Consider the following 72,089-nt stretch of genomic DNA (forward strand, 5'->3'; position numbering starts at 1 on the left):
AATAAAATATTAAACCCTTAATTAAGTTCACGGTCATCATATTGATTGACAGGTAACTTGGTTTTCATGTATTTCTATACACTTTTATTGCATAACTTTGGTTTGTTTTTATATGGTAAAAATGGTGACAGTTCTTTCTGGACAGCAGCCAATATATTTATCTTTATGCATATGGGCACCTTTTTGATGTATTGGACAACTATGTCAGCTAACTATTATGAAAACGAGTTATTTTGATGTATTTGTCTAGTTATTTTGATATATTTTCATGTTTCCAAATGGTTTGTGTTTAATAGTCACTATGGACGAATTGTAATTAAATAATTTAGACTTTTGCAAATTATTTAAAGCCCAACATGCCCAAACCGGAACCAAACAATAACTAACGGTTTGGTTCGGTTCGGTTTAAAAGTTCAACGGTTTGGTTTTGGTTTACAAGAATCAAAAACCGTTACTAACGGTTTGGTTCACGGTTTGACCCAAAAACCGCGAAAACCGGACCGTGAACACCCCTATCCCAAAGGTGTAGATTTGTCGCCCCACTACGGGTAGATTTAGCGGTTAGTGAAATATTTTAAATATGTCCCTCAAAATTCAAATTCTTTTCCCCTTACTAACCCGTCGTCGACGCTACATTAGGAGTTTTAGACAACATGTTTCTAAACCAATCTCCTCTCAGCTATGTTAGCTTAAAAACCGTGGCCTCCCCGCTAGGCTAACAATGTATTACATGTAAATATACATTTACTAGGTTAGGTACCCGTGTAAAACGCTGGTTAAATAAATAAATTTTTTAAAATAATAGCATAATGTGAAGTACAAAAAGAATATGTTGAACATAAATAAAAATATAATATATGATAGACTAAATTACACATCTAATCTAATCTAACTATACTAATAAAAGAAAATAATGAAGATGATGTGTCAATCTCACATTCATTGTTGGGCTAATCTATATTCCAATGTTTTCAGACTTGGACCGGACATCGACCCGAATATCTTTGCGGGTCACAAGTCAAACCGGCCCGGGAGGTCGGACCGAGCATTGACCCGGATGATGTCACAAATAATATATATATATATATATATATATATATATATATATATATATATATATATATATATATATATATATAAGGGATGGATCTAATTTTCAATCTTCCATCATTAAAAATATATGAAAATGGTATTAAAGTATTATAAATGTATTATCTCTCTAATTAATATATATATATATATAATTAAACCACATGAGTTACATTTCTAACTAATATATTAATCTAATCACAATAACTAAAAGATTTAAAAAATCAATAAATCTATAATACAATAAATTTATCTTTTTTACCCTATCTCTTGAGTTCACCCTACACAACTATAATTTTTTCTTACACCTTTTCAAAATTTTCATACATATCTTTAATTTTTACATACACGTCTTAATTTTTTTTCCTACACATTTTCAATTTCTTCGTACTTATGCTTTTTGTCCTACACATCTTCAATGGTTTCTACGCATATTCAGTTTCTTCATACACATCATTAATTTTCTCATACACATCTTAATTTTTTTCCTACACACATTTTATTTTCTCAAACACAACATATTTTTTTCCTACACAACTACATTATCTTCAATTGTTTCCTACGCATATTCAATTTCTTCCTATACAACATTAATTTTCTCATACACATCTTAATTTTTTTCTACACATATTTAATTTTCTCATACACAACATATTTTTTTCCTACACATCTACATTCGTCATACACTTTTTTTTCATCCTACACATCTTCAATTTTTTCCTACTCATATTTAATTTCTTTCTACACATCTTCAAATTTTTCCTACACATCTTTAATTTTCTCATATACATCTTATTTTTTTTTTACATTTTCAATTTCTTCGTACACATTTTTTTCCGTCTTACAAATATTCAATTTATTATTTTTTTACAAAAGAGTAATCAATGATGAAGATACTAATTTGCTTAAATCTTATAAATTAAAAGTTGTTTATTGGTGAAAAAAGAATAAAATTAGATCTTACACTAACATATAGTGAAATAAATAAATTGTAACTTACAAATCATAACTTTTGGATATTTATACTTTGAGCTTTTATTTAGGATATATGAGATAAATTAAATAATTAATTATTTTATTCTACCTAAACTAACCTTTTCATATTTATTTTAATGTCTTTCAAATTTAATTAATTACAATAAATTCAATAACGTTTCAACCATTGATTAATAATCTAATGGTTGAGATCACTTATTGCACTTCTCGCTATAAGAATCACTTCGGAAATAAAACTAATCACATATATATATATACACACTCTAATAAAAGACTACCACTCTTGCCACTTGTCAATCTCATGTAAGGCCCCGTTACCGGTAACCCTACTTTCGTGTTGGATTTACTCATAAACACAGTTCTAAATATCAGAGTTAATTAAAACATTTACGCGGAATATAAAACTTTCATAAAACTTTACATAATTCATAACTTGTCTCAAAACATTTATTGTCTTTCACATTAAAGCATTAGAATTAACACATCATAGGTCTTCAGATGCCAGATTCTTGTTCAGTGCCATGTGTCTCCTCAAGCGAGCTGCCTCATCCTACTCACCTGCGTGCATACTAAAAGTCAGCTACGCTGAGTGAGTTCTAGATAATCACATAACCGTACCATTCACATAACATTATATTCTTTCATTCATACTTTTATACTTTCATACTTTCATACTTTCTTACATTCATACTTTCTTACTTTCTTTTGTATTAACTTACTTTCATATCTTATGTTATAAAGAGCATTACGCCCTACATTCCTCGAGTATTATTAGGGCTCGGTACCCTCTTTCCTCGAGTATTATTAGGGCTCGGTACCCTCTTTCCTCGAGTATTATTAGGGCTCGGTACCCTTCTTCCTCGAATATTAGTATGGTTCGGTTCCCTAGTTCTCGAATATAGTAGGGTTCGATTCCCTCTTCGTTACCATACAACCATACATCATACCTCGAGTATTATTAGGGCTCGGTACCCTTTTCGTAACCATACAACCATACATTATCATTTCTTTCTTCTATTATCTCTATCATGTTCATACACATAAACATGCATAACATACTTACCTTATACATAGCGTTACAACCTGACAGTACGTGCAATATCCGAAGATCGTTCACGTACCATCAAGCAATCATTCATACATTTCACATTATCCACATAAGGCATACACTTATCTCTTAGGATAAGTGTATTAACAAACATATTGAGTATGCACACAGCCCCGAAAACGTAACACATAAATGGGGCTAGAAACTCACCTGAACACGGTTACGTTCTCCGTTGATCGTAATCCCTTTCTTCAGTTGTGCACGACTGACTGTATAACAAGTATACATATCAATTTAACTATCACTACTTATAACATCTTTCTAGTCTTAATTACTACCCACAACGAACGGGGGTCCGGGGGCAGCGCCCCTGGCAGCGGGGTCTAGGGGCGGCAGCCCCTAGCAGGGTCCAAGGGGCAGAGCCCCTGGCTGGGGTCGAGCTGCCAGGTCAGCTTGGAAAAATTTTATTTCCAATAACTGTCTTAACACATTTTCCATTAGGTTTTTAATTTATTTTCTAAACGAACTTCACTTTAGGCGAAGTTAAACCTCGGGCGAACTTGGCTTCAGGCGAAGTTAAACCTCGGGCGAACTTGGCTTCAGGCGAAGTTAAACCTTAGGCGAACTTGGCTTCAGGCGAAGTTATCCTTAGGCGAACTTGGCCGTAGGCGAAGTTATCCTTAGGCGAAGTTACGCTTGAAGGCGAAGTTACGCTTGAAGGCGAAGTTCATCAGGCGAACTTAATCTTGCAGGCGAAGTTATCGCGCTGCAGATCTGTTTGCCCATAAATCCTTCGTTTCTTAGCCAAATAACTCGATTTTGGTACCCACGGAATCGTATGATCGGCGCCTACAAATCCCAACCATCAAATCGGCCTAAAATCAACGTTTTAGGGGTCCTATTTGGGCAGTTTGGGTTTCGGGTCCGGTTAACCCATCCAATCCTAACCATTTTCAGTAATATTAGCTTTGTTGGATTTGTTCTTACCTTACCAACTCAGATCTATCAACAAAATCTCGGGTCTCGGCTTCGAATCTTGATCGGTTAGAATGTGTGTGTTTTGAGTGTGAAGAAATAGATGTAAATGAAGATATTTTTGGGATTTTGGGGGTATTTATATCCCTGGAATCCCATTCTTATTTAACCCATCTCAATTAATCCACGTCCAAGACCCGCTCCCTACCCGATACTAATTAATTACGCGAAAACACTAAACATAACTTCCTTTATTCATCATTTAAAATTTTTAGGATGTTACATCTCATAGCCATCCTTATATTTTTTTCAACCAATTTTAATATACGGTCCTTATCTTTTAAGCAATTTCAATACATGAATTTAATATTTTTACTAAATGTAAATCCTAACCGATTCATTTATTAACATTAATGTTGAAATAAAAAAATATAAAATTGAAGTTGTAGGTTTGTTAACATAAAAATTAAAAAGTTACAGGTAATTTCAAATAAAGAAAATAAAGGTCCATCATTGTCGAAAAATTTGGATTTGTATGATAAATTACAAATTATTTTAAACTGGGATTCGAGCAGCAGTGCATAATTTTTTTTTATATAAGATTGGTTTCAAATTTTGATTTAATAATTTTCTCATATGCATTTGAACTAAAAAAAATATGTGTTTTCTTAATTTTCTCCAAACATCTATCTACTCAATAAAAGACTACAACTTCTGCCACTTATCAATCTCATAGCCATCCTCACATTTTTTTCAACCAATTTTAATATGTGGTCCTTATCTTTTAAGCCATTTCAATACATTAATTCAATCTTTTTATTAAATGTAAATACTAACCGATTCATTTATTAACAGTAATGTTGAAATAAGAAAATATAAAAATTGAAGTTGCAGGTATGTTATAATAAAATTTTAGAAGTCACGGGTAATTGCAAATAAAAAAAATAAAGGTGCATCATTGTCGAAGAATTTGGATCTGTATGGTAAAATACAAATTGTTTAATAAACTAGGATTCGAGCAGCAGTGCATAATTTTTTATATAAGATTGGTTTCAAATTTGGATTTAATAATTTGCACATATGCATTTGAACTCAAGAAAATGTGTGTTTTCTTAATTTTCTCCAAACATTTTGTATAAATATTACAAACCTATTATATATATCTTGGTGTTTAACATTAAATCATAAAAGTTGAATATTATAACTATAATCCATATGTATAACGATTTACTATATGAATTATCTGTCATTTTGTAAGGGTATATACGAAATTAATCTTTTATTTATATGACTTTTTTGTGTAATATAAAATGTTTTAGCTACAAGAAGATCGATATTTAGTTTTCAATATTTTCTTCCATAACTTAGACCAAAATGCTACATAAACATATATTTTATGACTTGATTTATACTTTTTTATACATTTAAATATAGTTAATTTAATATGTCTTATAAGAAAAATTACTTAATCAAAGCATTCAAAATTTTAATTCAAAAAATCTGCTTTAATCCCATTTGACTATTTTTGCTTTTCAAATCATGTAAGATATTGAAATCTAGAATATCGTTTTCATTAATTATTTACATAATTTCAATATTATATTACCTTATTAATTTTATTTTTATACAAATACAGCGAATTGGGTTTACGTTAGTGTTACATGTTGCTTAGTACATAATTTAAGTGTTTATTATGGTTTATATTCAAAATAATAAAGCTATATATATAATTTAAAAAAAATTACAGTCATAACATTTATTATTAAAATATGTTATAAATATTCATTAGGATTCACACTTATTATAATGTAACATAATAGAAATATTTATTGTTTTTATTTTTTATTATTTTTAACTTAATCGTGCTCTTCCTTACATTTCAAGGAATATTTCATTTTCACATTAGTTAAAAAAATTGTTAATCCAGTTAAAAGTTATTTACCATGCTTCCATAAAATCTCAAATCCTTGCTTCTTTTTTTTTTCTATAAGCTGTTAATATGTGTGTGTGTGTGTGTGTGTGTGTGTGTGTGTGTGTGTGTGTGTGTCGATTAATTAAATATACCAACAACTTCCCATAATATCTACCTATTCTAATAAAGTAAATAAATGTGAACACTTGTCATGTTTTGGTTAATTCTCACAATTTTTTTCCCTCCAAAACTAATATACCCTATATATGTAATAAATCAATAATTATTCACTTTCCTTTTACACTATATTCATATAATATCTATATATTTTTATAAATTAAAATATTTATTATTTTACTATATATTTCAAAATACTTGGTGAATTCCAAAAATTAACAACAAATCATGTTTCTCAAATGAAAATTATTTCGGGTTTTTGTGGAAGTTAAATTTGATTTTATGGGTTTAAAGTTGATAAATAGATTGTTTGGTACAAGATTTAGGTCAAATTTTGTTACGGGTCAAAAATGAAAAATTTTGAGCATTTTTAAAAGTTTGAAAATGCAAAATAAATTTATCGTCAAATTTGTTATGAGTTCAGAGTGTTGACTTTAAAATGTCAAAAGTATGAAAGTTAGAATTTTAAACATAATTCGGGTTTCAAGTTTATTTTTAAGGGCATTTTTTGAAATAATCAAAAGGTTCGGGATTTGGCAAATTGATTATTTTCCCTCAACTATTAAAATTTAAGAAAAGATTGGGAACACTTTCGACATGTCACCCCCATGCCTATCAAATTTGAAATATTATGTCAACATTAATTTTTCCTTCAATGATGATCAGAACGTTGTATGGGAAGCATGTCATGCAAAACTATGCTCAAATGAAACAAAATATTCACAAAATTGAATGGGTTAACATGTTATTTTTTATGTTGTCATTATGACAAAGTCGAGAAGCTCTCTGAAACTTATCAAAATATTTTTTATGGTGTAGCTAAAAAAAACATAGTTTTTGAAGAACATCATTGCTACAATTTAATATCCTACTTTCTTTTGATGGATGTTAAATTAATAAATATTCAATAAAGGTAACGCCTCTTTTGTATTTAGGCTGAGTGGTTAGAACTACTATCGTATGAGAAGTCTTATTTTCGAAATTGTTTCATAACCAAAGATCTTTCAATTATACATATATGACACCGAGAATAAATTTTTCAATAGATAGAAGTATTCTCGGGTACGATTTTGCGATATAAATAAAATCAATTTATGTACACATTGTATAGATACAAACATAGATGTAATACATTTTTTTTCATATACGCTATATAATTATTTGTTTTACTTATAATTTTATAATTTGAATTATCCCGTGTGTGACACGGGCTCTAAAACTAGTTAGCTAATAACATGAGATTAGAATTCAAATTTAAGCAACTCTAATATAATATTTTCAACTACTGCAAATAAGAATAACTACTTTCACTTTATGTGTCACACCCCGACCATGACGGAAACGTCGGGGCGCAACCAATTGTTCATCGCACACGACACTATTAAGTGACAGTATTTAATCAACTCATTTAAATTCATAAAAACACAAAGAGTCACATAACTTGTTCATACAATAACCGAATTCAAATCATAGTAAATAATATATTGTTCGTTTTGCTAATATCCTAATAGTCTCGATAACGTTTTTTCTTCAAGTCCTCAAGTCAACCTAAAGTCAAACCTGTAACATTGCATAAATAGATTTTGTCAACACAAAGGTTGGTGAGCAATTTCATAGTTTTTGAACAATAGATATATAATATGAAATTCCACAACTTTTATACAAAACAATAAATAATAGCAACAATTTAGATAAATGAAATCGTTAATAAGAATACATTAACGACACCTTTCCATAAAGGGATGCCAAATGTACTCGGATTTTGTATGAAATCGTTAATAAGAATACATTAACGACACCTTTCTATAAGGGGATGCCAGATATACTCGGATTTTGTGAATCAACCATCTAAAAGCGGTAAACACATTAGCACTTAAGCATATAAGCATATAACACCAAATCGAGCATTTATTTAAGTAAAGTATACAATAAAATTTGTGGTTTAAGACTCAAGTATAAATCATTTGGATTTGAATAAGTTGGCAACGTCACCCCTAAAATATAAAAGAGTGAAAATGGGGGATGAAAGTACTCACGTTCAAGTAATAAACTTGAAAGATTTGATGATTTGGAGATTAACCGGAACAATGAGTTTAACGAACGAAGCCTAAAGAAGAAGAAGTTTTGTATTAGAAAAGTTGTCTTGGAAGTCTTTAAACGAAAATAAATGATAAGAAATGTAAACAATTTAAAGTTTAAGGTTTAAAATGTAAATATTTAAGAAATTATAATAATAGTCCTTTAAAAATGTAAGTTTGCTCAAAACCGGGTTAAAGTATCTAGCTCTTAATTTTACTCAACCTATGTTAAGTAATAAGGTGGGTAAAAATGCAAGAAAGCAAGTCCCTTTATAATATAGATACTAAAACGGGTTTTAACGAGTGTTCGGGTGGTCGGTTCGGGTCTTGGTGACTTGACCAAACCCAAAGTCAACTTTCCCAAAATAATAAATGTATGAGATAACTCAATAAATCTTAAAGAGACTTAACCAAGTATGTAGTTCTATTGTTTTAGAACTAACAATGTCCGTTAAGCAAGTGTTTGGTTTAATTGGTCCAAACTTTGTTATAAGATCAAGTTGGATTCAACATTCCGAGTGCTTTGTGAAAATAATTAAAATCAGTTTATAAAGTATTTTTAAAGAAATATATAAGCTTTAATGGTTAAAAACACACTTGTGTGTCTTAAGCGAGTAGACTTGGTTTGGTTCGGTTTGGTTCGGTTTTTATCTTGGAATAAGGCCAAGAATGGTTACCACATGTCCAAACATCATAGAACTTGTAAAATAATTTATAAATAATAATATCAAAGTCTTACATACAAAAAGTCAACAACAAAGTCTTTAAATGAAAGTTCGGTTTCCGGTTCGGATCTTGTTTCTGGATAAGACCGAGGTTGGATTCTACAAACCCATAACCATGGAACTAATTAAAATGGTTTTTAGAAACTCAAATCTTACATAAAACATGTTTATACAACTATTTAAACAAACTAGTAAACAAGAGTTCGGCTTCCGGTTTGGAGCTATTTACGGAATAACCGAGGCTAGTCTCTACAAACCCATAACCATGGAACTCAAAATGTAAAATAGAACTAAGATGAGCAGAAGTTAAACAAGTATAACAAGTTTAATGGTTAGATGCGGAAAATATATATAATCAAGGACTACTACGAGTCCTCCATGTAGCTTTGTCTTATGGGCCGGACACTTAACCGACCGAGACCGGAGAAATGCCCACCGAAGGTACAAAGGGTGCTATTATATATATGTTGTATAAAAATCTTCAAGTATAAATAAGTGTTAACAAGTTGATTATAATGTAAGACTATGGTCAGTTTGACTTTGGAAAGTCAAACTGTCAAAAAAATATGAAGAACACCTTTGAATGCTTGAGAATTGGAAGAGAAAGAGATGAATGAGCAGGGATTAATGAAGGGGATAGGGGTGTATATATAGGGTGGGTTGAAAGGGTCAAGCGTGGGGTGTGATATCAAGGTTTGCATGCAAGAGGGGTCAAGACAAGTCATAAAACAACAAAAAAAAAAGATGGGGCTGCTGGTCTGCTGCTAATCTGTTGCTGGTCTGCACGTCGGTTCACGTCCAGATGTTCGTTTTTGATGTATCTTGAGCGTTTTAAGTTCGTTTTCGAATCTGTAAAAGGTTTTTTTCAAATTAGACAAGCGGGAATGTTTTAGTAACATAAAATCCAATATTTTATATATTTGAAATGTTCGGGATATAAATCGGATCGGTTTACAACATAAAAACAAATACAAAATAAATACAATTTGACCCGAAATCGAGAGATGTCACATTATGTAACTTTGAATCTTTTAATAATCTGCTAACTCACTGTTATTTGAACATGGCTTTAAGGTTAGTATGTTTTTGTCATTTTCCTGGCAATTACATTCCATATGAAATGAAACAAATCATTTTGTTATAGTTTTTCGGTTTTATATGTTGCTTGATTATACAATTGTTAATTGTAAAATATAAAATCAATTAAATATCTGTCATACAAAGAATATTAATGCCAACAAATTTATCATAAATCCTAAAGATTCTAAGAATGATATCAACAACGTTCAGGTAATCTGGTTTTTGGGATAATCATGTTTTTTTATAAACATGAGCAGATAATCTCAAATGACATTATATTAATTGATTAAAAGGTATGATATTTTATGTGCATAAATATTTTTTTTTTGTTAGTTTCATGGATATATTATTATTTGTCTAGAGTTGGTATATAATTGAAGAACCTTATTTGTCACACAGAAGAGTTATAAGCAGACCTATATGTTACCTTATCAAGAGTTACAAGCAGACATGAACTAAAGATTTTGATTTTTAATAAACAATCTATATCGACCAATATAATAAAAAATGTAGTGTACAAAGAATGTTTTACTTATTTTTAACATATCGTGTAATCTTAATTATGTAATTTCTGTAATTTTAATGTAAATTGTAATTGTATTAACAATATATGATCATTTTATTGACTGTATTTCACTTAATGGTTACATTTAAAATTTTTATCAGTTACCCGTGTAATACACGGGCCTAAAACTAGTTTATTAATAAATAAATTAAAATCTATGCAAAATGGAGCAATGAATTTCCCATATTCAGATTTCAGATCCATATTATACAAGCCCAAGTTTGGCCCATTTTAAAAGCTAGGAAAGTATAGGCCCGTCATACCACACTATTAACTTGTGATGAGGACATGAGGTCCAATTACAAATCAATAACACTAAAAAAGAGGGATCGGGTTTGGTGTGGAGGCGTATGAGAGAGTAAACGGTTGTTTCATCTTCTTCCATATGGTTCTGGATACCTTTCCCATCTACTTCTAACTGATTTCTCGGTAACTCATCTCAGATGCCTAATCGAGTTCATATCGGCGCTTAGTAGATAGCGGCGGCTATGCAGCAAAACATGGAGATATCGGATGGAGTTTTTAGGCTTTGATAGATCTTGATTTCTGATTTTAATAAAGTTAAAAAGACGCATAAATTAAAATTACCGGTTGACCCGTCGGGTCATCGGGTCCGGTTCGACCGCAAAATGCGAAACGCGACCGGTTGTTAGAAATCGGGCTAAACCCCTTGAACCGGACCGTTCTCCTTACCGGTTCCCGGTCCGGGTTTTAAAATGTTGCTCTATTCTCATTCATCCTACATGTCCATGGGTTATGGGGCAAAACCATTTTGACAGATGAGTTATAATTTCTTTTCTAATTCTCTAATGTTTCATCTCATTCATTTTAGTTATTCATGGGTCATTGGTCAAAATAATTTTGGTAAATGGATTAGTTCCTTTATAATTCCCTAATTTCTCATCTTATTTATCCTACAAATAGGTCATTAGTCAAAACAATTTTGACAGATGAAAATTTTCATTTCATTTATCAATATCTATTCACGAGTAATGGTTAAAAACAATTTTGGCCAATGCTGTATATAAAGAATTTTTTTTTTAAAATATGTAAATTTGAAATTCTAGGCTTCTTATTGTTTGTGCCATATATTTTATTTCATTTTATCTTTAATTTTGTTTATTTCTTTCAAATAACGAACCTTATTTATTTTTATTATGTGAGAAAGCCCGTGTAATACCGGGTTCAAAAGCTAGTCACATAATATGGAAATAAAAAGTTGTTGAAAATTCATAAATCTCTAAATATTTCTCTGTATACAAGATTTGTAATTTTAATTGTAACTTTACTCTATATATCAAGCATTAGTAGTTTTACTTTGTTTATGCTTTTAACTATAGATAATGCAACACATAACTGATCATGAATTAAAAATAGATTTTCTAAAAAACAAGCCAACAATTTATAATGATAGACCTTAGCTTTTATTTATTTTCATTGCAAAACAAACATAAAGTAAAAATTTCTTTTTTTAGAAATTTGAAATTAATTTTTTTATTTGAAGGTATAAGATTTTTTTAAGACTAAAAGGGTCAGGCTAAACGTACCCCTCTCTCCTACTTGTCATACCCCCTCCTATAGACTTTTAATTCTTTTAACAATTTTATTTGACATATTACTTCCCTCCAACAATTTTTTTAATTTTATAGTACAAAATTTGTCAATTTATTATGTAAATACACTATTTATTTATTTTTATTTATTAGCGAACACTAAGAAATTTGTTTTGAAAAATGAAAACTATCTTCAAAAGCTATTAAAAAATAAAAACAATTATTGGAAAAAAAATGTATTTTTAAATTACAAAAATGTTTATTTTAATTAAGAAAACAATGTTTCTTGTTAATTGAAAAACAAAAAATTGTTTTAAAATATAAATAGTAAAATATATTCTTATACAATGTATTTGAAGAAAATAATATTAAAAGATAACAAAATGACAAAAAAGAAATAAAAAAGGTTTGAATTGTATAAATGTGAAGCTTGAGGGAGGGGGTATGTTTAGTAAAAATGACATGGATGGGGTACGTTTAGCAACACCCGAATAAAAATGTGAGTTCCAAAAATTACTTCCAAATATGATTTATACTACTATAACACAATTACCATATTGTATTTTCACATATAGTTTAGTTTTATTGCATAGGTCATTTTATAGTTAATATTTTTAGAAGTATCATTTCAACATCGGCTTTTGGGACATATGACTTAACAACCTTAGATTTTGAAGTCATTTAAACCATTAAGAAAGTAATACTTTCTTTTAACGTATAATTTTATTTTTGATAGATACCTTATGAAGATATTACTAGGATATAGCCCGTGTAATATATGGGTGGTTTAAAAAATACAACAAAAAAGTTAAATTTAATAATATACGTAATAACATATCTTGCCGTCTCAAAAGTTTATTAAAATATATTTATATGTCTAAAAATTTGTTTAATATAAAATATTTTTATCTTATGGATTCAAAGTAACATACCTTATAGAATAATGATTTTTTTTAATAATACAAATAAGTAGATTAAAATTAAATAGCTTATTAGGTGTAAATTATAATTTTGAAATTTATTAAGGTGAAATCTTATGTGGATAGCTTAATTAAAGGTCATGTGTAAACCATGTTGCTTTAATATAATAGTTAGATTTTTCATTTCTTAGAAACATTTGTAGCAAACGGTTGTTAGTTTATTGAACAAACTAATTTTTTTGTGCAAGTATTACTCGATCACTAAAAAAATCTATATTTTTAAAATCTTAAAAAATGAATGGATATAAAAAGTCAATTTACCATCCATTTAAAAGTGTACTTAAGTCTAACATTTGTATTCTTAATGTTAGAATTTGTCTTATCCACCTGAAAAATAAAATATGTAGTTTAGTGTTTATATTTTTTGGTGGATTTTTAAGATAATGAATTTAACATAAATGATGGGTTGATTAAACAGTCATGCAAAAAAAAAGTTATAAATGGGTACTCTTTTAAACCAATCCGTTGACCGAAATTCATTATAATCACAGACTGCTTTGATATGAACCATGTTTGATCTTTTAATCTGTTAAAAAACCATGCTCGTTTTAATTAAGATAAACACTGAGAATACGTAAATAGTAAATTGTGAATTTGTTTTTTAGACATAGAATATTTAATTTGTGTGCCTGTATTTATAAAATAAGAGAGTAATAATTTGATATGTAACTTAAAATAATAGAGGACACGCTACATCTACTCAGCAAACTCATCCATTTCCATTCTTTAAGCCAATAATTTTCTTATATGGATATATAATTCATATATAAAAATATTGATGTTAGCAAACAATCGGTTGCCGTTCGCCAAAAGAAAATATAAATTTCACATAAATACTAATTTTGATAAACCACTAGCTTATCCAATCATCTTTCATTTCTCAAATATCATAGTCTAAAGTAATTAGGAAATACACCATCTCCAATTTTTTTTCTTTTTTTAGGTAGTACTCCAATATAAAAACTTCCATTTTCAAATTGAAGTCTCAGTAAGACTTTTAAAAAAGGCAAAGCAAATGAAAATTTCTAAAACTATAAAGTACTTTTTTGTATAGGTGTGATCATGCTACTTTTTATTTATATATGAAACATAACCTTTTCATGTGAGTTCTAACTATTTGTTAAGTCTATCATTTTATTTTATTGTATTGAATCTGAATGTCAATTAATATACCTACTTAAATTCATCATTGTTAAGGGGTGTTTGGGATTGCTTATTTTCACCAACTTATAACTTATTAATTTTTTAAAAAGTAATAAGGTGTTTGAGATTGCTTATATTGTGAAAAAGTTATACTTTGTAACTTATTAACTTAATGAAAAATTATAAGAAGGTAAAATAAGGAATCCGAAACACCCCTAACAATACCTTGTTCCATGAAAAGCTCCAAATTTACAATACATAACATTTTTTTAATAGTGAACTACTTTTAATCCTTGTTGTCTATAGGACTTGAATCCAACACCGTCCCTTCTCAAAAACCCAAGTGTTTAAAGGTTGTGCCTTTACAATACTTTGTTATTACATGATAGGTATATAAGATGTACGTTTCTTTTAATGGCTAATTCAGATTACTGACGGGCCAATGACCCACCTGATCATTTTCATTTCGTCCTCAGAAGGAAACCTACCCATATGTGAAAAACCCTCTGGTCCAACTTGAGCCCCCCTATTTTTTGTCTCAACCCAAGACCTTCCCTTTTAAATTGAAAATTTTTTTTGTCTCACTCTAACCAATTAAACTAGAAATCATTGGCATATAAGTTGTACGTAATATGAGAGTCAGAGTTTAGTTTGTACAAGTATACAATACAACTAACGACATCGGCAATGTTTATAACCTTTTTATCTTTTAGTTAAGCATCTAGACATATTAGTTTAAGAAGAAACATGATTTATCAGACTCGGTTGCTTGTTTGAATCATTATTTGAGTGTTTCGTACGGTAAATTTAACTCTCATATGGTGGACTTGAGATGATTTATCAAGAACCATCTAGGTTCATTGATGTGCTCTAAATTATATATAAATAAAATGAGTGTCTCCTACATTTTAAATTAATTTTGAGCTAGTTTTTATTAAATTCTACTTGATCTGGTTCGTATTTAAAATTAAATGTTTTAAAGTGTAAAGGAGCTCAAATGATTAAAATTAGATCAAATCTCTAATTGACTTAATTTAAATTCACTTTATTATTTATAAATTGCATTAATGTATGAATTAAACTACAATTTCGTTTTTTTTACAGTTAGAAAGATTATGACTTTGAATGCAACTAGTTGATGGACTTTAAAGAATTATTGAAAGATAAATATGGAAAAATTTGGAATGTAAATACGAATGGGATTTATTTCCCTCTAGCCACAATATTAAACTAAATATAACTAAAATAAATGGTCATTTAATGGAGGTTTCAAGAAAGCCATTAGTGGGCCGGAGAGAAGTTTAAAGAAACACATTGATTGGCCTACAAGAAAGTAAAGAAAGGGTTCACATATTTAAGGGACATCGAAATAATGAAGACAGGAGTTGGTGGTTTTATTTACGGCTGAACAGTGGTTGACGATTAGGGGGCAGCCGTAGCAAGAAGAAGAAAAACCTTTGGTTCCAGTAGAGAGCGTTCGGATTTAACACATACTCATCCAAACATCATTATTATTCGGTTCAAATTTATTGTTTTCGTTATGAATTCATTATTTGAACTTATCTATTTTGGTTTGTTCTTGAGTATGGTTGTTGGCTAAACCCCTTAGACCACCTATGTTTATGATGAACTTTTGTTGACGTTTGATTTTAGTTTGGATTCTGTTTTTGTTATGGTTTATGATTAAGTAAGAGGTTTTATGTTTTTTTTCATTCGATGCATATGTGTGCTTAGGATTGTTTGACGAGTTTTATTGTTTCACAGTTTCCTTGGTAATTGTTTGTCATATGATAGGATTCTGTTAGGCCATCTACTGTGTGTTTTTGACTAGTTTATGGTTTATTTGCAATAAAGCCATAGGAACAATGTTAATAAATCAAATAGACCTAAGTGTGCTGCTAATCTAAATAGCTGAGAGGTGATAGATTATATGATAAGTCTTGGTTGTTTAAGATTGCTAGATTTAGTTCTTCGTAAGGAGTCCGTCTAGGTTTGATTTTTCAGCATTGTTTATCTAGTCGAGTGAATACTTTAAACTACCTTTGATTTCACGCTGTAAGGTGGGATTTCTTATAGAGGCACTTATCATAAAATAAGTTAGTGACCGTAAGGGAGTTTAATTAAACTGGTATTTTTAAGAACTTAATAGAAATCCATAGATGTCATCTTGAGAAGGGTCAGGGGTCCTGTTCAGTTTTTCTTTAAATGATGATTTTATGATCCCAGTTCCATAACATGCATTTTCCAACTAATTGACAATTGATACAATAGGGATTCTAGCCTAGGTGGTTTCTCATCATCATCTGAATTAAGCCCAAGTTCTAAGTTTAGTCATCTTTAGTTTTAGTGATTAATTTAATATTAGTTTAATATTAGTTTTTAGTAAAACCCCTCAATACTAACAAATAAATAGTCATGTCTGTAGTTAAGTCTAATTTAGCTAGTTTACGTAATTTAAAGAGTCTCGTGGGTTCGATATCCGGACTTACTTAGCTGTACTAGAGTCGACCGGTTCACTTGCCGGTTATTAGTTTAGTTAAGTTTAAGAGTCTAGAATTTATTACTTAGTGTCTAGATTAGCGTAATTTTAGTTAATAATATTAAACTACTTTTAGCACATCATTCGACAGGATTCAACATTCGAAAAATTCAATTAAAATCTATTGCAGGATAATTATGGTTCATAAATACGTCACATAGACATCATAACTCCAATTAATATTCTCTAAGACCATTTGTCGTCAAGAAGAAGGATGGCGCCCCTTTCTTCACTAGAATGGATTGAATTGGATTGCATGATTGAAAACAGTTTTGACACCGCTACTTCAGTGACAAGCTAAGAGGATCTACCCAATTTAAAGGTGATGTGGCGTGGGATTTGCCACCGTGGATGGGAGTGCACTCTATTTTGTTCCCACTAACACTCAGCCTAGCATGCCTTGTTATTTTGGGTTGTCATGGATCATAAAGTCATCATTAATAAGTTATTGTGCCAATTGCATTTTATTGCCCCTCAATTGCAATCCCATACCAGGCACCACCTTTATTTAATTATATTCAGTTTTATTTTATTCTTTAGATCTATCTATAATACTTTCTTAGTCGGTTATTGCTTTGCTACAATAAAATTGTGTTATCCAATTTTTAATGGTTTATAAAAAAGATAATCTTTACTAGTACCTTACAACAATTGAACTCCCACATGAGGGCTACACATTTGGTTAGAATAGTTTGATTATTTATAGATTAGCGAATCACAAATATAAGCTAGTAAGACTATCTTCAATGTTATGTGTATCCTTAACTGCCACACCATATATGTCACGTAATATTATAATTCTTTAAAAATATCAATTTTATCTTCAGCTATAGCATACAAATATTCTAACTCTCCTTAATTTCCACCTCATCACATATACATACAATATTTAAATAAAACCTTTTCTCTTTTACTTTAGGCCCACCTCATTGTATGAATCAAGACAAACTCATACGTTTATGATAGGACGCCTCACCTAAAGGCTTCTTTAGACGGATAAACCCCATTGACAAAGACCTCTAAGTGCTAATCTACATAGGATCCATTAGAATATTAGAGATAGTCTTTAAAGAAACTAAAACTGAAGCATCCATGTTTAATACTTTAGTTATCTTAGGTTTACTCAATTCATTACTTGTGTCATACTGATAGGAGGACATAAGTTCTTTAGTAGAGACTTAAGTTCGATCCCACCTGTGTCACTTTTAGTGGATTATGGCAATGAATGATTTAAGCTAGGTTTTGTAAGGTTGTCAGTTCGAATCCAGAGCCCATTTGGGTTTTCATCGCATCGTGTGTTACACCAAAGTGTTCGGCTCTTTTGGCGGCACAATAACTATCAAGTGTCAGCCGGTGGTAGGAATTCCTAGAGAACGCCCAAACCAAACTCTAAAGCCAACGTGAGTCATATAAAAACAATTTAGTCCGACCAGAATGAGCCAACAAAGCTATTTAATTTGAATAATGAGATAACCAAAACACAAAAAATTCTGCGTTGAATAGAAAGTTATTTTAGCTTTATTCAATTTTCACATCTACTTAAATAAGCTCAAATCTTAAAAATTCACATTTATTTTGTGAGTGGATAAAGTTGAATTTAATGAAACTGGAGACCCTACAAAAGAGCCCACAAAGCTTTACTTTTCCCTTCCCCCAAACCTTCATCCATACTTCTCTCCTCATCAAAAGAACACAATCTTTTTGTTCATCTTTCTTGCATCATCATCACTCCTTGGATTCTTGTTATCTGGATTTTATAAACCCTCAGTTGGTCTTTTGTCTTGCCTCAAATCATATAAACAAAACAAGGGTTTTTAGTCTTCTTCAATCTTTAACCTCAATAACATCTCTTCAATGGCCTCTTCATTGAACTCCATTATTCTTCCTGGTTATTTAACTTCTTTTCAAGAAACCGCAAATGGGTCTCATTCTTCTTCACTTATCTCCACTGATTTGACCCAAAGATCACATCTTTTGTCAGATCACCACAAGGGTTTAACTTTAACTTCAAATTCTTGGAATGCCAAAACCCCTGTTCTTGTATGTTCAAAGTTAACAACTTCTTTCAAGATTTTATTAATGGGGTTTTGTTTAAACTTAATCTTGATTTAATTTACATTTCTTTGCAGGCACATACTTCTGTTTGTGTTAGCAAATCAATGAGATGGTGGGAAAAGACACTTAAGCCCAACATGATTGAGATCAATTCAGCTCAAGAATTAGTAAACACACTATCAAATTCAGGGGATAGATTGGTCATTTTGCAGTTTTATTCACCTGGTTGTGGTGGGTGTAAAGCCCTACACCCAAAGGTATGAACTTTATAAAAATCCCATCTTTTTTATTTTACAAGATTTTATTATTAATTAATCTTTTTTAATTGATTTATTTTTGGGTTTATATTCAGATCTGTCAACTGGCTGAGTCAAGCCCTAAAGCAATATTTCTCCAAGTGAATTATGAAGAACTCAAACCCATGTGTCAATCTCTTCACATTCATGTTCTGCCATTTTTTAGATTTTATAGAGGTCATGAGGGCAAGATTTGCAGCTTTAGTTGCACTGTTGCAACTGTAAGTTTCTTTTTCATTTTAATTTTGAATTAAATATTGAAATGGTTAAGAGTTTAAATGATTATTAGATTTCATTAACAAAATAAAGTATACAAGCCCTTGAATTATTTATGAAAAGAACATGATGATCAGTTGGCCGGAATCTAACACGAAATTCGTGAGTTTATGTTTACAAATGGGTTCGGGTTAGTTTTGGTAGACCGTTTAGCTAAGCAGGTCGTATTCTTGTCAACTCGGCAGGTTTGTGGCTTGACCTTGTTTAACCTATATATTTTCATTTTACTTTTTTTTTTCCAAATGTGTTTTGTGTAATTAATTAATTTGCTAGTATTTAATTTCAATTTAAAAACTGTTAATTTTAATAAAATATTTTATAAATTTATAAAATAAAATTAAAATAGACAAAAGCATGTTGATTTGATGATAACAATTGGTTAATGGAGAGAATCTTGATTTTTATGGTAACAGATCAAGAAATTCAAGGATGCATTATTAAAGAACAAGTCAGATGGGTGTAATCTTGGTCCAGCTAAAGGATTAGAGGAGTCCGAGTTGTTGACTTTAGCTTCAAATGGTCAAATTTCTTCGTATAATAATTCTCCATCGAAGTCAAATGAGGATGATTTGCTTGTTAAAAAGATGAATTTGCTTCTTGCATAGGTTGAATTTGAAAACAATTTATTTGCAAGAATTTACTTGTTTAGGTTTTAGAATATGTTAGTCCATTTGAACCCTAATGGGTTTGTTGTTGGGCTTGCTGCTTTTTTAGTTGATGGGTAAGCCCAAGCCCCACTTGTTTGATATTTGTTTAGTTTGTTGTTACCAATTGTAATTTGTGATTAATGGTTATTGACCAATCAAGTGGTAGTTGGAGTTTGTTATTAATGATATCAAGTTGGTCATCAGGTGTGTATGGAAACACACATAAAATTGTTAATACCACTTTTGAAACAAGGCTATTGTAGTTACTGGTTGGTGGTTACTATCATACTATGGTTCTTCAACAGAAGGCTGTAAAAGCCCAAAGAAGAAAATAGCCCAAATACATCAACTGGTTACTTATTTTGGTTTGTGGGCCATAAATTTTATGTAAATATATATATTTTGGGCTTTGGCCTTTAGGCACTACCGTATAAATTTACCACAGCTAATGGGATCCTCCTGCTGTGAGTTGTGACCTGGTGCGAGTTTGGTATAGACATGAAATGCAGAAAGACAATTGCATCATACCTAATTAAGTAAAAGTTACAAATGTAAAGTTGCGTGTTACGGAGCTATGTGGCTTATAGTATCGCTTCGGTACGGATAGTAAAAATTATTGAAACCGATTCGTGTTGAAACCAAAACCATAAAAAAAATACTATTAGTGGCTGTTATTTGGCCAGTAATATTGGTTCGGCTTGGTAAATATATGTGTTATGTTGGAACCCTAAATGAATTGGCCCAAAGAGCCGAGAGGATTCTAAGTAATGCTCTAAATAAATGACCAATAAGAGAGAATTATGCAAGTGTGTTATACATGAATCTTAAATTCCTCTCTCCCTTTATATAGGCAGGAAGGAGATCTCTATTACACAAGAAGATTTTGGTCTTATGTCCCTTGGATGTTGTCCTGGGGTCTTTTGTTCTACCCATCAGATCTTCCTGACAAGTCTTTTCTTTAGTATGGTGTGGTTTGGAGGTTGAGGTGCATGCTTGCCTTGGTTTTCTTTTCTGCCCGAAGCAATAGTATTATTTTATTTGAGAGGTAATCCTTAATTAGACAGGTATTTAGTTTCTAATTACTAGTTACAATCTCATTCCTTCTAATCTGGACTGATCCTTTCATTATTGTTGGGCCTGCCTCTTATCATTCCCTAGAGGCCCATTCGTGAAACCGTTCTTGAGGCCCGATTACGGGATAGGCTCTTCAAGTTTCCCAGTATATTATCCTTATTATTTATGATAAGGGTAAGGGACTTGCCTTGGCCCATTTCAACCTCATGACTCAACCCATCTCCTTTACCCATGGGCCATTGTGCTCTCAGGACAGTCTTGTCTGTCGATGTGAAGTGTCCTTGGCCGGAGCCCGGAGGCACATGGTTGGTTTTGACATTCCTTTTGGCAGGAGCAGAAGACATAATAATGCGTGCCTTCCTTTCCCATGTAACCATATTAAACATCTCTTTGGGCTACTACTTCTATTTAGTGTCTCTTCCACTCATCTGGGCCTTCCTTGTTGTTGGGTCAGCTTCTTTATTTAAATCAGAGGCCCATACAGCGGGTAACCTCTTCAGGTATAGAAAAAAGTTATTACAATAGTTTATTTACACAGTTGTCTCATGTAATCCACAAAGTAAAGTCATGAACCGCACAAAAAGATACACATCACACATGTTTGACACCAATAGAAAACCATAAAAGTGAATATTGATACAGCTTCTGATAATACCGTTACTTGTATTGATGTTGTTTGGTTGGTATTAGTACGATTCTTTATGGTACAAGTACTTGGTATAGTTTACATAAAAATGCTTAATTACACAAAAGCCCTCTCATTTAACCAAAAATAAAGTCGTGATATGCATAAAATGATATGGACACGTATTTTATGTCGAACGTTAAGTTTAGTACTATTGGAAGGATTGTAGCTCCATTTTTCATAAATCTGGAAACACAATTCACTGAAGACCTGGTGGATGATAAAGGGTGGGTGTGATTGTGTGAAGCATAAAAGACATCAACTTCTTTGTGAGTCGTTTTGGGGTGCTATGTTTTGTCCTATTGCATACCTAGATTATTTTGTGTACAGAAGGAAATTTAGGGTGTTCATCTGAAGATGAAGACCGGTAACTTGTAGGTCATTTTAAGTTTGTTTTAATGGTTATGATTTACTTTGTTTTCACAACATATTGACGGCTAGGTTAAATGAATGTTACAATACCGAAATCAAGTTATTACACATGGAGTATGACAATTTCTGTCACATGTTTGACAAACTTGTTAACCACTAAGACATGTTATACATTGTCTTAATTCTCTGCCAAAGCCAGAAAAAAAAATATTTACCTGTACGGTTTGACGTAAATTTCCATTGACATGGCTATAGACGTATATCAAATCTAGAATAATAATAACATGATATTTTTTAATAAACAGGCACGTGCCATCCAATGATTGGCTAACAAATATTCCAATGTGGCAACGACTGGGGCCCACAATGACACTTGGGAAGAACAACAACAATGTAAAAGATTTTGTGGATATGCCACATGGAGATAAGGATAAGCACATATTGCTTCTCATTGGTCAGTTTCCAATCAATACCCTGAATATCTAACAAAATCATCAAACCCTAAACCACAGCCACAAGATCATCACTCACATCATTATTACAAAAGGACGAACTCACATTATTCATTTGCAACTCATCTCTCCAAACCACTAACTACCACCGGAAAGTATGGCTGCTGTCACACAAGCTTCAGTTGCAGTTTTCCGGCCGTGTGCTTCCCGGTCCAGATTCCTAACCGGATCACCAGGGAAGTTAAACAGAGAAGTATCGGTTAAACCGGTTAGCACCTATTCATCCGGGTCGTTCAAGGTTGAAGCCAAAAAGGGCGAGTGGCTACCCGGTTTAGCTTCACCTGGTTACCTAGACGGAAGGTATGTTTATTCGGTTATGTTCGTTTAAATTTGCTTGTGTATGCTGATTTACATTTGTGAACTGTTTGTTTATATTTTAAACGAACACGAACATGCCTTTTTTTTAATGAACTATCAACAAAAATATTTTGTTTGATTATACATTCATGTTTGGTTAAACTTAAATAAACGAACACGAATATGCCCATTTTATTTGTACGATTAGCTTATAGGTCTGTGCATGAACCACTTGCATATATCCGGCTTTTCGGTTCTCGAATATCTTTAGATCCCCGAATTGTCGGTTCGGGTTAGATAATAAATAATAATATAATAATAACATGTTTGTCACTAGGGGTGGCAATCTTGACCCAAACCATTTCAAATGGGTCAATTTGGGTTGTTTTAAAAATCATATGAGTTGGTTTGGGTTATAGATTTTAATAAGATGGGTCACTTAAAATTCCACCATCTTATTTTTGGGTCAAAATGGGTCGACAAATTTAAATAAATGGGTCCATTTGGTTTAATGTCTTAAGGAAATGTGGCAAGCTCGGGTTGAAACGGGTTTTGGATTGGAACGAGTTCGGTTTAGGTTTCGAGCCGACATGAGCTTTCGCACTGGACGGGTTGGGTTTCGGTATCCTTTGTTTCTTTTTGGTCGGTTTCGGAGCACTGGACGGGTTGGGTTTCGATTTCTTTTGTTTGTTTTTGGTCGGTTTCAGATTCGTTATCGGCTTTTCGTTTTGTTGTCTGTTTTTTCAGTTTCATTTCTGTTAGTTTTAGTTTTTAGTTTCGTTTAGATCGATTTTTTCGGTTTTGATTAATTCGGTTCGTTTTTGGTTTATGTTTTGTTTCCGTTGGCTTTCGGTTTCAGCTCAGTTCTCGGTTTTTTTTTTTTTTTTAAGAACGAGGGTAAAGGCGCAAACGTTTTAGTTTTTTTTTACATTTTTCGTTTTTGATTTATATTTTGAGATATGTTTTTTTTATTAATTTTTTTGAAATTTTTTAGGAGGGAATAAAAACCTCTCCCAAAAAAATTCAAAAAAATTAATAAAAAAATCATAACTCAAAATATAAATCAAAAACGAAAAATGTAAAAACCTAAAACGTTTGCGCCTTTACCCTCGTTCTTAAAATAAAAAATAAAAAAAAAACCGATCCGACCCGTTTTGACACGTTCCGACCTTGACCCATTCCGACCCGGACCCGTTCTGACCCAAACCTTTTGACCCTAACCCGTTCTGACCCGAACCAAAACAACCCTTTTTTTAGTTGACCCATTCTGACCCTAACCCGTTTCGACCCTAACCCGTCCCGACCCTAACCCATTCCGACCCATGACCCGTTTCGACCCAACCCAACCCAACCCATTTGCCACCCCTACTTGTAACCTGTAAAACGAAGAACCATGAGGTTTTAGGTTATCATAACCACCAAATCCATTCAATAACTATTTAGTAAGAATAAATGAAGTATTTAATCGAGCACGATACTACTTTTTCTTTGCCTTTCACCTTGTTTATAATATTGAAACATGAAAAAATTAATCTTTGGTGAGTTAAAAGAGAAATCTCGGACTCCGTTGAAAGACGTAAACGCTATGCATATATAAAAAACAAAGTCGCCAAAATAGCCATTTTGACCGACTTGACTTTTTTAAAAATAGGTTGGAATATTGGATCACACTAAGGCTGAGGGGTGCGGAGCGCGAGAAAGGGCGCAAGAGGCGGCGCGAGCACCACACCACCGAGGCGCGAAAGGGGCGCGAGCGCGGAAAAAGAGGCAGGCGCGGGTGGGCTAGCGGCTGGGGGAGCGTGAAGGAGGTCTGGGAATGCGTGAATAGAGCCGTTGGGCTCGTTTTTTATTAAAAAAAAAAATTTTTTTTACTCTATATAATAACATACCAATATCAAAAAAGTTAAATAAAAAAGTTAAATGACTAACAAATTTATTTATGCATTTTGCAGCGGACTACCAAAAGAGCAAGGTCTTTTGGACAAAGGTTAGGGAGACGTTCTATTCGCTCGTTGGGAGTACAGAGCGGAACGCCGATATGATTTCGGGTCGGTGGACCGAAATCAGAAAATTTGTCGGCTTGTTTACTAATCTGTTCAACAGGAACGCCGGTCGTATGAGACCAAGTGGCAGTGACGATTTGGCGGTTTATAATTTCACTGTCGAAGAGTGGAAGCAGGAGTGCCTGCGTAGGTATGGGACGGTGAAGACGTGGGACGATGTAAAGGTGTGGGAGAGGTTGAGAAGGTGTTCTAAGTGGGTTGAGCTGGTGGCGCCGGACGTTGATGCGGAAGTAGGGCCGAAACGGACTAAAACTAGTTCGTCTGGAGCGTACAGCACTTCCGCCGGGTCGGATTGCCGGGTTGGATTCGACCTAAACGTTGCGGGGGAGGAAACGTCTTCACCGCCGAGGAGGCGGCCATTGGGAAGGGACGCCAGGGGCAAAAAACCGGCTGAGGGGGAAGCCGTAAACATCAACGATCTTGTTGAATCCCTCAATAAATTCAACAAAACCATGGAGGTGGTCTCTAATGACAAAAAAGAAAAAAAAAGAATGAGAGATTTGGACTTCCTTACAAGAGACTTCAGTAACCTAAATCCGGTCGACCAAATGCTGATGGAAAAACAAAAGGAACGAATCCGGAAGAGGTTGATCGAAGAAGACCAAGCCGAAGAATAAGAATAATGTTTTTTTTTAGTACTTTAATTTTTTTTTTAGATATTAATGTGTTTTTTTAATTAATGTGTGTTTTTTTAAATAATTTATGAGTTTTTTTAATAATACGTTTTTTTAATACATTTATAAAAAAAATAAAAAAAAAACCGCTCGCGCCCCCTCTCGCGCCCCTCCACACCATGTCCCGGGGCGCGAGCACCTAAACCAACACCCATCTTATCAAGTTTCTCTCTCTGCCACACGTCACAATATTATTGGCTGGCGCCCCCACTCGCGCCCCCCCACACCCCTCAGCCTAACCGCTAACGCCTAACCCCTGACACAACGTATTTCCATTTGGCGCTACATATGATATTTCATCTGGAGTTATTTTCTTAGTTAATAAAAGAAAATCAAATGATATTTAAGTAAATAATAACGTTAAAGGCCATTTTGTTAAATTCAATGTTTAAAATGGCTATTTTAGTAATTTCCATAAAAGGGTCATCTATATATACTAAGTCCTATGGTTCCTGAACCATTTGTGTCATTTCAGTCTTCCAGGTGACAACGGGTTCGACCCATTGGGACTAGCCGAAGACCCAGAGAACCTAAGGGGGTGTTTGGTAAAGGGATTTGATTGGGGAGAAATAGAATTAGAAATATTTCTTTTGTTTGTTTTCCACTTTTCATTTCTATTTCTCTTTCTATTTCTCTAAAACTAGAGAATTCCATTTCTCTTTAAAACAAAGAGAAATCCATTTCTCAGCAGCCTCCTCATAGCATGTCACCACCTCGTCTCCGGCCACCACCTCGTCTCCAAGTCTGCAACCGCCACCTCGTCTCCAAGTCTGCAACCACCACCCCGTCTCCGCCGTTCGCAGTGGTGAACACAGAGATGGTAACCGGTTGTAGGTTGCAGGTGGTACGGGTGAACGGAGATTAGGATTTCAAGTGGTGGTTCGTGGTAGGTTAGGGTTTTCAAATGGTCGGGTGATTGTGGTCGCAGGTGGGTGACAGTGGTGGTGGAAATCGGCGGTGGTCGCAGGTGGCTTCTGATTATCATCATCATCATCGCCACCACAACCACCACCACAAAATCTCCAAAGAGGCAGTGATGACAGATCTGAGCCTCCTTTTTCTATATCTTATGTTCCAAAAATTTGAATCTTTTTAATTTCTTGTGTACTGTGGTTGAAGAAGGGGATTTGGTGGCGGCAGCCGGTGGTGGTGGGCTGTGGTTGAAGAAAGGGCTGTGGTGGTGGTGCTGGTGGTGTGGGGCTGTGGTGGTGGGGCTGGTGGTGGTGGTGGTGGTGGTGCTGGTGGTGGTGGGGCTGCGGTGGTGAGTGGTGTCAGGTTGGGTGGAGGTGGGGTTGGGTATGGAAGAGTTCTCTGTTTATTTTCTCGTGTACCAAACAAGAGAAATGATTCTCATTCTCCATACCAATTCTCTTTCTCTACAATTCCATTTCCATTTCTATTTTCTATCCTTTTCCATTCTCTGTACCAAACACCCCCTAAAGTGGTTCGTTCAAGCCGAGCTTGTAAATAGCCGGTGGGCCATGTTGGGAGTTGCCGGGATGTTGCTACCTGAGGTTTTCACAAGCATAGGCATAATCAACGTTCCTAAGTGGTATGACGCCGGTAAATCCGAATACTTTGCATCATCTTCCACCTTGTTCGTGATCGAGTTCATCTTATTCCGCTACGTCGAGATCAGAAGATGGCAAGATATCAAGAACCCGGGAAGTGTTAACCAAGATCCGATTTTCAAAAGCTACTGTTTGCCTCCGAATGAAGTCGGGTACCCAGGTGGCATATTCAACCCACTCAACTTTGCAGCAACTGCTGAGGCCAAAGAGAAGGAGCTTGCTAACGGTAAAAACTTTATTAGTGATACATGGTTTTAAAAATTATATCACTAAATATTATAACATGTGCTTAATTATAGAATACCTTACAATTGATTTAAGAATAATATGCCTTACAACTGAGTATATAGAATTTATAGAATACCACTTGATATGCATTACATAAATACAAATCTTATCATGTTAAAACTTTTAATAAAATTGAACTATTTTGAAAAAAAAATATTTAAAGTTATTGGCCTTAACCTTCAAACCACCTATATCGGATTTGGTATGCATTTCTTAAAACTGTAGTTAGTGATTTGACAATTTTTTTTGTTTTTTTTTTACAATAAACCCCTTAACTCAATTATACGTACAAGTAAATGACTCAAAATTGTTATCGAACTTTACTTATTAATAATGTTTATCATAATTTCAGGGAGGCTAGCAATGTTGGCGTTCTTGGGGTTCATTGTTCAGCACAACGTAACCGGAAAAGGGCCATTCGACAACTTACTGCAACACCTCTCAGACCCATGGCACAACACCATAGTCCAGACCTTGTCAGGGAACTAAAAAATATTTAAAAAATATAATCATTTATGTTGTAAACCATGGACCGTGTGATCGATCTAAGCTTTGTTTTTGTTTTGTTAATGTACAGTAATATGAGACGTTAATTTATAATTTATTTCAACTTATACCCATCCACCTATCATTATAAATGTCTCCATTCATTATTTCATACTATACAACTAAAAAACATCACTTAAACCAATATGGTAAAACAAACTTAATAAAGCATGTGCCATTCCTTCGTGGTCGATTAGACGATCTTGTTTGTGTATGAAATCATAACCATATAGCCATAATAAAGGATTGAATCGATATCAAGAAAACGAACAAAATAACGAACACACAATATAAAGTAACACTCTCTTTTATTATACTAGGGAAATATAACTTAAAAACCCTAATGCAATAACTCTTATAAATTAAACCCTACTTGGTTATCATCTATATATAAACCTAATTTGGCAAGCAAGAAAACTAATTAACCCTGATTATCACATAATGGGCCTCCACCCTTTCTTAGATAATTGGGCCGACCCTCATCGGGCCCACTCAGGATTTACTTCGGGACACCCCGGTATCAAACAACTTTGCTGGATCGATCCTTTTTGAAATTTCTTGCCCTCAGTTTGGTTCGATTACTCACCAGTCAATTTCGTTCGATCTTGGTCATTACCTCGACTTCAACCACGCCCTTGGTTCCCGCGACATCGCGACCGACTTCCTTCGCTTCCCTTATGATTATTAGAATAAAAACTAGAATATAATATTTTAGTTTGATTACCTGAGCATGAACGGATTTGCTCATCACACTACTACACAAACTCGTATTTGCTATGGAATTTTTGCTACGGAATAAATCGGTTGCAAATTTTGCTACGAAGTAGCTACGAATTAGCTACGAACGTATTTTGCTATGATTTAGCTATGCATATTCCGTTGCAAAAAAAATGCGTAGCAACATCCGTAGCAATCTTGAGAAAATAAGTATAATAAATATAACTTCATAAAATCCGTACCAAAATCCATAGCAAACTTGAGAAAATAGATATACTAAAATAACTACATAAAATTTGTAGCACAGTTCATAGCTAAATTAAGAAAAAAAAAAATGTAAAAACTAATTCTAAAAAATCCACAGCAAATCGAGACCTCAAGTATTTAAAAAAAAAATAGTCACAAAATTAACAAATATAAACACTGATAATAGAATTTTATAAAACCCATATAAAACTAATCAAATAAATATTAAATAGACAAATAAGAATATTTTAACAAAAGTTCATAAAAACATAGCAAAAATTAAGAAACAAATATTTAATAAATAATTAAAATATAGTTAATTTTAATTCAGGGGCTATTCGTTAGCAAAATTAAGAGAGAAGGATTTCAAAAAATATTGAAAGATAACTAGATATTCCTCAAAAATTAAATTCGTGTGAAATTTTGTAACAAAATCCAGAAAAATAAATATTAGAAAATTACCTTGGTGAATCAATGGATTATGAAAAATCAACACAATTGGAATATATAGTCGAAGATCCTTAGATGGGGGTAGGGGTCTATGCACATCAAAATAGAATCGAACTGAAACATAGTAATAGTAAATGCAAGTTACCAAGTGGCTAATGGTGGTAGGGGTAAGCAAACGAGTATTACCCATACTATCTTATATGAATCCAGTTAATGGTATTCTCATGACCCGACCTAATCGTAGATAACCGAGCCAGGTCGGTTTAGGTCTCGCGTCTTACCGGACTATGCTCAACCCATAGGAGCAATTAACGGATCTTACTTACCATACCTGACCCGGACTAGGTTAAAAGTATTCTTAGTACTCGGGTATCAAAACTATTGTAATATAGCCGGGTATGATCGGTTTAGGTCTCATGAGTCTTATCTGTTTTATGCTCACCACTAAATGGTGATGAATTAGTTTCACACATATAGATACAAGTAAAATAAAGGTCAGTAGAGAAAAATTATGATAAAATAAATGATACATATGCAGTCATGGTGTATATTAACATTAAGATTCCCTAAAGGTTGGTACGACTTATAATGACTCATTATGACCACTCATGACAATATATAAAGCTAATGGCATAAACGTGTAGAGTATGTCAAACATAGTTAACGTATGTCAAACTTGGTCAATCATAGTGTACCACGGTCATATTATATTTAGGCCAAATGGGACCTAGTGGTGGTGAATCATGATTAAGCATATCAAATGTAGGTTGAATATTAGCAAATTTGTGGCGAGTAATGATCAAACATAGTAATATATAGCTAGTCACAAATGGATATGATAAAGTAAGATTATGAAGTAGTTACACCTTACGAATTCCTTACAACCACTATAACATTCATGGGTAATATGTCTTATTAGGTCAAACATACTTCAAATTTGATCAACCAAAGTCAGAACAAAGTCAATGTAGTAAAATAATTAGTGATCGTAGTGACTCTTAATAAAACATAATGAACGTGTGTAAAAAAATGGTTAGTTGTGAAATGTAGTTAAACATGCATAATGGATACTTAACCTATCATAGGTATATATGATTAAAACTCTTCATCGGTCGTTATTACTTATAATGGTACATTATGAGACTTGTAAAATAATATGGCACACAAGCTAACACATAGTAAGTATAGACCAAACATATGTCAAATGGTGACGAATAAATTTAACCATGCTTTACCATGTTATGATGGTTTATATGAAGCCTTAATAAATCACATACACCTATTACTGATCAATCCTAGTAAATCATGGTCAAACTTATGTCAAATGGTGACGAATAATGATCAAACATAGTGATAAACAATCAGTAATAGGTATATATTGATCCATTAAGGCTTCATATAAACCATCATAACACGGTAAAGCATGGTTAAATTTAATAAGTTGTATAAAAAATATTCCACAATCAGACTAATTTGCACATAATCAAATTTAAATTTAAAGAATTTTGATTCTCTTTTAATTATTTTTCTAAAATACTATTTTCTATAAATTATTTTTATTTACCTCCACACATATTTAAACCTTTTAATTTTCTTTTCAGTTTTTGGCTTTTCCGCCTTCTCCAAAAATTAAAATTTCCCTCTTTCTAAGTTTTCAACGTCTAACCCTAGCCTCAAATCGAGTTTCCTAAACCGAAGTTCTCTACAATTTGCCGAAGGTTCTCTCTCAAATCGAGTCGATATGCCTAAATTCAGAAATCTGAAAGGGTTCGTTTCGTTCTATACTATTGCAATCCTTGATCTTAAATTCTGGTAGGGTCGAATTCTTCTCTCACTAACTATCGCTCTCTCTCGAAACAGGTTTAGTTGATTCTCTGTTGGCTGCTGTCGATTCTGCCTCAATCAATTATGTTTAACTGTTAGGGTGTTCCAAGAAGGCTATCATTGTGTCTATTTGATTTTTGGTTTTGCTCAAGGTATGTTAACTATTTTCTTTTCTATAATATATAATTATATATGTTCTATTGTTAACAATGCATTCCCATGAATTCATTTTTGTTAATATATGTTATATATATATATTAAATTATTAATTATTTAGCGTATTGCTTGTGAAAGCGTGAGACTTGTTTTATAGAACCAATTAATTGATTTTTATTCACTGATTATTGAAGAACAAACTACATCGTTACTGGGAAGCTAATACTAATAGTTGGTTTTTGAGTTTCTTTTCTGTTGTTGTTACTGAAGAATATTTGGTTGTGACCCTTAATGTTGTATCTTGGGAAGCCACCGTTGAATACATTTATTTATGAAGTATATTTTACTTCCTTTCAATTTGATTCAACTTCTTTTGTCATGTCATCATTTTTATTAAGTAAATTTTTTTACGGTAGACGTGCATAACTTTTTCACGGTTAGAGAGCCTGGTAAGAAATTTTTAAGTTGTAAAATTTTTTTAAGTAAATAACTTTACATGATTAGGTATTGAAGTGGGGTGCTAAGTTTGGTGAGTTTTAGGCACAGACATACACAAAGAAAGGATTGAGATCCTTAGATTGTCGGGGTTTAAGAGGTCGTTATGGAATTGTTCCAGAGAAGTAAACGATTTGGAAGAGACCATTTAGGAGCATAATGTGGCTTGGGTTGACTCGAGGGTGGGTGAAGCTTATGTAAGTCTTGTTACTTTGTAAATGCATGTTTAACCAAGTTACACAACATTAAAGTACTACTTCTTTTTGTATTCTCATCACAGAAAACATACAATGAATATGTTATTGAGAAATATGGAGAGGTAATAGCTTACATATAGAAATTGATATGGAACTATTGTCATGAGCTACGTAAAAAAGCGTACATTATATGGGACCAGCAACATCACTAACTTGAATATCGTGATGACGAATGCATCTTCAATTCCCGAGTACCATATTTTGTATCCATTAGGGATAAGTAATGAGGTATGCATTCTCTTTTATTAAAAAATATATATTTTCATGAAATAAAAAAAAATAACGGGCTATATAAACGAGTTTACATATATTGACTTAGATTTGCATGTAATTTGTTAAAACGAGCAATTAAAGGTCTTAATCTATTTGATATCAATTTGTTATTGAGGGTATCCACTAACTTTATACGTACAGGTATATGATTGGACAAACAAATTATATGAGTTGGAACCGGATAAAGTAGAGAAATATGAATGATGGGGAAAATTGAAGAAATCGGGAGGCTATACGTTGAAATGTACGAGACTTCAGTTCCAGTTCACAAAATTTTCCAAGTTAAAATATTTATTGTATTGATAATTTGGATATTTATTTTGCTACATACTTACATTTGAAGAAGTTGGGTTATTTTTATTTGGTTTGAATATCTATGTTTTTGTATATATTTAGATTTGAATATAATGTTTATATAAAAAAATGAAAATAATATAAAAAGAAAGTTCTTAAAAAATTATAGCTAAATGTATGTTATAGATAAGTTTTATAGCAAAACTGGTCCGAATCATTTTGTAGCTAAATCCGTTGCTAAAACCTTGTTGCAAATTTTGTAGCTAAGAAATCCGTAGCGAAATTTCTTAGTTAAAATCCGTAGCGAATTTCGTAGTTAAAAATCCGTAACAAAATTTGGTAGCTAAAAAAACGTAGCAAAATTTCGTAGCTAAAAATCCGTAGCAAACATTTGGGTACCAATTTCTGTAGCTAACGCAGCTAAAGTAGCGACGTCCCATTTTGTAGCTAAAACCATCGCAAAATATAAGCCGTAGCTAAAATCTGTAGCAAATAAACTAGCTACGAGACTTGTACCTACGAACCAAATCCATAGCTAATCGGTAGCAAAATGGGAGTTTTCTACGAATTTGCTACAGATGTGGCCGTACCAAATACCTGATTATGTAGTAGTGTCATCGATTCGCTTCTCATAAGCTTTTAACCGGCCGACAACGTCGTCATATGCTGCAGTTTTGAGATCCAAGATCTGCTCGAGGGATGCTACCACCTGAATATGCTTTACCCTTGGAACACTGTTGAGAAGTTTCTTCACTAACTTTGGCTCCTCGATAACCCGACCCAAAGCCGCGAAATTCGAAGCAAATCCTGACAACTTATTGGAATATTCATCGATCGATTTCGAGTCTTTCATCCACAACCGATAAAAACCCAACTCCAACGTTTGCAATCTTGCTTCTCTAACCCTTTTAGCTCCAACATGGGGAGTCTTTATGGTATCCCACATCTTCTTGGCGGTTCCTTGATCACCAACTTGCATGATCAACGACTTGGGAACCGATTGAGACAACAACCCCATCGCTAGATCGTTCATCTCTAAATCGGCCGAACCCGGATCTATGATATCCCATACCTTTTGAATACAAAGTACGATCTTCATAAGTAGAGACCAAACGCTATAGTTTGTGGGTGAAAGCATCGGACATTGAACGAATGACTGCCTGAATTCTTTACCCTTTGGTGGTGGAACGTTGTCTCCAGTTGATCTCCTTCTTCATGAGTACCTTAACAACGTGTTCTAATGTGTTGTAAAGCCCAACTTCAATCAAACCTCCTGTTTGAACGTTTCTTGGTCAACAAACTTGACAACGTCTCGAACCTTCGTGGCCAAGTTACCTTCAATCGATCGGATCGATGGTGGTGGCAGCGGCTCATTGTTCCGCAGCTGCAAACTAATCATGATGGTGGCTCCAACTCCTTCGGCGGAGACGGTGATCACATCTGGTTATTCGTTCGGTTTTCTAACGAGGCTCTGATACCAATTCAAGGATTGAGCTGATATCAAGAACACAGACAAAATAACGAACACACAATATAAAGTAAAACTTGCTTTTATTATACTAAGGAAATATTACTTAAAACCCCTAATACAATAACTCTCATAGAGAAACCCAACTTGGCAAGCAAGAAAACTAATTAACCCTAATTATCACATGACGGTACTCCACTCCTTTTTAGATAATTGGGCCGCCCCTCACTGGGCTCACTTTGGAATTACTACGGGCCTTCACATAAAATACAAAAAAACTTTATTATACTTATAAAAATAAAATTGTAAAGCAAATAAGATGTTACCAGGGATTGAGGATATGAGTTTCAATCAAGGAAAGAGGGCACGACCCAGGCTCCAGGTTCCAGCTATGATACATGTTATCACCGAAAATGGGCCTTGGCAAGTTGGTATCTCAAAGTTGCAATTCATGGAATAATCTAGAAATCCTTGCAAACTTTTGGATGTTTCGGGCTTTAAATCTTTTGGTGGTGCAAAATTGAGATTAGTATATGGATGAAAGAGAAATTGTTCAATAAATTGTGGAATCAAGTTTAAAGTACTACATAAATCAGTCAAACCATTGTCCTATGTTGACCGGTCAACTTTTCTAGGAACTTCAAGATCTAGCTGTTTGCCGTTACCAAATAAATAGTAGTTTGTTTCGTTCTGCTGTGTTCAATGGCAGACTCGAATAGTTCTGTTCTTCCGAATTTGTCAATCAATTTTTCGAACCTTCTTTACATTCACCCTTCGGATTACTCTGGTATGATCCTTGTCTCAAAACTTTTTGATGGTGCTGGCTTCGTTGCATGGAAGAGAGTAATGACGATTGCTTTGTTTGCTAAAAACAAGCTCGGTTTCATTGACAATACTTTAACTATGCCGGCTAACGAGCTGCATCCTGCAATTTGGCAGCGTTACAATGATATGGTGATTTCATAGATTCTCAACACCAGTGATAGTGTCTTGTATGCTGAAACTGCTCAGATTCTTTGGAATGAGTTGAACACTCGATATGGTCAGGCAAATGGTGCTAAGTTTTATCAGTTACAAAAGAACCTTTGCCAAATCACTCAGGGTAAATTGCTACGTACTTTACCAAGATGAAATCAAGTTGGGATGAGCTGAATGATATAAATAGTATTCCCTCCTCTGCATGTTGAGCTGCACGTTTGCTAAGAGAGAAGAAGATTAGAGGTTGGTTCAATTTCTTGTTGGTCTTAATCCTAGCTATGACACGATCAGAAGCAACATTTTGATGATGCAACCACTTCCTTCTATCAGCCGTGCTTATGGTATATTCATACAATATGAGAAACTGAACGAGATTCATAAGGTCCCACCAGTGGGGGAACAGGAGAGAATAGAAGAACATTGGTATGCACTCATTGCAAGAAGAATGGGTATTCGGTCAACAAGTGTTATAAGCTAATTGGTTTTCCCAAAGATTTCAAATTCACCAAAGGCAAGAAGTTTGCTAATCTTGCTGATGATCAAGGGAAAAGTGGCCATAAGAATCAATCTGAACAGCAGTAAGCCATAACTCAGCAACAATACAATAATCTCATGATTCTATTACAGCAGACTAAAGTTCAATCTAGTGCTTCTACCATATATGCTGCTAATCATGCCATAACCATCAATCAGGAATCTTTTAGAGATATAATGTCTTTCAATTCTTCAAAACATAATTTTAAATGGATCATTGACACTGGTGTCAATGATCATATGTGCCATGATCAAAGTCTGTTTTCAAGCGTTACGTTTCTTAAAAATCCTATTTTTATGACTCTTCCTAATGGCACATCTATCACAGTCCATCAATTTGGGAATGTTCCTTTGACCGATGGCATTTCCTTGTTGAATGTTCTTTTCCTGTGCCACATTTTACACATAATATTCTCTCTATCTCAAGATTATGCTTTGATATTAACGGTATTGTCTTTTTCTCTAAAAATGCTTGTGTTTTGCAGGCCCATCCTCTGAAGAGACCACAGGCTCTTGGTGATATGCTTAATAGCTTTTACCTTCTCGAGCCACTAAACATTTTCCTGTTGATTCTTTTGTTTCCAATAATGTGTGTATGACAACCGACAAAATTACCGGTAAATCTTTGCCAATAATCTACCACATAAATCCTAGTTACAAGTCATTTAGGTTAATCATCTAGTAATTTTCATTAGAAAAACCTTCGAGTTACATAGAATTTCATTTTGTTTGATCTACCCATGACAATACTGTAAAAATACCCGGTATGCATACTAGAAACTGCTTGGTAAATTCTAGAAATCAAAAAAAATTTGTACGTTAAGAAATTCATAAATTGTATATTTTATATGGAATATATGATTTATGGAGTGAAAAACATTTTCTGTTATATTTTATATCATTCCACTTGGAATTGGCATGCAATGCATGTTTATACCGGCTTTTAAGCAAAATTTAATTGACCAACACCTGGTGCAAATATTATTACCGGAAATCATATAATATTAGCTAGTAATGTTATTTCGTAATTAATATGCGTAAAATGCTTCAAAGCTGAAATTCTTTTATAAAAACGACACGCGGTAATACTCGATATTTAATTAGCTCTTCCAAAAAAAAAATTATTATTAATAATAAAAATGGTGGACCCCGCTATCCACCTTTTTACCAAACCACTACCCAAAACCATTACCCACCCCCATTCTCCACTTATTAAATCCCACATTCCTTTTTTATATAAACCCATCAACATTCGTCATTTCCTACATCCATTTCATTCTTCACTAACTCACTCTCTCTCTACACACCAATTCTCTCTCACCATCCCTCTCTAAGATAAAAATTCGGTAACATTTCGGCCAAGTTTTCCAGCATGCTTCTGACGAAGTTTCCGGTCAAGTTTTTCGGACAGGTTTTCCGGCGACGTTTCCAATGAAGTTTTCCGGTGACATTATCCGGTGACGTTTTCCGGCAAGAATCCAATAAAATCTTACGTTAAAGTTCATTATTTTTGCATCTTAATCAAGATTTATTCATTATAATCTCTAAATAAGCTAACAACATGCTAACAAAATCAAAGGATTCCGTTTGCATGGATGGAAATACCTCTGCATTCTGTGAATCCACACTAAGTTAATCATGGATCCCTCTTGCATGGATGGAAATACCTCCGCATTCTGTGAATCCGCATTAACTTAAACATGGATCGCGTTTGCTAGGATGGAAATACCTCCGCGTTCTGTAAATCTGCACTAAGTTAATCATGGATCCCGTTCACATGGATGGAAATACCTCCGCATTCTATGAATCCGCACTATAACATGGTTACATACCTGCAACTAACTTTTCTTAACACGAAACCGCTAAAAATATTGCTAAGGTGCATATAAGTGCAACCCTAATCTTAACAGCTTTCTGACCCGATTTTGTTTCATCCATAATTTACTAATATTTAATCCAAATGTATTAAATCTTGATTCTATTACAAAGTTCGTCGAAAGACGAATCCAGAAATATAAATAACTTTGATAAACACCTTCGCTTGGACCTCCTAATAGTCCTCTTTACAATAGTGCGCAGATTTGTACACTTTTGAAAGAAGGGCATTTTTCTTATACTTTGGGGATCCAAATCAAAAACTTTTCTAAACAAAACTTGTTCACAACACAACAAACTAATAAACTGGAAAATTTTATAAAATTTCATCGATATTCAATATTTTTAACAAATCCGAACATCCGGGTCATAATCTATCCGAATCAGAAATAAACTTTATCAACATCTCTTACATCATAACTTTCACCTATTGACTTCACTTTAAGGCCTAGCATTCTCGTAACACAACCCACCCTAAATTAAGTATTTAATTCTTTTGGGCACCAAAAAAAATTCGTAGGTACATAAGCATACTTATGCACTTAACCTCTTATTCAAAGGTGAGTTTTCACAGCAACTTTTACTTGTTTTACTGTTTTACAAACTCGGGGGTAGAAACATACCTCAAACATCATTTCATTATTACCATCGAAAACAAGTGGCATAACCGGAATTTTTGAATAAATGAGAAAGATGCATTAGAGTTCACTAAGTCCTCAACATTAATATATAACCATTAACTATGCATTAGCTGTGGAAATATGAATAGTACTATTGGGATAACAGCCCCCGGTCATGGTTGGTCGCGCTAACCACTGACTTACCTAGTCAAATGATCGTATATTATCTAAGTATATCATGTGGATTGCCACATAACGAGGCAAAAGGAACCTGCCAAGCTTGGTTATAGACACATATAATGCAACTCGTTGTTTTAGCTAGACCACGAGAATCCCTCTAACTTGTTTTGGTTATCGTAAAATACACTGTAATTTATTATCATCAATGGTTTTCCTTTTTTCATATAGATAAATATTTGAGCTCACCAACATTATGTTGACGTTTTAACTATGTTTCTCAGGTACTTAGGCGATGCTGCATTAGTAAACTACTTAGGAAAAACAAGCATGCCATGGATACGCTTTTGAGATATTTAGCTAGTATAACCCAAGTCATTGGGTCGTACTTGAGAAATCATTGAAACTATTGTCTTTTAAATTAAATAAATTGGTTGTAAACTTTAAACTTTTATATATCCAATGCATGTTTGTGTTTGCAATAATCATATGCTCGTTTAACCATTTACGTCTTGCCCCATGATTCCGCCTTGGTGGGGTGTGACAGTGTTTAATTCTGTTGTAAGTTGTGAAACTTGGCATAGCAGGCTTGGTCATTTACCAAGTTACAGACTGAAGTAATTACCTTTCATTTCTAATGATTCCTTAAAATCTATTGAGCATTGTGATATTTGTCCTAAGGCACGATAATGTAAACTGCCATTTCCTACTAGTACCACATCAAATAGTAAAAATTTTGAGCTAATTCATATCGATGTTTGGGGGTCGTATCACGCCTACATATAATAGTTTTAGATATTTTCTAACCATAGTGGATGATTTCAGTAGGACCACATGGACACACTTTCTTTCAACAAAAGCAATGCTTTTCCTATACTTCCAATCTTTTACGGAAATGGTTAGAAACCAGTTTGGCACCACTGTGAAATGCATCAGATCCGATAATGCTTTTGAAATGGGGTCTGGATCAATTCAAAGTGCTTATTTGTTGAGTAAATGAATTATTCATCAAACCACTTGTGTAGCTATCCCTTAACAAAACGACATTGTTAAAAGAAAGCATAAACATTTGCTTGAAACCTCAAGAGCTCTTATGTTTCAATCTAAACTGCCGGTTTAATTTTGGGGTGATTGTTTGTTAACTACAACACATTTAATCAATTGGTTTCCTACCAAAATTCTTAACAATAAAACCCCTTATGAGGTTTTAACAGGAAAGACTCCTTCATATGATCATTTGAAGTCTTTTGACTTTCTTGCTTATGCTTCCACCTTATCTCATGAAAGAGATAAGTTCAAACCAAGGGTTATGCCTTATGTTTTTCTGGGTTATCCTCTTGGTAAATAGGCATACAAATTTATAACCTTAACACAAACAAAGTTGTCATATCATGAGACGTTGTTTTTTTTGAAGCTTTATTTCCCTATATAACTAAATCCAAAGATAGTTCCATTTTTCCATCTATTGATCTTATCAATCGATTTTTTATGATCCTTTATCTACTCCTCATACTGATCATGCTCCTAATCCTTCATCTCCCATTCCTATCCTTGTTCCTCTTTTTAATGCTTACCCTAATCCTGTTCGAAGATCTTCAAGAACATCTGTTTCGCCTTCTTACTTAAATGACTATGTTTACAACAACTCTGAATCTTCTCATCATTGTTTCCATAATGTCACTAATTCTTGCTATTTTCCTATCTCTTGTTCTTCTTCTCATTTTCTCCTTCCGGCTAGTCTCTCACCCGAGCAATCTTTGACTTACATATGCCTACTTCATATAAGGAAGCTGCTGGTATTCCTGAATGGTAAGATGCCATGCACACTAGGTTTAAGGCTTTTAAAACCAATCAAACTTGGGTTGTTACTGATCTCCCGTGGAGAGAAAGCCATTAAGTGCAAATGGGTGTTTAAAGTTAAACACGACATGGATGGGACTACTAGACGCTGTAAGGCTAGATTGGTGGTGAGAGAAGATACTCAAAAAAGAAGGGATTGATTATACTGAAACATTTCCTCCTGTTATCAAGATGACCACTATTAGAAGCCTTGAAATTGTTGTTACAAGGAGAAGCTAGCATCTATTTTAGCTAGATGTTAAGAATGCCTTTCTTCTAGGGATTTAGATGAATATATATAAGGGTGGGATCTAGAGAGAACTAGAGAACTAATAAAAATTAATTTTAACTTTTTTTAAAAAAATATTTTGCGATTTTTTTTTCTTTCCTCCTTCTAATAAGATGATATTGTTCCTAAAAAAAACCGTCGATGTAATGCATATGTGCACTAATGTGTGTTACATATATACAATAGTGTTTTATTGCATATAATATAACACAATTGCATTATACAATACACACTATTGAATATATGTAAATACAACGCTAATAATTGTACTCAAAACACACTATCGCATATACATAATACAACATTAATGCACATATGCACTATATTGATTTTTTTTATATTTTTGGATATAATATAACACTATTGCACTAATACAATACAAAATATTACATATATGCTATTCAACACTATTGCACATATCAAAATACCCACTAGTGCACATATGCAATAAAAAATGTCGATGTATTGCATATGTGCACTACAACGAGTTTTTATTATTATTTTTTATTTTTTAGAGTGAATGGTAACAAAATATAAGAATAATGGCAAAAATGAAAATTTAAAAATATTCTTTTAATTAAATTCAAAATATTTCTTTATTAGTTCTCTCTTTAAGAAGGAGTTCTCTCTTGATCCTCTCCCTATATATATATATATGCTACCACCTAGTATGCAACTTTATGGTGATCAAGTGTTGAAACTCTATGAATCCTTATATGGTTTGAAACAGGCTTCTAGACAATGGCATGGTAAATTGTCACCTGCTTTAAAGTCAAGAGGGTATCTTGGTTCTCAGAATGATCATTCTTTATTTTCAAAGACTATAGGATCCTTAGTGGTTTATGTCGTTGTATATGTCGATGGCATATTACTTACTGGGAAAAATTTGGAAGTGATCAATAATCTCAAAACTATCCTGGATTCAACCTTTAAAATCAAGGATTTTGGAAGACTCAATTATTTTTTGGTTATTGATGTCCTTAACACTACTAAATGTGTTATCATGTGCCAAAGAAAGTTCGCTAATGACATGCTTTATGAATTTGATAGTTCTAATCTTCTTGTCATAAATTCTCCGTTGTCTCACTATTTGTAACTTTAAGTTCATGAGGGAGTTGTTCTTGATGACCCTTTACGATACAGGAAGCTTGTTGGCAAACTTAATTACCTTACTCATACTCGGCCTGATCTTTCTTTTGCTGTTTAGTTTCAAAGTCAATTCATGCAAGATCGGAGGATTTCTCATTGGAATGTATCGCTTCATACACTCTCATATGTCAAAGGAACTTTATCTGAAGGTTTATTTTTTAATAACAATCCTTCTTTGATTTGCAAGCTTTTTGTGACTCCGACTATGTCTGTGTAACACCATGGCTTAAGCGGAAACGCCTGAGTGTGACGTGCAAATTGCTTAAAACACATGTGATATTATTAAGTGATAATATTATCATTAATTAATTTCAATATCAAATACATAAGTGTGAAAAGAAATACAAGAAAATAAACACAACTAAACAGCTTATCCATTTGTTTAAAATATCCTAAGTACTAATATCTTCTCCAAGTATCATCCTCTAATAATTATAAATGCAACATATATATAAAAAAAAGTCAACCAAATGGATAGTTGGTGAGTTCACACAAATTTTGATATGTATAATATAAAAACTATGAAATCCCATGAAACATGTGTAAATCGAGCAATTAAGGTCCTTTCCAGTTGGTAACAACCAACGTACTCGGATAATTGCGCAAGTAAGGTCATTTCCGGTTGGACAACCAACGTCCTTGGATAATGAGGCCCTTTTTCCCTAATAACAAAATGGTCCTGAGTGCAAAAGGGGGCTTATGATCATGCTTATTGAGGATACCACGTGCAAGTAAGTTTTGAGCAAGTAATCAAGTAAACACACAAGTCCATGATTTGAATTATAGTTTTGCTAATGACTCAATAAGCAATTGAATAGGTGAATAGTCCGATTTTTCCTCCACGACGATAAGGGGGATATATATGATACTCCCAAAATGTATAAAAGCATTAAAAAGGGGGTTTGAGAAACTCACATTGAAATTAATGAATAACTTGAAATAAAACCAAAAGCGCATTAACAAAACCGAAGCGATCGAACTTTACGAAGTATAATTAAAAATAAAATCTAACTAACAGGATTATAATGTTCAATAATTTGGTTTTAGGAATTTTGTATTATATATTTTATTAGTTTAAGGCATTTTGTATTATAATATTATTTTTAAGCTTTAAGGAATTTTAACGATTTTATTATTATTTTAATACTATTTAATTACTAATTTAATATTAAAATGAGAATTATAATATTTATGGACATGGATTTTATCGATCTAATATTATTCCGAATAATATTACGTTAGCGTATTTGAAGATATAACGAAATATAAATACAATATAATAATATTAATCGGTTCACGAAGCTTTAACGGATACAAAAAGTTGGTTTTTAGGTGAAAAAAGTTAAACTTATTTTACTTTACTTAATTTGAATCGGGTGGTCGACACCGGAATTCTATTTGTTTATTATTTTTTAATGCATTTTAGTTGTGTCAATATTTAATTATTTATTTAAGTTTTTTATTTTTAATATATACCTCAAGGATAGTTCTAGACAAAAACACAGTTTACTTTTTTTCCCTAGAACGGAAAAAGAAATAAATAAAGTCATTAGTTTTTCAATTTAATATATATATATATATAGTTCGGATAAAATACAAATGAAATTAATATGCTAATTGTGATAATCAAGTAAAGTAATTACATATACAAATAGAGTAATTATTATGTAAATACATCATGGAGTAATAATTACTCTATTTGTATATATAATTACTCTACTTGATTCTCCCTGTTCGTACGCTAATTTCATTTGTACGTTAGCTTTCCCCCGTATAGAAAAAGTATAGAATGAAAACTTATTTGAGTTGTGAAAACCCTATGTGACATCGTGTTTTTCACATATGTAATATATGTTGTTATATTTAATTCAAATCATCGAAAAATTAAAAAAAAATTGTTTTCCTATTTTTTTACTAAATTTTATATATGTTTTTAGGACACAAAAAAAGTTATATTTACTTTTATATTTTTTATTAAATTTAATTGTGAACCACAAGTTTCAAACTTTAATTAAAAATACGTGGTTAAGAGTGGGTTTCTAGAGTTTTCACAACTCAAGTAGCCTTTTATTCTAACATAACCCTATATATTTATATAAACAAACGAAAATTATTGAAATGCGGTGTTTATTCGTCTTTTCTAACATGTTAAAAGAATATATAGACAAAATTTGTTTATTGATAGAACCTAGTGTATGTGTGGTATGCTTCCTACATATGTTTAACAGTTGAAAAATAGCATATGAACAAATTACTCTAACTAGTTGGCTCACCCGCGCTCCGCGACGGGGGCAATTTCGGGCATGGAATTGCCGGTTATTATTTTTTCTCTGTTACTGCTAGTGCGTAGCATGAACAAATTACTTTAATGGTTTTTATTATGTATAACATATAGACGTTTGTATATAAGAAGTAAAAGTTTTTAAAAATTATGAACGATAGAAAAGGTTTCAATTTAGCTTTGTCGTTGTGTTTCCCTCACAATAATTTTATTTAAATTTTATATTAATTATTTATTTATAATGTTGTCCGGTTCTTAAGTCCGATCTGGATTGTCATAACCACATACATATTTGATGTTTGATCTAGTTGATCTTATAACATTGGCATTAACTAACCTTGGTCCATGAACCACTTGTGTTGTTTCAGTCTTCCAGGTGACAATGGGTTTGATCCATTGGGACTAGCTGAAGACCCGGAGAACCTAAAATGGTTCATTCAAGCCGAGCTTGTAAATAGCCGGTGGGCCATGTTGGGAGTCGCCGGGATGTTGCTACCTGAGGTTTTCACAAGCATAGGCATAATCAACGTTCCTAAGTGGTATGACGCCGGTAAATCAGAATACTTTGCATCATCTTCCACCTTGTTCGTGATTGAGTTCATATTATTCCACTACGTCGAGATCAGAAGATGGCAGGATATCAAGAACCCGGGAAGTGTTAACCAAGATACGATTTTTAAAAGCTACTGTTTGCCTCCGAATGAAGTTGGTTACCCGGGTGGCATATTCAACCCACTCAACTTTGCACCAACTGCTGAGGCCAAAGAGAAGGAGCTTGCTAATGGTGTAATTATATATACCTTCTTGCCATATGTTAAGATTTTTTATAACTAAATTGTTATTAATTTCAGGGAGACTCGCGATGTTAGCATTCTTGGGGTTCATCGTTCAACACAACGTAACCGGAAAAGGGCCATTCGACAACTTATTGCAGCACCTCTCAGACCCATGGCACAACACCATAGTCCAAACCTTGTCAGGAAACTAAAATAATCTTAAAAGATCATGTTGTAAACCATGTGTCATGTGACCAATCTAAGCTGTGTTTTGTTAATGTACAGTGGAATATGAGACATTGGTTTATGATTTTATTGCAACTTATTCCCTCCTGTCATTATAAATGTCTCCATTCATTTCGTACTATACAACTAACAAACATCACTTAACCTATATCTTAAAACAAACTTAACAAAACATGTGTCCATTCTTCATGGTCAGTGTATGATCTTCAACTTTGGTTGTTTGTCATCAGATGATCCGGTGGCTGCAAGAAGTCATTACCTTATAATATAAAAACATTTTTTGAACTTTTTTAAAAAGATGGTAAATTTTTTGAATAAATTTTATGAATAAACAACCTGTGGTTGAGGATACGAGTTTGTATCAATCATGGAAAGAGGGCACAAACCGGGCTCCTGGTTGGGCTCCGGGTTCCAGCTTTGACACATGTTATCACTGAAAATGGGCCTCGGGATCTCAAAGCCGTTGCAATTCATGGAATAATCAAGAAATCCTCGTAAACTTGTGGATGTTTCGGGCTTCAAATGATCTTCTGGTTGTGCAAAATTGAGATTAGTATATGGATGGAAGAGAAATTGGTCACTAAATTGTGGACTCAAGTTTGAAGTACTACATAAATCGGTCAAACCACTGTCCTGTGTTGGCCGGTCAACTTTTCCGGGAACTTCAAGATCTAGCTGTTTGCCGTTACCAAATAAACAGTAGTTTGGAATTGGTACACCAGAACACTCAGCATCTCTGTAATTTGCACACACTATTATTATATGAATTGCATAAAAATGTTAGTATTTTGACCCGTTACCTTTGAGGCATGTAATTTTGTTTGTCGGTTAATATTAAATTTTGATTTTCGTTATCTGGAAGCCATGATAAGGTTTGATCGTCTTGAGTATTGGCCATCATTAGAGGTAAATGCAACCCGTTTTGAAACTGTAACGCAATATTTATGTGAATAATGTTATAATGTATTGCTTTAAAAAGAAGTTTCACAAAGTTAATATTATTACCTGGCTCGTGCAATCAATCGGCATAAGCTTTTGTTGTCCAAAATTATCCTGCATAGAGTCCTTTATTAACATTATTGACCTGTTATTAAAGAATTATATGCACCAGATTGTTATTATTATTATTTCGATTATACCTTGTGTATGCGAATGCGGTCGAGTGATTCCCTTAAGGAATCTTCCATTTGCTTAAGATGTTCAACATTCTCAATCTTGTCCGGATTACTCCAATAACTAATTGTAGGAAAATAAGAACTTTGAGTAAAGCAACAAAATCCAACAATTATACAGTCATGGTTTTAAAGGTACCTTAAGCGCTTATGTAAGTCGTCAAGTTGAGCCCGCAACATCATAGCGTGGTTGCTTAAATCCTGAAAACATCATCAACTATTAAATATAATGTAATTAGTTAATTAAAGATATATATTAGTTTAAGATCAGTATCTTGTAACCTCGGCTGACTGACTGCTGCAAACAGAATAAAAAAATAATAATAAGATCGGATTTTGTATCAAAATAGGAAAAATATATAGAAAATTGACAACAATTATCAGTTATTAAACATCAGCAACCTTGCGCCCGCAAAGTCTTGTATATTTACATCATGATCTAACTTCTTGAATGTTTTCTTCAAAGCCTGTATACGCTCAACCGATCAACAAACAATAAAAGAAAAATAATATTATTCGCAAGAATCCGGTATCTCGTCTTACTTCAAGGCTCTCCAATTTCCTGCCCGATTTTAATAAAAAAAAATAGTCACGACCTCCTAATATTATTCATCAAAATTCACATAATCACAATCAAGAAATTAACAAAAAATGCGCACCTTTTCGCTCTTTCTTGTGGTGTTAATCGCGCAAACTTTGCTATAACCTCATCAATGTTGCTAAAAACATATGATTTAAATAATCAGGATTAATATATAAAGGAGATTATTATGATTATTGATTAATGTAAACCGTGGCAAAAAATATGGCTTTGTTTTCACCTGACAAATTGCTCACTAGTATGATTAAAAGATGAATAAATAATAATAACCTGGTGAACAATGTAGGTTTTCCGGTAGGCGAAAACAAGAGAAGAATGATGTCGATGTCGCATAAAACCGACAATTCTTTGGCTTTCTTCAATATCCCATTTCGTCGTTTCGAAAATGTCACTTGTCGATTGCTAATGTTCTCTAATCTCTTGATTTTCAATTTGACTCTCCCCATACTGCAAAAAAATCAAACGTGAATTAAGAAACTATGATAATATACATATATACATATATATAATTAAACATGAAACTTAGCCTTACAATTTATGATGTTGAAAAAACCAAATGATGGCCGGGCAAGAGATCCGAGTTAATTAATTTTGATGAAGAAAGAAAGAGAGAGAGAGAGAAAAGAGATCTGTGATTGCGATCGTCACCAAGGAGCGGTAGAAGCGGATACTTGTAAGAAAATTGTATTACGAATGACGTACGAATCAGGCGGTGAATAAATCCATCATGCCAAATGTGGTCCTTGTTTTTTTCTATATGTTTCATATAGTGTCCTTAGTTTATTTGTAAGATTGGCTACCGGGTCCAAACCAAACCACCCGGACTGGAACCCTAAATAGGCGTAGACGATAAGCAAGAACCGGACCGAGGTAGCGTAGGTCGGTTCTGGGTGTTACGGTTTTTATGGGTATGACTAGGGCTGTCATTTTTAACCGTAACCCGAAACCCGACACAACCCGAACTCGAAAGTACATGTACTTATGAAACCCGAATACAAATCTTACAAACGCGAGTACAACCCAAACTAAAATGAGTCGAGTAACGCGTACTTTGTAATGAGTTTCGGGTAAACCCGAATAACCCGTTTGATTAAGTATTTTATTCAATTATCATATCTCTTGCCTTAGTTTATTCAATGATTATCTTATTTCTTTTTTTAATGACAATTCCGTTCCAATTTCAACCACATCTTTCGATTATCATTCCGACATTCATTATTTCCAGCAATTACATATGACTATTAATTCAATCAAGCAATCGTTTTTTAAGGCTTAGTTCATCAGTTGACCTGTTATTCCTTCCGTCAATCAAACCGTTCTTTAGACTCTTTCGATTGGATTATGTGGGTTGTTATTTGCTTATCCACACACACACACACACACACATTTTTTAGGTCAAATACTCAAAACCCAATAAACTCGTACACATAAAACCCAAACCCGAATAACCCGGGGGAGATTAGGGTCAAGTATGAGTACTCGAAATAAATTTCTCAAACACGAGAAACCCGACTTGAGAAACCCAAAAGTACAACACAAATAACACCCCTATATATGACATGATTTTGGTTTCGGTAGAACCGATTAGAATTTGGAATATGGGAGGCAGATAGTTTATTTTCTTTTATTTTTTTTCGGGAAGGCCGATGGTTTAACACTAACATTGGGTGGTTAGAACCGTAACTGACCCAAGAATTGATTAGCATAAGTAGAGCAGTTTTTTGTTTTGTTTTGTTTTGTTTTTATGATTTTATCTCGTTTTATGGTTTAGAACTTGAAAACGGGCTTGTAAATCGATTGAGCCATTTAAGATTATTTCGTGTTACAAAATACGTTTTATATGCGTATGGTACTCATGAATAACCCATATTAGTTTTGAAAATAGTTAATAAAAAATTATACCATGTTATTTTATTTTATTTTTGGAGTCAAAACTATTAGCTTTTGGCAAAAACCGTGGTTAAATACTTAAATGGTTAGGCACAAGAATTTATCAAAATCAGCTAGTCAGAACCATAATCATCCTACTAACATTGGTTTCAAAAAGAATATACTGCACGAAGTTACTAGCTTGTTCTAATCACTTTTAAGAGCATATTATTTTTTTTTAATATTAATATTAAGAGCATCTATACAGAGAAATCATCCAAACACCCACGGACAACAACCCCTCAACATTTCTTCCCCTTTTCCTCGTCCGATCTCCCCTCTTTCTCTCCCATCCACTCCCGTCATATTTCTTGCATGCTTGCTTTCAGATTTCTGTGCGTCACACACTCTCTTTTCTCTCACCCTTCTCTCTTCCACCTTAGATTCTGAATAGAAATAAAAGTCAAAAACCTTTTGTTCAAGGTTCTCTCACATATAGTTAAAGAGTATTAAATATGTGAAGTAATCAATAATTTATTTACTTTTTTAATAAAATAACATTTAGAAGAATGAAGCAATCAAGAACAACTTTGATCGTCCTTTCGATCGATCTATTGGCCTTTTTTTTCCTTTATTCATTTGACACGTTAGGGATATATATTGTAAGCATATAAATAAAATTGTGACAATGGTGATTTTAAAGGGTTTTGGAAATTGAAATTTAGGTGGTACTAGCATGTGCAAGAGAAAAAGAAAAAGGGCAAGGATCTGTGTTAAGTAAAAGCGAGAGTAACTTTCATATTTTGATGCGCATTTGACTCCTTCAAACTTAGTTGTGTTGACCGGAAAGTTAGTTTCATGCTGCATCATGGTTTTGTTGATGACATTTGACTTTGAAAGGTAGTTTTTATTGGGACAAGTGAAATCAATACCTTAATCTTGATTTTCAAGTTCTCGCTGTAACTAATATTTTCTCATGTTACTTATGGTTTACTGGTATGGTGTTCATTTAAATAAATATGAAATGCGAAGATTATCAATAAAGAACTCATTCATATAGAAAAACTAAGAATTAATTAAAATTATTTTTAATTTAATTAAAAAAATATATTTAAATTTCTTTTTCTTTAATCCTTCTTATATTTTGTTATTATTCATCAAAAAAATATAAAATAAAATATAATAATAATAAAAACTCGTTGTATTGCACATATGCGATATATCAACTTTTTTCTTGTTGCATATGCGTAATAGTTTTAGATATCATATATACAATTGTTTGTATTGTATATGTGTAATAATGTTATATTATATGCAAAAATATAAAAAAAATCACTATAGCGTATATGTGTATTAGTGTTGTATTACATATATGCAATTGTGTGTATTGCATACATGCAATATTGTTGTATTTGCATATAATTGTTGTATTTGCATATATTCAATAGTGTATATGTGTATTAGTGTTGTATTACATATATGCAATTGTGTGTATTGCATACATGCAATATTGTTGTATTTGCATATCATCAAAACTTGATTCGGTTTCTTAAACGAGTAAATTAACTATATATGGTTCGTTTTTGCTTATTCTATATAAACAACACTTATAATCTCTGCCACAAACTTTCCTAAACCCTAATTTACCATCTCCAGCTGTCATCCACCTCTGTCCCTCCTTAAACTCTTCGGTTTTTGCAGTACTGTTGAAGATACGCACATAAACGGTTGACTTTGCTTGCTTATGGACCTTTGACTCATCTTTTTTATTGATCTTTTCACTTTCCGGGTAAGTTGTAAACTGTAAAATCATTCATACATACTCCCTAGTCAATAAAATTCAATCAATTTCGGTGGTTGAAGGGTGTTGACTGGTCAATTCGCTTAAAACTCGTTAAAAGGCAAAATAGTCAACTAGTTTGACTTAACGTTTTCTCATACTACTGGTCGGATTCAATGTTCGGTCCACAATACTTTTATTCTCGTAACGTAATTTTAAGGCTACTGACCAAAACCCGACTTCAAACTCGCTGTTCGGATTCTGGTCAGTACCAGCTCGCTTAAATCTAAAAACAAACCTAACTTAAACTCTAAACGTCCGTTTGGGTTGATTCCAGCGGAAAAAAGTTCATTTTTCTTATATTACCATATCCTAAAGCCTCAGCTTCTGAATTGCTTATATTGTTTGGCATGTAGTGGACGACTCGCTTATTCGTCAGCTCTCTTACTCATATTTATATTCGTTTGTCTTTAATCTAAGGTGAGTTTATCATTCCCCTATTTTACCAATTTTTATAAACGTTTTGGGGACATAAGCGTACCTATCCGTATTTTGTACTATATATAATCAAAATCAAATGCATACGTGTAATTGTGAGTGACTTAATCAAATATACGTGCTACATGCTTACTTGTGTTAATATTCATTCATTCGTATATGGTGTTAATATTCATTCATTCGTATATTCGGAGAGGTCCATGTATTGGGTGCTCATGCTATTGATCAACTCCCGATTCTCTTGGCAACGGTCTACATACTCTTTTATGATTTGATTACATTTACCGTTTTTATCACGTTATGCTTATTTATATTGACATGCAAAACTGGTGATATTCTCACTCAACTTTATGTTGACAAAATCTGTTTTCTACGCATGTACAGGTTGCTTGTATTGAAGATTGAAGTTTGGACTCGTAGACAAGACCTTAGGATATAATTAAGATAATCATTATTTGAGAATATATTCATGTATTTAAATTGTTTGTTGTAATTGAATAATGTGTGTATACTTTGAATAAAATAATTAATTAGATATTGTCACTTGTATTCATGATAGTATCTTCGAGCTGTGAGCAATCGGATCACGCCCCAACATTTCCGCCTTAGGTTGGGGTGTGACAGATTGGTATCAAAGCCGAAGGTTATAAGATAGGTCGTTAGAAATGGTCCTAGACATATATTAGGAACCCTATATGTGCTTATCTGAACTGCCTTATGTGTTATTTAAAATGTTTACAGCTTAATTAGATTAATTATTTTATAGTATTGTATCTTATCTGTTTGTTGCACACACACAAAAATTCCGAGGCCATGCCTCACATTCAAAATATTTTTCTAAGTCTTTTATTTTGGTAGATTATCTTCTATTGTGGGAAATTCCTTAAGAATTCCCTTGTTTTGTTTTGCTCCTTCACCTTGAAGCGTAGGGGTATGAAAAATGTCGTACAACCATAACTTTAAGTGATACCCGTAACCGGCTAAACGGTTGCGTGGTAAACATAACCGGCTAAACGGTTATACTTCCAAATTGTGTTTTTTTAGTTATTTTAAATTTATTTGATTCGTTGATTCGATATTTAGTTGGGTCGCTTAAATGCCATGTAACGCTCATGACCCGAACAACTCCATTGATTGGATAATTCGTTAATTAGTTGGGTCAGTTAAATGCCATGTACACACACATGGGCTAAACAACTCAATTGTTTATTACTCGTTATTTGAATTCGTCCAAAAAATAGCCATGGAACGCTCATGGGAGGCCAATTCACAAACTTTATGTTGCTTTATTTAGTTGGGCCATTCAAATTGCCATGGAAAACTCATGGGAGGTCAACTCGTTTGAAATGTTTATTATTTTTTTTGGAAATTTTGAGAAACATTGTTTATTAAATTAAATGCCTCAAACTTATACACATTATTTTAAATTCCGACTCGTCCTCGAACCATCACTTGAAAATTTTTATTACACTTCTCTGTTATTACATATTGACTCATTACCACAACTTACCCATCATCTTATAAGCTTTCATTGTTGGTCCTCATAGAATGTCTTCCCTAAGAGTTCATCATCGTAATTAACGTCGTTCACCTGCTTCTCGTGATTGCCGTTCGACTACTAGAATCGACAAGGATTTGCTGCTGTATTCTGTTAGCCAAACGACCTCCAATCTCGACAAAACTAAAATACCCCGAAAAAGAAATCTTATACTAACTCATAAACGTTAAAATATTATTTAAATCATATTTTATCATTTATTTCCATATTCTCAAACTATAAATTTTCAAGTGTATTTTAATCATTACCCTCAACTTTAAACTATAAATATTCTATTACCTCTTGTTTTTCCTCATGTTACTTCTCACCACTTACTTTACATTTTATAAGTCTTTATTATAAAAATTCAAATATTGTAAATTTTATTAAACTAAATTTTTCATCATTCAAATTTAATTTTCATTATTAAATTAAATCTTCCATTAATTAAATCTTTATCATTAAAATTGACCTTTTGATTTAATCTCCATTAAAACCCATCACTCACTTTATTTATTGGTTAATGTCGTTATTTGAAACTAAACATGGGTTTGTAAATATTTTAACTCCCCACTTTGAATTTTGATACACATTGAAAATTTTGAACGTTTTAAATGATAAATTCGTAGTATTAGAATAGTCGTGGTGGTTCATCCATTTCTAGCCTCGTGTTTATCTTATTTTATTGTATATTCCATATCTTATTTTTGGTATCACAATTAATTTAATATTTGTTATTTACTTGAAATTCCATTATAAACCATATATAATTCAATTTACGTATTTCCTAATATTTATAACGATTTTGTGAAAAAGGAAAAAAATTCCACGAATTCCTAGTTTAATCTAATTTAATATCTTTAATTACCTACATAATATTTTATTTAATTTAAAAAAAAAATTAATTGGAATAGGACTATCTCGGTGATTTGGGAATATCCGCTTTCCAATTTAATCCATTAACAATTTAATTCAAGTATGTGTATTTTTGCATTTTCATAAATATTTAAATTATTAATTACTAGCTGTTATAATATTTTAGAATATGCTGATCGAATTAATCTCATTTCAAAGTCACTGACTTGAAAAGCTATAAACTTTATATTATCTTCTCTTTAATCTCATAAAGTTTTCAAATTAACCAAACTCGACTCTTAAAATTTTTCGTTAACTATGTTTAAACTTATACTCTCGATCTTAAGAATTTCGTTCTTAATGAATACGATCCTTAAAGATTCCACATGTTATTAAGTATTTTAATGATTTATTATGAATTAAACTTTTGCGCATTTCGTATTGTAAGTGAAGTTCCTTCCATCATGGTAAACTTAATAGAATCTTGTACCTCTATCTCAAATCCTTATTTTCGACTATCACCATTCAAAATAACATCTGCTTTAAAAAATTCTTTTCTTCTCAATTACCAAAATTTTACTTCTAAAAGGAAAAGATGTTTTAGAACTTACACGGTTTTATCAATCCCACTCGAACAATTATTAATTATCTTTTGAATTTATATTTAAAATTTTCAAAAACAGTAGCTTTCTCTTAAAATTTTATTTTTAATGTTTTATAACCCACATGATGAATGGATTATTCGGACCATCCGACGATAAGAGTAATTATGGATGCATACATAATTATCCGATTCCTTGCATGAAAATTATAATACGTACAATTGTGTGTCATGATCTAGAACCTAAAGCAATTTGAGTAACGGTACAGATGATAAGATGATAAGGACATGGTGGATACGCCGCTGGTACATCCTATATATAAGTGCCCTTATCGGATTTTCATTTGGAGCGTTTCTTCGATTACTAAAAGTTCTATGTTATGATATTTTCCTTAAAAATTTAATTATTTTCAAAAACGATAGTGTTCTAGTTTTCCTTAATTTCGGGACGAAATTCCCTAAAGTAGGGGAGACTTGACATCTCGGATTTTTCGTATTTGTTTAAACCGATTCGAGAATGTAACTTAGATCTTTTGAACTAACTAAAACTTGTATTCAACTTATTTTATAATTCCATAACTTTCAATCATGCCAAATAATCCTTAGAAACTCTTAAAATCGCTTAAAACGGCTAAAAATCGGATTTTCGGGAACTACAGGGACTACATTTGCCAATTCTTTCCTATTTTTGATTAAATTAATGAAACTCCAAGAAATGTTATAGCTGGTCCAATTTCGTTTTGACAAGACCCGAGCCCCGGCGCGGAAGCGTGTATAATGGTCGTTATTAACGGTGGAGCTCGGATCTGAGCTAGGATCAAATCGTATTCACTCTTGAAAGGTGTTTTGGATGGATGAGTGGTGTTTGGGAGAGAGCCTGAATCGATTACAATGAACAATAGACTGATGAACAAATATATGTAATCGAAACACAAATAAAGAAGTGGTAGTATGATTTCATTAGTCAAAAGATTGTCATACAGAGCACTCATACATACAATAAAGATCAGCCACCTCCAGGAGAGCTCATCCTGGAGGCGGTGGTCTCTCTAAGAGATAAAACCATAGATCTCACACAATACACAATACACTCATGCTAGACAAATTAACAAATACATCTATTTATAATAGTCTAGCATGTCTTGGTTTTCAAGCCATCCATCCTTGGTTGAGACCAAAAATATTAATTATTTTTCACCCATAATAATAATAATTCGATGCGTCGGTCTAAAATATAAGTCCCAACAATCTCCCCCTTAGACCGATGCCATCGAATTTTCTTCCATGATCACCTCAAAAACTCGTATCTTTCGTTGAAATTCTCCCCCTCACGTTAAGCTTCTCCCGTTGTTCATTTTAGATCATTTCTCCTATATCCCATTCGGATACATTTGTATGGGCATATGAACGAGGCTTTGAACTTCAAAGATCAACTTCAAGTAACAAGGTCATCACAAAAAGAAATAAACTCAATGTGATCATCAAATAATCCTCCATTCTTCAAATCTTTTTCTTCCCTTGTAAATCATCTTCAAACCATTCCCTGAATCAAGATAGCATTCAAGTCAACCATAACCCATTCTTGATTGTCAAGTGGCTGTCTTCATAGGAGGTTAAACTCTAATGATCATCCGTTAACCATGTTACTAGTGATGACTCTATCTTCTCAACCGTACTAGAAAATCTGAAGACTCACAAACAATGAAACATCTCTAAAGAATCTTGGATTATTGATCTTGATCAACTTATCCTTAACTTGAGTCTTTTCACTTGATTTGAAGCAAGCAATTTGCAATGAAATTCAAGAATTTTTACTCCCCCAATTTCGTTGCAATTGTCTTTGAAAATTGTGTCTTCAAATCAAGTATAGGTGAAACAACCTTGACCATCCTTATCAAGATTGTTGATTCTGTAATAAACAAAGATAAACAAAACATTATGTTGGTTGACACTCATAAGTGATTAAATCCGTAAGCTTGGTCAACACTTGTTCTTATAAAGCTCTTTGATGAAGTTTGTGAAAAATTGATAAGACTTTGATTTCCTTTTGCTTGTTGATGATTGGATAAAATTTACTAAAATACCCCTGGTATATATCTTCCGTAAAGATCAGCTTGGTCAAACGCTCAACGGCACCAAAAATCTCAAGTGTAATTCATTCACGAGCATGTATTCAATTCACGAGCACACATAAGTCAAAGTCCCTTCACGAGCATACTCAATTTTTTTTTTGCTCGAGAAAACACTTGTGTTTTTCTTTCATCGAGCATGCTGGAGGGCTTGCTCGAGAAAACACTTGTATTTTTCTGTCGTTACTCGAGCATGCTCGAGACCTTGCTTGAAAATACTTAGTCTATTTCTTTGTCATCGAGCATGCTCGAGACTATGCTCGAAAATACTTAGTTTTTGTTTTCTTTTCCTGAGCATGCACAAAAGCAAAGTGTGCTCGAAGACAAAGTGTGCTCATGAGCATGCTCAGGAGCAAAAGTGTGCTCGAAGAATAACAAACACACCATGCACAGTTTCATGCTCGAAATACTTGGAAAGTTTTTCAAGACATGACTGAGCTCGAGGACCTGTCATGACATTTGTGCTCGACTTTGCATGCTCGAGCAATCGATAAGCTACCTTATCATATCAATGCTTGAACAGCAGAATCATTCTGTTGTGCTCGAAAGACTTCATGAAAATTCAGGACTTGTTCATTGTGCTTGAGCAATAGATAAGATACCTTTCGGGTAAACATATCGATGCTCGAATAGCAGAAACATTTCCTTGTGCTCGTAATACTTCATGACAGACTTGTCCATTGTGCTCGAGCAATAGATAAGATACCTTTCGGGTAAACATATCGATGCTTGAACAACAGACGTTTATTTGTGCACGAAATACTAATGGTTAGTTTGTGCTCGAAGCAACACTTAGGTCATTTTACATACTCGATACCATTCTTATCATGCTCGAGACATCCAGACTTCTTTTCTGCATCATCAATCAATGATTTTCCAATACAGATGCTGCTTGAATATTCCTTTTGCATCTTCCATCTGTTGCTACAAACAATGATTAGATTGCTCCTAGTACCTGTTCATTCTTGACTTCTACATATCAGATTGTACCAGCAACAATGTTCTTCAATATTCCCTTTACTGTTCAAGCAGCACACTCATATCAGAAACAATTACAAGTACATAAAACCCTAATTTTCAGATCAAGAACCAAGCTTCTTCATTTAAAATTAATCGTTGTATCAATATCCTAGTCATCTCGATATCAACCATCTCTTCAATCTATCAACAGCCGTTACAGATCTGAAAATCATCTTCAATAACAGTTTTGCCCCAAAACGAGCTCAAAACACTGTTACATCAGATCTAGACCGATATGACCAAATAAACATGAAATTGATGTTGAATCTCCGAACGAGTCATCAACCCAAACATCAATCCACATAAATTTTACCCAAATCATCAAATAATTTCAAAACCCTAAAATTTTTTTTCAAAAAACTTCATCGGTTTTACGTCCATGGTGGATTCAAGAGTGAGATGAATCAGAGTCAGTGGTTAGTCTGAACGATTCGGTAACCTCGCTCTGATACCAATTGACAAGACCTGAGCCCCGGTGCGGAAGCGTGAATAATGGTTGTTATTAGCGATGGAGCTCGGATCTGAGCTAGGATCGAATTGTATTAACACTTGAAAGGTGTTTTGGACGGATGAGTGGTGTTTGGGAGAGAGCCTGAATTGATTACAATGAACAATAGACTGGATGAACAAATATATGTAATCTAAACACAAATAAATAAGTGGTAGTATGATTTCATTAGTAAAAAGATTGTCATACAGAGCACTCATACATACACACATACATACAATAAAGATCAGCCACCTCCAGGAGAGCTCATCATGGAGGCGGCGCCTCTCTCTAAGAGATAAAACCCTAGATCTCACACAATACACAATACACTCATGCTAGACAAATTAACAAATACATCTATTTATAATGGTTTAGCATGTCTTGGTTTTCAAGCCATCCATCCTTGGTTGAGACCAAAAATATTAATTATTTGTCACCCATAATAATAATTTGATGCGTCGGTCTAAAATATAAGTCACAACACGTTTTCTTGGTATCCAAGCCAAAAGTTATTGTACCAGATTTTGTCATAAAATAACTTATTTTGTTTCCTAATTTGTTTTTGGTACTAAATCGCTTATTTTTGGGCCATATCGAGTGTTTTAAGCCCCAAGAAATCTAATATAGACTACATACTTGTCCACATACATTACCCATTCCACAAGATTGATTTATGGGTGTATATTATATTGATTTTGTCATTAAAACTGGATTCGGTTTCCTAAACGAGTAAATTAACTATATATGGTTCGTTTTTGCTTATTCTATATAAACAACACTTATAATCTCTGCCACAAACTTCCCTAAACCCTAATTTATCATCTCCAGCCGTCATCCACCTCTGTCCCTCCTTAAACTCTTTGGTTTTTGCAGTATTGTTGAAGATACGAACATAAACGGTTGACTTTGCTTGCTTATGGACCTTTGACTCATCTTCTTGATTGATCTTTTCACTTTTGGGTAAGTTGTAAACTGTAAAATCATTCATACATATTCCCTAGTTAATAAACTTCAATCAATTTTGGTGGTTGAAGGGTGTTGACTGGTCAATTCGCTTAAAACTCGTTAAAGGGCAAAATAGTCAACTAGTTTGACTTAACGTTTTCTCATACTTCTGGTCGGATTCAATGTTCGGTCCAGAAGAATTTTATTCTCGTAACATAATTTTAAGGCTACTTACCAAAACCCGACTTCCGACTCGCTGTTCGGATTCTGGTCAATCCCAGCTTGCTTAAATCTTAAAACAAACCTAACTTAAATTCTAAACATCCATTTTGGGTTGATTCTAGCGGCAAAAAGTTCATTTTTACTTATTTTACCATATCCTAAAGTCTAAGATTCTGAATTGTTTATATCGTTTGGCATGTAGTGGACGACTCGCTTATGCGTCAGCTCTGTTACTCATATTTATATTCGTTGTCTTTAATCTAAGGTGAAATTATCATTCCCCTATTTTACCAATTTTTTATAAACGTTTTGGGGACATATGCGTACCTATCCGTATTTCGTACTATATATAATCAAACAAATGCATACGTGTAATTGTGAGTGACTTAATCAAATATACGTGCTGCGTGCTTACTTATGTTAATATTCAAACATTCGCATATGGTGTTAATATTCATTCATTCGTATATTCAGAGAGGTCCAACGTATTCCCATGTATTGGGTGCTCATGCTATTGATCAACGCCCGATTCGCTTGGCAACGGTCTACGTACTTGTTTATGGTTTGATTACGTTTACCGCTTTTATCACGTTATGCTTATTTATATTGACATGCAAAACTGGTGATATTCTCACTCAACTTTATGTTGACAAACTCTGTTTTCTACGCATATACAGGTTGCTTGTATTAAAGATTGAAGTTTGGACCCGTAGACAAGACCTTAGGATATAATCAAGATAATCATTATTTGAGTTTATATTCATGTATTTAAATTGTTTGTTGTAATTGAATAATGTGTGTATTACTTTGAATAAAATAATTAATTATTTATTGTCACTTATATTCATGATAGTATCTTCGAGCTGTGAGCAATCGGATCACGCCCCGGCATTTCTTCTTTAGGTTGGGGTGTGACATACATCAATCCACACGTCCTTAGCACACATTTAAGAGCATACAAAATATTCTTTCCTAGTGTGCCGCACCAGACATTCTTACCTGAAACCCCTAAAGTTTTCGTTGTACATTTATGACGATTTCTTTGATGGAAATCTTTGGAGTTATTCTTGTGTTTGTCAAATAGTATACTTACTGTTATTAGCAACATCCTGATTTTAGCTGATTTCGCCGGCTAATATCAAGGGGTCTTTACATATTTTGATTTCGTGCTTATTCTTGTCGTTCATTGTGTTTGTGTCATGAAATCACGGTCCTGACAATATTCTTTGTGATCGTGTCCTCTGAATAAGGATTTTCCCTATCATCCAAATCACATTTCGTTGTGTTAGATAAACAATATTTAGCAGAACGAAATAAAGAATAATTTACCTGAATTAAAACCAAGAATCAAATGTAAAAAATACTAAGTCATTTGAAAGTACATGCAGTGCCGGCTTGAGGGTGGTGCAACCCGGAAACCGGCCGGGGCACTTACTTTCCAGGGGCATAAAATTATATATATATATATATATATATATATATAAATTTTTTTTGTAGAATATAAATAAATCTTCATCCCCTTTTTATATATTGGGCCAAAGGCGGAACTACAGGGAGGTCAGGAGGGTCCGTTGACCTTCCGGCCGGCCAAATTTTTAGTACTTATATATACTGGAATCAATGTCGTTGTAGTGATAAAGTTTGACACCTTGAAATTATGTTGTTAGAGTACTTACACTGAAAAGAAGGGTAAAAACAAATTAATCGGACCAGATTCAAGGCAAAATTACAGCAACAAACGGAAGTGTTTGAGCTTTTGGTTTGTAGAAGAAGAAGAAGAAGAGAATGTGCAGAGAGTTGGTGGGTGGGCTTTTTGAGGTCCAGATTAAATTAAAGGAGAAAAAAGAGTTTTATTTAATTACTTTTATTAAATGGTGGAGAGTATTAAAATTAAATAAAATTAATAAATAATAAATCTTTAAGTTGAAACATAAGTTCTCTTGTTGTTTTTATGTATTTATATTATATTATACAGTTTTGATATATTCACTTTTTTTTAATTTAATTTTGATATAGTATGTTGTTTTACTTCATTTATTTCAAATTTATCAACCTTCTTTACTATTATTATTATTTCTATATTTTTGCTATTTTTATTGTTATAGTGTTAATGTCGGTTAAAAAAATTATCTTATATATTTCGTTACTTGTTAGGGCCTACATGCCTTTTTTTGTATGTTCGGCCTAGGTATTTGAATTCTCAGAGACGGTCCTGAGTACATGATATTGTTTGTGTTGTTTATGAATTGTACCTCAACATGCAAAGTAAAACAATAATTCTACAAGAAAGTGATTCGCTTTGACTACTTCGATTTGCCTGGTTCAAATTTTTTTTGATATAACATTAAACTTATAAGAGTATCCATTTTCATAAACAATTAAAATTCTTTTCACATATTCATAATATATCTACATTCAAATTTGAAGAAGAAAGTAATTACGTTGAGCTGCTTACGGCCCAATCAAAGTCTTTAGTTTCTAGTTGCAGAACCCCATTACTTCTTCCACCTTCACCTAAATGCTAGATTATCTTTATTTTTTCTAGTCTTTGAATGCAAAATATCATTCATTCTGAAGTTTGAAAACTTGCACCTTCATCAAGAAAAATTTTTAAGCAACATACCCATATAACCTATCAAAATTAAAGATTTTGGGTTTACAATTTTACGAATTTCGAAAGAAACAAAAGTGGGTGAATCGAAATTGAAAAATAAATTCAAATTCCTAGTATCATCATAGTCATCAGCATTATACAAAAATACCATAATTTCTCAACAATTTCAAAACGTTGCGACAATAAACAAAATTCAAAATCTGATATCAACTTATGAGAACGATTAAGTGAAGATATCTCTTTGATGGGAAGAAAAGACACAATGATGAGTGTAGATGAAAGATAATGAATGTCACATCTTCGGTTTTTAAAATGGGAATCTGTTCATCAAATTTAGGGCTTTATTCATATCGGTATTAAGTTAAAGAAACGCTCGATCGATGATCAATAAGCTTGATTATTGCATAAGGAAGCATAGAACATACCTTGAATAATCTGTTTGGATGAAGAAGAGAGTTGACCGAGAGAGTAAGGACACATGCTCGAGACGTCATCTGAAGAAATAGAACAATTAGATTAGATTTTCTATTATAGGGATTTGAAACTGAAAACGGGTGGAGTAATTTGCAATATGGGTTATAAGAGCATTCCCTGGGTTCTCCAAATTATGTAAGGGGTTCTTTATTTTTTAGAGATAGTTAAAAGTGGTTGTGAGAGTATGAAAGAGAAAATGTTACTGTTCATGGTTAAATTTGGAGAAACACACTGTTTACATCTATAATTTTTTAATATTTTTTAAAATGGTTGTGAGTGAAGGAGAGAGAAAAGGTAATGATAAAGTATTAAAAAAATACTATTTAATTGAAAATGAAAGAGAAAAGATGATGTTTTTAATGTAATTATAGAGATAAAGATGGAGAATCGACTGAGAATGCTCTAAACGGTTCCGTTATAGAGGTAGGTGATTTATGAAATTCTTTTTGAATTATTTCAATACCTAGAAATTATAAGAATGCAAGATATTTTTGGAAAATAGTATTTTGAACCAATAGGAATAGAAAGAGGACATGTGACAACATTAACATAAATTGGTTAAATTAATTAATTAATTAATCAAAGATCTTACAAATTATAACTCACCATTATTTTTAACTAATGCCTATGATAATTTAGGTTTTTCATCAAATGAAGAGATGCAAGCGACAATCAAATCTAACAAAATGATAAAGTAATGGTGATTGATAAGATCGAGTGTCATGGAGAAGAAGAATGGCGCCTGTTTCTCAACTTGGATGGATTGAATTGTAGTGGGTTGCAGACAATGTTGTAAAAGTAGGTCTTCAAGGTTGAGTACTCCCCGAATACTCGCTGAAAGGTATGACACCGAGGAGAGTTTCTTCAACTCCGCCTAGTTACTGAGAATCGATCAAATGTGGTCAACCCCAGCCAGAATCACATCTAGTCGGTTAACTTGGGCCGATTTTGACTTAAAAAAAAACACATAATTCATAGTTCTATAATATTATAAAAAAATATCACCTTTTTTAGTTAATGATTAGCAAATTTTAAAATAATTTAGTATTTAAAAATATATATTCTCTTATTTATATCAATATTCACTTCTTTTGTTATAAATATTAGCATACTTATGATATTTGATATGTATGTAATATCCAAAAATTAATTTTCTTTATATTCACCATTTTCGAGTACTCCGAGTACACCTAACTCCCAGTCAGCCGTCTAGGGTCCGGCGACTTTTGCAACCTTGGTTGCAGGATTGGAAATGGTTTTAGCATCGTTACTCCGGTGGCGAGCAAAGGAGATCTACCACAATTTTAAGGTATTGTGGATTGTGGAACTTGGCTTTCCACCGTAGACAGATGTGTCGCCTCATTTTGTTCCCGTGACACTAGGTCTAATGAGTCGGGTTAGCCTATAAAATGCAATTATTAAAATGTTGAAATTGAGATTCATTAATTTGAATTAGATGATTGTAAATCATGTCTTATGAATGGTTTGAACTTGACTTATGAATGACTAATTATTTGCTTATTTGATGTGGTTACTTCTTCCTCCCATACTTAAGTTCATTACATATATGCTACTAACTCATTTAAGTTAATCATGCTGTCTATATATAAAGAAACAAGTTTTATTTTCTTTAATTCAAAATCTATTTACGGGTTTGATACAAATAAGAAGTTTGATTTTCTTAGGAAGGCTAGGAAGGAAGACATTTTAGTCAACTAGTTTAATCTCAAAACCTATTTAATTTAACCTTAAAACCCACTTAATTTAATCTACTACACCCACCACCACTCCACTGCCCACTGGCACCACAACCATCACCCACCGCCATCACCTCGTCGTTAAAATTCGTCTGAAATTTCACAGGAAAGTTGCCATAAATTTTCACCAGAAAGTCGCTGGAATTTTCTTCTGGAAAATCCGTCGGAGCTTTTTTGGCTAGAAAGTCCACGGGAATTTTTATTGGAAAGTCACCGAAAAATAGTCGTCACCGGAAAAAGCACAATGGAAAAAAATTATAAAAAAACACAATGAAAAACACAATTTTATAACACAATTTGATAAAAACACAATTTTGTAAAACATAATTATTATAAAACACAATTTTATTTTTATATAGCAATATGACACTTATATAAAAGATAAAAAAGCACTCATTATTATGTTGATTTTTATTATGTCGTATAAAAAGTTATGGATGTTTTAAAATGATGGGGGAATTGACACTTGTCTTGCATGTGGAGAGAGAAAATCAATAAATATGTTATCTCCATTATGCCCTTCCCTTAAGCTAACATTTGATTTCATTTATAAACTAATCTTAACAATTCATTTTCAAAATTATATTACTTCTTATCCTTCCTATAAAATTCATACTTCCTATTATAACCTAATCCATCTATTTACTAAAGTTTAATTTAAATTGGGGTTTCTTCAAGTTTCGTTCCATGTGTTAAATAGTTAGTTATTCTTTTTTTCTTTTCCCTTTTTTTGAAAGGCCAATATCTATCTATAATATATATAAACGCAAACCCTAAAATCCTATGTGTCGCGATGTGGTCGCTTCCCCTTTTATGAAAGTCACCAGATTTCTTGATATTTAAATGGAGGCCTCTCATTGATTTAACCCAAATTCATGGATTGGTCTTACCAAAACCAGATAGCTCTTAAACGGGTTATAACATCTTATTAAATTAAAAATTAATCTTACCAATTATTTGATATGAAAATCCTATAAAATAGGGATATACTAAAATTTAATATCTAATTTAAAAAGAAAAAGATATTATTTATAACTAATAAACAATTTTATAGTAAAAAAACATAAGCGGGTTATGGGTCACAAAATCCAGATAGCTTTTAAACGTGTTATAACATATCATTTATTTATGAAACTCTTTCATCATCAAACCCTATGTATATTATTAACTTTCTTACAACAAAAAAATTAAAATCCAAAAAATAAATATTAAAAAACGAAAAATGTAAAACAAGCATTCTCTCAAGCTATCAGGTTGTTTTATTTGTAAATGAAGGCTTTTCATGCATTTGACCCGAATTCACGGGTAAAGGTCTCACCAAACCCAGATAGCCCTTAAACGGATATAATCTCATCAAATATTTGATATGAAAATCCTATAAAATAGGAATATACTAAAAATTAACATCCTATTTTATTTTAAAAAAAGATATTATTTATAATTAATAAACAAGTTTATAATAAAAAATAAACGGGTAATGGGTATCACCAAACTCGCATAGCTTTTAAACCGGATTATAACATATTATTTATTTGTGAAACCATTTCATCATCAAATTATCTCAAGTATATTAATTATTAACTTTCTTACAATAAACAAAATTAAAATCCGAATATACATATATAAATATTAAAAACGAATAACGTAAAACAACCCCCGTAAAATGGGGGATAAAATCTAGTTATTAATAAAATAAAAGGGAACAACTTACAAGGAGGAAGAGCCCAACATCATACAAGGACAAGAAACGTTCAAAATACAAACTTGGAAAACATGAACCAAATTATAGAGGAAGAGCCCAACATCATACAAGGACAAGAAACGTTCAAAATACAAACTCGGAAAATATGAACCAAATTATAGAGGAAGAGCCCAACATCATACAACGACAAGAAACATTCAAAATACAAACTCGGGAAACATGAACCAAATTATAAAGGGAAATTTACAAAATTCAACTTACATCATTTCTCTCATTTCAAGTTTGAGTGTTTACTTATATGTTTCACCTATAAAAGATGTCGATTTTATGTAGCTAGAGTTTCCTTAATTAAGTCTGTGATGTATAATAATTGCTTTTTAGTTTCCGGATTTTGGTGTACACTCTATCTTTGTATATCGTACTCTTCTTGACGGTATTAATGTATTCATTCTCAAATGGCAAACAAAAATTAATTTGTTTTTAAAACTAAAAATAACGGAGTGTGTATGATCATTGACATTCTTGCATTATTCATGATTTAAGTCACATCCGGGATTTTGTTTTGATTAAACGTCCCGTCAAAATATTACACCATTTGGAATGTGTTATTATTGCCTTAGTGAGCCTTGCACCTTCATCGCTTATGCTGATGTTAGATCTTTCCCCCAAACACGGCTTTATGATGTACTTGCTCATCATTGTCATCTTTTTGCTCATAGTTTCGTATATGTGTTCTCGTTATGATGATGGTGCTGACAAGAACTTATCACCCATTTCTATTTTTATTTACTTAGGACTTGTTTTTGTACCTCTCGCACTTAGTGTTGATGTTATTCACCCACCAAACCCTCAACTGGGTTGTGTGTTAAGTCATATATCTAACCTTTGGGATGGAAGCTAGGTGTTTCTGTATCATCTACTTCAAGTTCATGATGAGTAACTTAGAAAAACAAAAGCTGAAAACCTTGGAAACCCAGTAAGACAAGAACAAAAAACATCACTGACATACATACTGGTTTTTATCTTAGGATACAACTTGGAAGCCTTAGATACTTTTAGAATTTTATTTTCTCTAGTCGATATGATATTATATATAAGATTAATCTAGATGGTTGGTGTCACAAACATTGTTTTAAGTATTTTATGTTTTTCTTTTGGTTCTTTTTTTAATATGTTTTTCTTTGTTTTTTTTAAATATGTTGCTTTTTTGCTTTTAATATGGTTTCTTCTTTTAATATATTAATTTGACAGAATTATATTTTGGGTTTAGCTCCGAAAACGTAAAGAACCTAGTTGATACCGATGGAATTTGGGTTGACTCATTGTCGTTTATGCTTTAATTATGTTTTTTTAAATATGTTAAATAGATGAAACTATCTTTTTTGGGTTTATTTCCAGAACCGGAACAAACAGAACCTATACCAACTGAATTTGTGTCGACTCGCCGCTGCAACGCCCATGTTTTACCAACCGAATAAATGTTGTGATTATAAGCTATACGTGTGTCACCACTATTCTAGGCGTTTACTAATGTAGTTTTGGGTTTAGTGGCAGCTCCGTAACGAACCTAAAAGATACTGATCGGATTCGTGTTGGTTTAATCATAAGTTGTACGTGTACCGATATTGTTTTAAACCGTTTACATATTTATATTTTTCATTTGGTGTCGGTGCCATACAGTGGCAGCCCGACCACTTTGGTAGCTTAAAGCTTAAAGTAGAAATAAGAAGTGGCCCTAACCAACAATTAAAGATATTAAATTATAGAATATATATAATTTTTAGTTTTTAAAATTTATTGAGAGATTATTGTTTTTCAACTTTGAATTTTTAATTTAAAAAATAATGTGATACATACATAAAATGCATATTCAAGTAGATAGATAGGAAAAAATAGAAACAAAATAAATAAGAAATAAAATGGAGAATAAAAAATACAACTAAAGTGAGTAGGAGTCGAACCTGGGTGGGAGTAGGAGAAAAGCTTTAATTTTGAAGTTAGAAAACATGCAGACAACCACTAGGCCAGCGTATAATATTGTGTCATGTATCCAAGGACGAAGCTTAGTGAGGGTCGGGGGTGGCCCTGGCCCCCTTGTTTTTTCATGAAGAAGTGTAAATTTACTCATTTTCAACTGAAAATTTAACCCGGGTCCCCCCTTGTTTATGTTTTTTTTTTAAAAATGCATTTTGAGTCCCCCCCCTCCCGCGCGCACGCGCCCCACGAACTCGTCCAAGCTTCGCTAATACATTTATCAATTATACATTATTAGTAGCCGTTTCTTTATATATAAAAATAGTTAATTTTAAGTAAGGCCTCAAACCCTAGCTTGGCCCAACGTTACTTTTGGGCCGATCCTAATGTTATAACAAACTTAACTGATACCAATCGAATTTTTGTCTTTGCATCATTGCAACTAAGTGGTTTATGTTACTCGTTATGTTAAAAACTTAAAATGCTTAAAAGTGTTTGATACGTGGCTTCACGATTTGGACTACTATTCTATTGTAATTACGAATATCCTACTTATAGTTTGGGTCCGATAGTACTTATTGGGCCCAGAGAAGCTACTTAAATAAGCCGACATTTGTTTATGTTCGGCTGCAATAGCCCAAGACCAAAAGCATGTCAAACGGGCCAATAACCATAAGTCAACCAAAAGCAGCGAATTACCCACTTAAAGAAACCTAAAAACAAAGTGTTTTAGATTTCTAATTCTAAGTACGCCTTCGTTTCACATAATGGAATAAAATTAGAATTGGAATTTGATTAGGATTTGGAATTGAAAGAAATTGGATTTGGAATATGAACATTCAATAGGAATTGAAATTGGAATTGGAAGCAATTGAAATCCAATTTCATTCTTGAAGTGTTAACCCCAAATGATATGGAATCGTTTTTTTAACAGGAATAACGGCAGAATATTTTAGTATTTTTATATATTTTTTTATTTATATGTTGCTTATGATTTTTTTATTTTTTATTTTTTGAATTTTTTAGGGGTTTTCTATTAAGATAAAAAACCCATCAAAAATAATAATAAAAAATTAATAAGTCAAAATATAAATCAAAACAAAAAATCTAAAAAAAATAAAATGTTTTATTCGTTATCTTCATTAAAAAAAATCGAGAAATGATTCCGATTAATTTCCTTGAAATCCTCCACATTTTGGAAGGATTTAAAATCCATTTATTTAAAGGAATTTGAAGGAATTGAATTCCAATTCTTTGACAACAGAACACACCAAAATGTAATTAAGATTCCAATTCCAACGAAACGAACACGCTATGTCATGAGATTTTAATTCCAATTCGTTTGAATTCCAATGAATTATTTGAAACGAACGCGCAATAAGTGTTTTTCATATCTTAATTTCCTTATCATCGTATGAAAATTTATAATCGTTTTTAAGGTGTAAAAACTAAAAAGTGCGTTTTCTCTATGAAAAAATCAATCATTTATCTAATTGGCAATTTAGTTATAATTTCATATTTTTTCTGTTGTATATAACTATTTTCTTTTTCCTAAAATGTGGTATTGCGATTATAGAATTGTGAGATGTGTTCATATAACCAGGTGCTTGTAAGTTCCATCCTAATATTTTTTTCATTTTTTTTATGTTTCTTTAAAGTTTGTTATAGATTATTTATTTATTTGTTTTTTTAGTTCTGATGATTTTTATATTTGAAAGCGAGAAACTAAATGATGAAATAAAAGGATCCAATAATGGTAAAGAGGTGGGTAAGCAAGCAACAAGTTGCGCCCACATCCCCTTTTGAGTGGCAAAACCGATCATGCTAAAAACAAAGTTAATCGTTCTTCGGCGTCGATGAGTTACTTTGTATGACCCGCTGAACTCTTTTCAGAAACGTAATAGATCGGGGGAAACAAACCCAAATGTATCAAAAGCAAAAGGAATGAAGGTGTGTTGATTTTTGACACAAGACTTCTCGTACTTAGCATTTTTTCCTGAGTCTGCCTTTAACACTGCTTGCCTAGTAACAAACCCGGTGCCCCTAAGCCTGCCGAGAGGGGACACCCCAGTAAGGTCCACACAAGCATGCTTTCCCTCGCCCATCCAAACACAAGAATGTCCATTGGTAGGAGATTAGGCATTCTTTCACGCGGATCTGACAAGAAATTTACAGGAGCCTTTTTTTTTTGTTTTCCGAGATTTCCGCTCGTTTTAACACATCACAAAAGACATCCCTAACCAAATCATGTCTATATTTAAACCCTGCGAGTTCTTTGCAATGAACCGCACGCTCATCAAAATTATCTAAACAAACTTTACGGCAGATCGCGCAGGGCTCATCAACTGGGAACAGGGGAATCATTAAACGATATTTAAGAATGGCTTGGTACTTAACTGCTAAGATGTGCTGGCATAACCCTTCGATGGGGATGACAGCCAAAAAGTTTTGAGCATGGGGAGCCTGAAGACATTCTAATACTGCTCTTTGACGAGTGGACAGTCCAAACTTTTCTCCCAAACTTTGAACGGTTTTACTATAAAGGGCACTCGCCAAAGCATTTTGGGATATTTGGGGGGGGGGGGGGGAGTGTCCTTATTAGCGAACCCACTAAGATCAAGATCGGGAATAAAGTCATGCAAACAATCCAACGCAGACCCAAAATAGGAATTTAACCCATCAACACCACAATCTCGCAAAATGAGATCCTATAACTTCCAAGATTGTGCTCTCGAGGCTACGAAAGCATAGGTGGAAACGCCCTCAACTGAATATAACCCTAAACCACCAAAACGGATAGAGAGAGAGGCTAGTCTCCATTTAAAATCCCTAAAAAACGGACCCTCACATACCACAATATCCTTAATCGCCGCTCGGAGCCCTTTGTAAAAAAAAAAAAAACAGAGACAAAATCCCTAAAAACACAGACTGGCATGCTCGGAGACCGAACAACAACTTAGCCACCCCCATACAGGAGCAAAACAAGAGAAGCTCACATTGACAGTCACGTAGGCGAGTAAGACATCTAATTAGGTCCATTGCTCTTGAGGCTCTGGTAATGGCCAAACTACTGATAAAACCAGCGTCCCGACTAACCGTAACTCCGGTCTCCCAATCCCGATAGGAAATAAACCTACTTTTCTTTTACCCCATTACATAATGGCCAAAAGACTTCAGTATTGTTAATACTAAGCTTAAGCCCCAAGCTTGGCCCTCAGATCACATAATATCCAAGGTTTTAGCCACTTCAGTGGCGTCTCCTATAATTATGCCATCATCTAAGTACCATGCATGGAAAAGTAGCTTGCAGCCATCCCCTACCCGATGAATGAGGGGGTGTAAAGCTAATGCAAAGAGAAGGGGTCCTAAAGGATCGCTTTATTGAACCCCGGTAGTTGACTGAATGCAATCATTCCCTACATAAATGCTAGCCGGTTGGCTGTAAATCAAATTAACCCATAGCGAAATAGATGGGCACCTGGCACGAACCTCCTGCAAGAGTGTGGTCCTACCCACCAGGTTGAAGGCATTAGAAAAATGTAAGGCCCCAATCCTGGTGCCCTACATTAGGTGTTGGATTTAGTCCTAAACACAGTTCTAAATATCAGAGTGAATAAAAACTTTCAAGGAATATACAAATATATTGCAAACGCGGTATGCGTAGATGTTACAGACGATTAATCAATTTCTTTTTCTAAAGCTGTGACTTTATCCTTGTTAGTGCTGTCTATAATGATATTTGAATCAAAAGCTTGCAATTGGTATTTTTGTTTCTCTCCTATTTTGTAAAAAATGAAACTCAGGTAAGTGCTTTTTTATAAACATATGTATAAAAATAACATATTTCATTTAGCTCCTTGATGCCTATAATAACTAGTTATTTCGGTTTTCTACTAACGGCTTTAACTATAACCTCAGCTCTATTTGTAGGTTCCCAGCCGGATCTACACGAGATATCGCGTTCTACGTAGGTGCGGAATCCCTACGTAAGACGTTACGAGTATAGAAAACAATACGAGCTAACACACGATACAATAACCATACACACGTTGTATTTCAACCTTAAACACGTGATACAAAGACCACCAGATACAAAACTCTCTAACTCGAATACACAAACTGTAAAACTATTTACTTCTAAGCCGTAACCTAGTTTATATAATCACGACAACTTCGCCTGGCATGTTCAGGCGAAGTTGTCCCTAACTTCGCTTGACTAACAAGTTCGCCCATATAAGCGAACTTGTTAGTAACTTCGCTTACATACAAAACTCAAATCTAACTAACACGATTACAGACACTCGACACTGAACTACTGACATCATGCACCAACAGACTCCCCCTTGGCAGTAGCTTCATCTCTTTATCTTCAAACACGTGTCTTGTAATCTTCAATCTTCTATCTTCAAGCATGCACTCCTTCTCGAACACAAACCGAGACAACTCTTTGATATTTCCTCGCTTCGTCTTTCCAAGCAGGAAATAAAATATCTTCTTGTCATTCAACACCTGCAAATCAGCTTGCGATAAGTTTACCAAGTGCATCGGATCGTACACTCTAAGCAGCTCTTGTTCATCTTCGTCTTCCATCACTACCTCAGCTGTCTCACAATCTACAAACCACCACTTCAGGTCTTTAAGCACATCCTTGGGCATTAGCTTCATCGGTACTTCTTTCAAACACCGGAT

General features: G+C 33.1%; 4 protein-coding genes across 4 annotated transcripts; 3 read left to right on the plus strand and 1 right to left on the minus strand.

Annotated features, from left to right (window-relative positions):
- The first annotated feature begins 18,599 nt into the window (after positions 1-18,599).
- On the plus strand, positions 18,600-20,182 carry LOC143565690 (thioredoxin-like 1-2, chloroplastic). Its single transcript, XM_077052589.1, has 4 exons — positions 18,600-18,900; positions 18,990-19,172; positions 19,268-19,432; positions 19,901-20,182. The coding sequence occupies exons 1-4, from the start codon at positions 18,715-18,717 to the stop codon at positions 20,090-20,092; spliced, it is 726 nt and encodes a 241-aa protein (XP_076908704.1). The 5' UTR covers positions 18,600-18,714; the 3' UTR covers positions 20,093-20,182.
- A 2,635-nt stretch (positions 20,183-22,817) lies between these two features.
- Positions 22,818-45,227, plus strand: LOC143565689 (chlorophyll a-b binding protein P4, chloroplastic-like). The gene is made up of 3 exons (XM_077052588.1): positions 22,818-23,077; positions 44,507-44,922; positions 44,990-45,227. Exons 1-3 carry the CDS (start codon positions 22,875-22,877, stop codon positions 45,124-45,126), a joined length of 756 nt encoding a protein of 251 aa, XP_076908703.1. The 5' UTR covers positions 22,818-22,874; the 3' UTR covers positions 45,127-45,227.
- Positions 27,253-28,290, plus strand: LOC143565691 (chlorophyll a-b binding protein P4, chloroplastic). Its single transcript, XM_077052590.1, has 2 exons — positions 27,253-27,608; positions 28,023-28,290. Exons 1-2 carry the CDS (start codon positions 27,293-27,295, stop codon positions 28,157-28,159), a joined length of 453 nt encoding a protein of 150 aa, XP_076908705.1. The 5' UTR covers positions 27,253-27,292; the 3' UTR covers positions 28,160-28,290.
- Positions 45,228-45,305: 78 nt separating the features above from the next.
- Positions 45,306-47,379, minus strand: LOC143565688 (agamous-like MADS-box protein AGL65). The gene is made up of 11 exons (XM_077052587.1): positions 47,204-47,379; positions 46,992-47,051; positions 46,876-46,894; positions 46,735-46,799; positions 46,615-46,630; positions 46,472-46,533; positions 46,300-46,396; positions 46,166-46,213; positions 45,961-46,088; positions 45,497-45,896; positions 45,306-45,402 (listed from the first exon to the last, which is right to left on the minus strand). The coding sequence occupies exons 1-11, from the start codon at positions 47,377-47,379 to the stop codon at positions 45,367-45,369; spliced, it is 1,107 nt and encodes a 368-aa protein (XP_076908702.1). The 3' UTR covers positions 45,306-45,366.
- Positions 47,380-72,089: the final 24,710 nt, after the last annotated feature.

This window comes from Bidens hawaiensis, unplaced genomic scaffold (genome assembly GCF_021521415.1).
Source record: "Bidens hawaiensis isolate Kalapana, Puna unplaced genomic scaffold, B.hawaiensis_p1.1 tig00022511_1, whole genome shotgun sequence".
Classification (NCBI taxonomy): Eukaryota; Viridiplantae; Streptophyta; class Magnoliopsida; order Asterales; family Asteraceae; genus Bidens; species Bidens hawaiensis.

Bases quoted from the DNA above. Each gene is read 5' to 3' on its own strand.
- LOC143565690 (XM_077052589.1), top strand. From the start codon at position 18,715: ATGGCCTCTTCATTGAACTCCATTATTCTTCCTGGTTATTTAACTTCT. The intron at 18,901-18,989 runs GTATGTTCAAAG...ATTTCTTTGCAG, and splicing joins ATGCCAAAACCCCTGTTCTT to GCACATACTTCTGTTTGTGT. The intron at 19,433-19,900 runs GTAAGTTTCTTT...TTATGGTAACAG, and splicing joins TTAGTTGCACTGTTGCAACT to ATCAAGAAATTCAAGGATGC.
- LOC143565689 (XM_077052588.1), top strand. From the start codon at position 22,875: ATGGCTGCTGTCACACAAGCTTCAGTTGCAGTTTTCCGGCCGTGTGCT. The intron at 23,078-44,506 runs GTATGTTTATTC...GTGTTGTTTCAG, and splicing joins CCTGGTTACCTAGACGGAAG to TCTTCCAGGTGACAATGGGT. The intron at 44,923-44,989 runs GTGTAATTATAT...TATTAATTTCAG, and splicing joins AGAGAAGGAGCTTGCTAATG to GGAGACTCGCGATGTTAGCA.
- LOC143565691 (XM_077052590.1), top strand. From the start codon at position 27,293: ATGTTGGGAGTTGCCGGGATGTTGCTACCTGAGGTTTTCACAAGCATA. The intron at 27,609-28,022 runs GTAAAAACTTTA...TCATAATTTCAG, and splicing joins AGAGAAGGAGCTTGCTAACG to GGAGGCTAGCAATGTTGGCG.
- LOC143565688 (XM_077052587.1), bottom strand. From the start codon at position 47,379: ATGGGGAGAGTCAAATTGAAAATCAAGAGATTAGAGAACATTAGCAAT. The intron at 47,052-47,203 runs GTTATTATTATT...ATATGTTTTTAG, and splicing joins AAACCTACATTGTTCACCAG to CAACATTGATGAGGTTATAG. The intron at 46,089-46,165 runs GTAATAATATTA...ATTGCGTTACAG, and splicing joins CGATTGATTGCACGAGCCAG to TTTCAAAACGGGTTGCATTT.